At 37.7% G+C, this 72,089-nt stretch overlaps 1 protein-coding gene across 1 annotated transcript; it reads left to right on the top strand.

Moving 5' to 3' along the window:
- The first annotated feature begins 26,915 nt into the window (after positions 1-26,915).
- LOC115920160 (RNA-binding protein Musashi homolog 2-like) lies at positions 26,916-69,145 on the top strand. The gene is made up of 5 exons (XM_030975141.1): positions 26,916-27,197; positions 27,507-27,547; positions 29,234-29,315; positions 45,701-45,785; positions 69,002-69,145. The coding sequence occupies exons 1-5, from the start codon at positions 27,136-27,138 to the stop codon at positions 69,128-69,130; spliced, it is 399 nt and encodes a 132-aa protein (XP_030831001.1). The 5' UTR covers positions 26,916-27,135; the 3' UTR covers positions 69,131-69,145.
- Positions 69,146-72,089: the final 2,944 nt, after the last annotated feature.

The raw sequence follows: 72,089 nt of genomic DNA, 5'->3' as shown, positions 1-72,089 counted from the left end.
CGATATCATATCATATATCATGTACCCAGGGGTACGCCTCCCATCCCTCCTCCCCTCCTCCTTTTCATGTGAAGAGCATTTTTGATTTTGTATTATTGTGAATTTGTAATAGTTATAAAACTGATATAATATCCATAATGCAACAGTGGGTGTCACAAGAAGAGGTTTCGAAGATTCTGCACGCTCGCTTCGGTTGAGCGTAACATTTCGAGACAGTGGGTTAGTATGCAGGCATGAGACGTCACCCCCTATGTTATGATTATGATTGGTGTGTCTTGACCATGATAAACCTGCTGGACATCGTTCCAAGTCTGTATTATATAACACGATTTGATACACAGCATTCCTCACATGATAAAATACAATAATGAAAACAAATGTAACATTGTTTAGTTTTGTACTTATTACCACTATATTCATCATCGGCTGGTGGGAAAAGAGCAAATGCATGGTGTACACAATATCCGTCAGTTAGTCAGTAAAGGTTAAACATTAGGCATCCGTAGTTATTAACAAAAGTAAGTTCTTCCTTTCTCCCCTTCCATCTGCTTTTCTTCGGCTACATTTTCATGCAGATTTTATTTTGAAGATGCACTTTTTTTCGGATGCGATGGCAGGCGTTGTTTGAGAGATGGAGAGAAATAGGACCGACTGGCCGGTGGTGTTTGGAAGACGATCGGCTACACAAGGCGGACAGAAGTCAGACAGATTTGTCTCGAATCTCTATTCGATGACACGTAGCGTAAGACAATACGGCCTGATACAAAGACAGAGTGAGCGATTCTTAACACATCAACTTTTTTCTTCTTTCTTGGCATGCCAGGCAGAGTGTTAGGAGGGGGCGGGAGAGCAGGGACAGAGTGGTGATGTCCTACGAAGGGGGTGTAGAGGCATGGGGACACTTAAATAGTCTATGGTTAAACCATAGACTGGTGGTAGGTCTATGGTTAAACCAGGGACTTGGAAGACGATTAGGTGCAAATGAAGTGGACATGGGTGGATTCGAACTACGGAGCATCTAAAAACAACTAGACAATAGTTCTTAGAGATTTCGCGTTATTTCCTAATTTCCTCTACGAGGTGAGGCACAATGGCTTATTGGTAGAGCAATGGGTTCGTAACCGGGAGGTTCATGATTCAGAGCCAAGTCAATGCGCTCGTAGCCCTTGGTAAGGCTTTAATCCTCATTACCAAGTCCCTCGGAGAGGTCTTAAAGCCGTCGGTATTCTGGTTTCTTACTTACAAGCATAATACTTGCTCCCTCAGCAGTCATGTCAAGCAATCGTCAAAGATCTTCGAAGCTTATAATTACTGGAAGTCATAGAGTAAACTGAGATCTCCCTGAAGTTAGATTTGTTTTGTTGTTGTTGTTGTTTGATGCAAATTGTTGGCGTTTAGTCAAATTTGACTATTTACGCCTCGTCTGGTTCGTTAGTTAAATCAGTCGAGGTAGCGAGTCATAATTGGTTAGAGATCGCCCACCTGCTATTTACCAAGATGTAGTACAAGATACCTCGAGCCGTATAAGATGTTGCGAATTTGAATTTGAAGGCATCTTGATTTATCGTATGGTGATGCTATTAATATAAATGCTTATACATTTCATTATCCAATGTCATAAAGAGCATGGATTATCAACCATATCGTAATCAACTTTCAAGTCAGGTTCAATTACATGTTTGCGTTCTTAGGTCAAAAGATTAAGAAATATCGCGTGATATAGACAGGCAATCTTCACATCATCAATACTCTTTATACTCCTAATAATGTTGCGTGTATGTATGTTGTGCTTTGGGAAGATGGGGAACCTCCAAGATATGGATCATACATGCATGACTTCAGCTATACCTCTTCAGCATCTCTTCTTCAATCCTCACGCATGTTTTTCTTTTTTTTTTCCCCGCGATCTTTCGCCAACTTGCAATCACAGTGTGGGGTTTCACGTCCCCTGATTCCTCCATTAAATCCCTTCTTGCCGCCAAAAGGAGAGAAAAAAGGGCGAGTGAGAAACAAAAAACCGTTTGCAGGGGAACTTAGTCGCTGTCCTGACGTCCTATCGTCTGTAGTAGCCTTACACGGCCTCTCTCTTGGCGCCAGCCTGATGCCGACTTGCATGGTAAGAACCACAGATTGACTATATACTCCAATCCATACATACACATATACATCCTTACAGTCTGCGCGTTGAAAGGTGCCAACTCGATTCTCACAGGCATCCATACCGTTTTCACTTTTACTCTAGTCTTACTTTAAAGCACTTTTGCATAAGAAATATATCATAAAATGCAAAGTTAAAATAAGAATCAAAAGACTCAATGATTAGAAGAAGAATTACTTTGCATTAACAAGTTTGATAGCATTAATCTCGTGAATGTTAATCCTCATTTGAAACCATTGTTACGAGTAAAATGCAAACAAATGAAAGTTTAGTCAAACACAAGTTGACAACATTTAAATACTCGATAAAACAAGAGAAGTGTGTGCTTTTGAAAAGTTAAAATCAGTAAGGCCGTGAATCTATCAATATCTCATTTAAAGCATTTATATCAGCAAAATTATATTTAATCAAACAAACCAAACGTTTGCAATAACAAAACAACAAAAGGTGGCAAATATCAAATTAAAAAAAAGCATTTGTATTAACTGGTTTGATAACTTTGAAGATTTGCTGTTTACCTTTTGAAACCTGATTCATAAAGGCTCACAATCATCGCGTTCCTTTGAAATCCCAAGAAATATTTGGTTTAGGACAAAATAATTCGACTGCTGAAATTACTAACTATAGATAGATGTCGAAGTAGAAACTTGTAGATCTTGGTCTATTTGGGAAGGAGTTGCATTTGAATTTCATAGTTTATTTCATTATTTTGTTGTATTGATTATTGAGGAAGTAGGGCTCATGCCCCCTCCTCTCAAAAAGCGAAAAATGGAGAAAGACAGGAAAGAAGGAGGGAGGGGAAAGGAAAAGGTAAAAGGTAAGAAGACAAGACAAGAAGACGAAAATAGCCCTCCTCTAACATCCTATTAAGTGACCTTTTAAATCGCGTTTCATTAAACTAGTAGAATCTGTGCCCCCTCCCCCAAGATAGAAGTGCCCCTTCATGGCAGAACGCTACGCCACTGATGGATGTTATATCAGCACTCACCATGTATACAATTCTACCTATAAACATTATGCAAGTCGATGATATACGAGAGTCTATGCCCCACTTTACACTCAGGCAATATATCCGCGCCCGGGGATAAACAACCTAAGCTTTACATAGGCAATATATGAAAAGGTTTGCCGGTAAATAAACAACCTCAAAATGTATCGATTTCGGGTAGGATATCGGTTGCACTATCGGCACTAGACGCCTCGTGTCAGCAAGTCTTATTTTGGCGTCTTCGTGACTTGTGGTCAGTTTGGTGAAACCGATGCCGTCTTGACCTAGCAAGGCCGTGTAGCTAGCGGAATGGGACTTCACACAGTACTCCCCAAAGGCGGTGTTCACAAAACGGTATTTAGTGTGACGTTCCAACGGTTTGAATTAAATTCGAATTTTGAATTAATTAATTTCTCCAAGAATTTCTCAATTTAAGAAAATAATTTTACAGGCAACTAAACAAAGCAGAATTTTGATAACGAAAGAACTGAACCTAATCGTAATCATTTTCTCACATAATTAGAACTGAGTAACAGTAACTGCTAATTAATTGCGAGATGCATGGTAGTATATAAGGAGATTATTGACAACCAACGCTTGTAATTTGCTCTTTTTTAAAAGTTGAATATACATAATAAAGGTCTTAATATTATCAATGCATATTTTCATGATTAAACGCAGCATGAGTTCAATTTGGAAGTGATATACTCACCAAAATTCTTTGTTTCGCGCTTTGATATTTGTTTTCTAATTCTCGAGAAAAAAAAAACAAATCGATAAAATTCAATAACGTTAAATAAAAGACGAGAAAAACATTTTTCTAGTCCCTCTTAGGGTCGCAAACAAAACAAGAAAAAATGCCCAGGCAGTAATTGCAAGAGCCGGTTTTTATTTGTGAGCTGAGTACGCCGTTTAGAATGTGTGCTACCTTCGACTGGGCCCGCCTTACCCGCTTGCTTCGGCGCCAGTACGTCGGCATCCACCCCTCGACAGCCGACCAACTGAATAATCGTCCTCCCACCCCGAAGCTACGGTTTAATCTGGCTCAAAATCTCTCAAAATATCTCGCCTTCATTTACATGTTTTTAAATGCACGGTACAATGTGGAAAAATATAAAATAAGGGCCCCCGAGTGAAGGTGTCGTGATCTCGTATTGTGTTGAAGACAGAAAGCATATGCCTGATTCGGGTGTGGGCGGAACAGAGAGATAGAGTATACACCCGTAAGAAGCAAAATCACTTAAATAGGGCAATTGTAAGTAAGTTTGAAGGACAAACTTTGTCTTCACTGTCAAGGAATAGAGGAAACGAAAACAACACAGAGGAACATCAAAGTTTACTGAGGAAATTGAAGAAAGTGTATACGGAAGAAGAAAGAGAACGTAGGAAGATGAAGAGTGTAGGCTTGAAGTAGGAATGGAACTGGATTGAATTGAAATCAAGTAGTCCTAGGGAACGTCCTCAGATAGATTTTAAGTGCAAAGGCGTCTCCGTCTTCCTAGAAGGGTTCGAATTTCTGTTTTCATATTTGGCATTTTCAAACCGAAATAATAACTGATCACCCCCTGTGGAGGCCCTGCGTTGTAAACAAATGGAAGATTTCGTTCGACAACATCCCCTTCCTCCAGTCTAATATGGTTCAGCAATTCACCTGATTATGTGCTTTCAACCTAAAGAATAGAATACAAATGAAATCCAATCATCCCAAGGCATGCCAAATTCACATGTATGTCTGACACATCTTTGGTCTTTAAGACAAAGATCTGGGTTTCTGGATTAACACATCCCTCTTATAAGTTCGGCACATGGTTGTCAGAAAAAAATTTCAAGCTACGAAAGGTGCACCTTGGGGAACACCACGTCTGATGCTTCTGCACGTGGTTGTCAACTCCGCCCTAGCTCCAAGCCACGACAATGGCATCTCAAAGAACAACAACTCGTTTCACGGTCATTAACATACCATCTCAGCTAATACAGTAGCATCTCGAGGAACGATAACACTCTGTAAAGAGGTATGTACTCAAAATGGAAGAAGAAGAAGAACACATCTTCTGCACATTGTCGTCTCCAGCGTCCTTCGAGACAATCAATGGCATTTATTAGGAACGCCATTTCGGCACAGAATTGTCAAAAACACTCTTCAATTCAAGGCAGTACCGTTTCTACATATGATCGTCAGCCACGCCCTTCAAGCACCCAAAGTGAAATCTTGAAGAACAATGTCAGTCAAACGGCGACATTTCGAAGATCACAAAATTACTCACTGTTTAGTCTAGGAGTTGGTCTTTCACCGTGTTGTCTGTTTTCATTTGTTACAATGTGCAGAAGTATAAATAAGCTATTTGTATGTATATTGCAAACGATAACTATTATTAATAAAGTTTATCACATAAAAATCTAGCCAGCATAAAACATTACTGAACTTAAAGTCAATTCAAACTGTAATTTCCCCGTTCTAAGTCAACTTTATCCGACCAATTTTATGGTCAAACAACTTAACTAACCAATCGGTTCAAAATGTAGTTTTAGATGATAATTAATAGTGATAACGTATTTGTTATAGCATAGATGCAATATTCCGTTTAATATCGAAGACTGTGAACAAAGGATATTTCAATCGACAAAAATTGTTTCAAATGGCATTCGAGGTAGGATTTTCATGGCAGTAAAAAGCATCATGACACAAATAGTAAGTATTTCTGTGATGGTTCCTTATTCCTACGCATTATAACCAAATTGAATGTACACGGTATATCAAAAAGAAATTAAAAAACCCGGAAGACCTATAGAAAACATTTTGTTTCCAGACAAGAACTTCATCTTTGGGAAAGGGTTGTCTCTTGTATAGTGTAGTCCCACTTATTAGCTTCAGTGTCGTCATGATAATGATAATCTGCCAAAGGATTGCGATTTTCTTGGGTGAAACATCAGCGACAGTTTTAACGACGTCTAATTAGCCCAAGGATGGAGCATCCGACCTAGTTTCAACATACTCTTTCCTCATCAAAAGGGAACAAACGTCTTTTCCAAAAAGCCAAACTGACGCAATTACTGTCAGATGTAAATTGAAACTAATCTGTACTCACGAGCGATGTAAGTGGCGGCGGACTACTGCAAAAACCCTTCATCATCAGCAGGTTTCTTATGTTACTTTGTACAAAACCAAACGGGAAATCGCTATCGTGCATGCATCTAAACAGTCATATGATTTGGGAAAGTTTGCAGTGACGCAAAGTGTTTGTTTAGAGTTTGTGGCAGTAAGGTCATTAACGGAACCGAACTGTACCCGTATTAGAATCTTCTAACCACTTTCTAATGAGCGCTTTGCAATATAAGAAGGCAATCGTGTGCGTATGTTTTTTGTGTACATAGTCCATGATTTATATAAGACATCTGTTTAAATATTCAATTTGATGGAAAATGACAAATGAAGGTGGGCAATGATGTAACAGCTGGAAATATAATCAGGAAAATGCTACTAATTGACTGCCTTACGTGATGATTGGAGAGCACTAATTGGCAATTATTAGAGACATGTAGAAATAGAAAGAATGTGCAATAGAAAAGAATAAAACTCGACTTGTAAAGCAGTTTAAGGATTGAGAAAATGATACGATACAATGTGGAATATTCATTTGTTAAATTTGTTTTTCATGGGCTTTTTCCATTATGAGCAAGATCTGACATTCAGAGTGGCAAACATTCGATAGGTATAGTTTATTGTACGTAGAAAATGTCACAGATTTTTAATGATTAAGACTTCTTTATCACGAAGCCAACAGTAAACTTTCCTTATGGGTAAGAATTAACTAGCAATGACCTGACATAGAAAGGCTTCAAATTTCATGATAAATTGGGGAATTTTTCAGTACACAATGATTCTTACAGACACATGTCTAAATTAGTTTTTACACACTACAATAACCCCTGTCAATGGTTGTGCAAGAGCACTTCCCCCTCCCACTTTTGTCAACATACGCAATTATACTTCAAAATACGATATGTATATTTTTTTTGTAAAAGCCACAGTATTGTTTCCCCTAATTGTGTAGTGTTATTTCGTGCAAGATCAATCCCACCCCACCCTATTTCAAATATGTTTTGGTTTGTTTTCAAACTATAATTTCTCGTCTGTTTTCCCAGTTTGTAGTAGGCCTCTCCTATACGTGGAAATTTCCCGAGAAATTTATCTCGAGAAGACGTGTGAAAAACGTCATGCTATGAGACTTGATGGATGGCAATCTAGTCGAGATTACATTCACTGATATCGGGTTGCGATACAGACTACAATAGGCATGAACCTAGATCGGTATGTCATTAGAGCAATCGCCTTTCTAAAGATATATAAATGGCGTCAATGTTCGACATAAAATCCCTTTGAAATTAAATCTCGACGTGTTTTGATTTCCATTTCCTCTGGGCAGCTAGACAAGAAATTATTCAGTTTAAAATTGCTTCAATTGTTATAAAGCTTCTCAGGTATTGTGTATGCACTGATTCGCTCTAAGTTAATGGTGCCGTGTATTGTTACGGATATGGTTTGAGATTACTCTTTTGTTTTGCTTTGTAGAAAACAGGTCGCGCGTGACAAAACGAATATTCGATTTGAAAATACATTAATGGCTTTTAGACCACGTCTGTAGATTAAAGGGATCGTTTAACAATGTTAAATCTGAGATACACGGCCCTACGTGCTATCAGTGTCTGTGATATGCTGTAATATTGAAGCCCTAAAAAAATTGCGCTTCAAAATGATCAAGAAGTGACCGGTTTTACCATACTCGTTTTCCCCAATAGACTGTAGTGTTATGAAAACCGTCAGACGATCGGTTTTCAAAATTTGTAATTCCAATCATAAATATCTTGATAATCAGACAGGCGATCGGCTTGTAAAAGTCATAGGGTTCCTGACTGACCTAAAGGTTTATAATTATCATTGCATCATGAGCTAAATCCAGAATTTTGTTTCAAAATCTGAGACAAAGTTACCGGAACCCTTTAAGAGAGAGGAAAAAGTAAAGGAGATACTAGTAATGGGAATGGTGGGTGAAAGAGAGAGAGAGAGAGAGAAATAGAGAAGGAGGAGAGGGTACATCGATGAATAGAGATTTCGATGGTCTGTATGACGTTTAGGAATAATAGCGGTGATGTATTTTATCAATACATTTGTACTGTGTATGAAATTATTACAAGGTATAAAGACTGTTTGGTTAGAAATGGCTGAACATTAAACTAATTACGACTTTGTTTTCGATCATCTTTGGGGCACATTATCTGCCCAACTGTAAAGTATTACCCTACTGAAATCACCCCTTTTACCACAAATATTGCAAAACTACCCCCAGTTTGGCATGCAATTGATCAAAGGTGTTCCTAAAGCAATTATTAACGTCATATTGGTCAATTCATTATAATCATAAACAAATTTACAGCGTCAGTGTATTTTTGGATCTGGCATGTTACACATTGAAATTATGATGTTCTGACAGATGTTCAGTCGAGTTTGAAGCTGATAGTATCTCATCCTAAAATAATCCCGCCATGCAATATAAGCTTGTATAATATGCGGCCCGCTGTTTAACTGGGCCTTCGAGTGTCCTCTCAGAAGGCTCTCTTAGGACACACAATAATGTAACTTATGTCAACATCCTAAATGAGGTATCGATTTGCTAGACGATGTCAGGTATCTGTTCGTCTTATAATGACGCCACAAAGCTGTGAAGAAAGTGTTCAAACTAATCGCTTTGGCGCGCTTCCCGATGAACCACGTGACCTGGAGGTGTCACTCTTAGATAACCACGTGATCGATACGCGGTAAACAGTGTTTCAAAAAAGAAGAAAAAAAAAGGGTCCTGTCGGTTTAGTTTGCGGTTACCAGTAATGGTGGAAGCAGGATTCTGTGCCGGGGGGGGGGGGTCGAGGGACACCTGTTGAAGAATCGGGGGGGGGGGTATGAGGGACACCAGTTGAATAATTCTTTTAGTTGAAGAATTCTTAATTTTCTGAAAACTTGGTAAAACATTTTTACATCTCTAGATTTCTTTTGACCCCCAGGACTCTCTGACAAGTCAAAAAACAAAAATTAACAAACAAACGAACAAAAACAGGAGGTCATATTTATTGTCAAGGTTTGTCAAGGTCATACAAAATTATATAGCTACCAAATAGCTAAAAAAATAAAACGGAGCCCATTTTGTTTGGTTTTACTTCATGTGTACTTAAGGTATGCCACATTTGGCTTCGTCGGGGTTATACGTCACTCCCCTCCTTCCCCTTTGATCCACCATCGTCTGATTAGACAAGGAGTGATTCCTTAAGATATTGAGAATCTGTAGAACTAATCGCCAAGTGTTTCCTTTCCCCTTCAATTCTAACCTTACATAGATTGATTGGGGAGAAATCCCGTTGTCTATATCAATAAAGGGGTTGAATAATGATGCCCTTTAGCCATTACACGATGGTGGTTTAGAACCTTTTGTCCCCAAATAGATCTTGAGGTAGTGTGTCTGATAAATCAAGCAATGGGCCAATGGCATTTTTTTTCTTGACCTTCCTATTCCTACATTATCAGTGTCGCCATTCTAGACTGCTATGGTATAAGCTTCTTACAAAGTGTTTCAAAATGGCATGAATTTCTTCTTACTTTTGTTTTAACAATTTATGGACAAGAAAAATTGTTGAAAACACAATTATAAGCATTTATTAATTCGTTCTCAAACACCGGAATTATCTGAATAGTGTTTATCAAGTTGAAAAGGGAATAAAAGTTTAAATTAAAAATTCTGAATCGACCAATCTTTTAGGATTTTTGCAAAGTGGATAACATCGACAATGATGTGAGAAGTATAAATGCATTTTGCATAACGAACGTTTCCTCTGGTTATGGGATGACCTATACCAATAAAGCAGGTTCGATGGGTCAGACTGTCCAGAAGATTTGCTTTATGCCAAAACCCTTGTTGAACCGTCATCTTTATATTTTCCTTTTTTATCTTTTGATATTAGGATCCATGGAATGACTAATCAGCAAAGTCATTTCCATTTCATTCAGAGATCTTCTTTTTTTTTTTACCTATCATTGAGTCATTTTAGATATGTTTACATTCAGTTAAGGTACTAGGATCAAATGTTTGCTTTCTACATTTATTTTGGGTGAATTAAATATTCAGTTTGAAATATTCCGGATATACATACGTCCAATACAATTGAATAACCACAGGCTAACATTTCACCATTGATCTTTTTCTTTAACTGCTCAAAGAAAATGTTATTGTACATACAGACAATCCAAGAAAGAGAAATGTGGCAGGCAAGTGCCCATGGTGATATACACAATCAACTCACCCTAACTCTAAGTGTATCGCATCAGCAGTCGAAAGCAACTTTTAACATAGAGAATGCCTAGAAGCGCATGGGTACACATCCATGTTTCACTTACAACCTTCAAGTTTGACCTTTTGAAACGAAACCTATAATTTCAAGAGCAACAAACACATCGAAACTCACTGCTAATCATTTCAGTCACGTCCCCTTTTAGCCATGCATGTCTGATTAACATAACACAACCGAAAATGAACAAAATACTATTTCGAACCTTAGGCATCATTCTAAGTTTCAGTCATAATTTTTGATGCGTGTGTGTGCGTACATGTATGTGCGTGTATGACATAATGTGCGTGTGCGTATCTATGTGTGTGTGTTGCGAGAGAGAGCGGGAGAGAGTTTGTTTAGGTAGGCTTGTCTTACACGAGTCCCGGGTGCGATCCTCGATCCCATTGAGGAAACTCGGCTTTCACTCTCGTGCTGATGTGCGATACTTCTACATCTACTGCTGTAAGCGTGTGTGGCGCCAAGTGACTAGTCTCGCCCTCCAGACCCTGTGTGGGAGAGAGCTCAATCATCAATCTTCACGTTATGTTTCATGTGGCTATTTCCATTTTTTAAGATTAAATATTTAAGATGAAATATGGAAATGTAGCATGGTAATGACTGATAAATATTTATAATGACATGTTCTAAAATGTTCATTTTTATGTTATCTCTAACAATAATCATGGTATTTTATTTATTTCATTTTTAGATTAGAGCTTAGTGTTAGTATATGAAGAACTAATATTCGGCATTGTATGGCTATATTATTATGGATATTATCTATCATATATTTTTGTGTATTTAATTTATATGATCCATTTGTGGAATACACAGAGTATTAAATATTTGTTTTAAAAGAACAGTTAATAAATCTGTCATGTACCATTTTGAAGAGATAGCAACCGGATAGCAAGTAACTCGTGACTGCTCTTAATATCACTATAGACGGTGATAGAAATCCTAGCAGAATCCTGGCACTGTGAATTTCAAAGACTTGAGTCTCTCTCTCTCTCTCTCTCTCTCTCTCTCTCTCCCTTCTCTCCCCTTCTCTTTCGTTCAATGTAGTGCATGCACTGATTATGTCTAGTTTTGATATGAAAGCAATATCAGAAGAAGACTGATAACGTTGAACTATTGAACGCAAAAGGCGCCATTAGCAGCATACCTGCGTCTTTTATTAATCATAGTTCTGCCTAAAAATGCCAGTAGCTTTGGTGTTTCCCTCTGGATAACTACTATTTTTTTATTTGTTTTTAATTTTTTTTTATTAATTATCGATTATTTGATTATTACTCAAATACATTTTTGTATCTATTATTTTAGGCGGTATTGCTATAGATTGAAAGAGATACCTATAAAATCATTGCACAGTTGTATTATCTTCGTAGGATAGAACTTGGGGGTCACCCCGGTCAAGAAGTTTGTTATTGTTTAAAACTGTCAACGACGATTTGTCGTCCATGGAATTCGGGAAGACAGACTGTTGGAGAATAATTGCCATTAACAATAAACAAGAAGCGCGGCTGATGATGATAGACTACTAGGGATTGCTCTTATGTCATGTCAACCTTATTTGTAAGCAATCCCGTCCGCAAGCTGTATCTACCGGGGGACTATGTATCTTTCTTTCTTTCTCTCCCCCCCCCCCCCCCCCCCCCCCCCCCCTCTCTCTCTCTCTCTCTCTCTCTCTCTACAATTTTACCCCTTTCTCTCTTTATGTCTCTCCTTTTCTTCCTATTCTATTTCTCTACCGACTTTGCCTTGTTTTCCAACCACCTCTTCATTTCTCCGAACTCTCAGTCTGTCTTTTCATTTCTGTCTGCCTATCGTTCTATCTCTTTCAGTCCCTGCTTCCTCAACTCAACTTTATTCCCTCTCCCTCCTCTCTCTATCTCTCTCTTTCTTTCTTTGTTTTCTCTCTCTCTCTTCGTGTTTTCTCTTTATTCATTTTGTTCTCTTCCATTTAGCCTTTTTGTTTTCATTTTCTTAATGTAAGCAATACTGATAATGTAAAATGTAAAATATGAAATTTGAAATTTGAAAATAAGCTGAACTGAGCTGATCTTAACCGAACTGGGTTGACTATCTTCACTCTCCACTTACACGCTCGATCTCATCTTTTCTAAGTAATATGTTTTATGTATCTATCCTCCCCTCTCTCTATTTCTCTCCCCTTCCCTCTTTTGCACAAATCTTAATTTCACAAATTAGATTATGTCTAGAGTTATGGTTAAACAGTTTCAAAATGGCAGCTGCAGCACAAGCTCTATAAAAGTTAGTCTACATCTTTGGTAGATTATGAAACGCGTAATAACTTAAAAGACACGCCATCAAGCCAGTCCTTTCCCCTTTCCCCTTGTAATCTCTAAACATACACGGTCGTACATACTTAGTATATATATATATCCAGGTTTGGGGAAAGCAATTTCGGGATTACTTCTTTTTTAAGAGGGAATGCACACTCAAAGTACACTGCTGCCGCTAAAGTTGGAATATTCTTTTAACCTCTTTTCATTAAATGCCTGTAACAATGTGGTTCATTCTCCATAGAAAAGAAGTACACATCTTCTCAGTATACTTTATTTATCAATATATCTATGGCTCTTTAGATTGGTCAATGAAGTTCTGAGCAGATGTAAACTAAAACGTTCAATAATTATTAATCAATTATTCATGACAAGAGGTAACCCAAAATTGATTCCATCCACTGTGGGCAACACTGTAGTTGAACCACCCTCCAAGGAGTGAATTTACTGCTACTTTGGAGTGGATTCCAGTATAATTTCGGAGTGGATTCAACTGGGAGCCCTCGTATGATTATCAAAGAGTGGATTTCCACTCTTGTACATTTTCGAGAATATGCTGCGCGCTGTGAGTTTTTTCCGCTTGGCAAGTTACGTATTAGGCAATCGTTCGTGCCCAACTCCAGTCATCTGTACAGTGGGAAGTCTCGCAGACCTCATTTCTTGTAACTTACTTATATATTTATTTCGTTTGACACTTGCGTTCTTCTCACCTCAGAACCTTTTATATTTCTCGCACTGACTGTTTACTTCATGACATGTATTCTTTGTCTTTGTGTATTATCATCTACGATCGGATGTTGACTTCATCTCTTTCTTTCTATCTTTTCTACACTGCTCTATCCACCACTTTTGCCTACCTACCTTTGTTCTCTTCAACTCTCTCGCTCTGTCGGCATCATCATCGTCCAAAACGATTGTCAATTAACTTATCCAACTTAAGCTGTTATGAATTTATGTTAACATTGCTGTAATTGTCTATGATTAGGATTATTTATTCTTTTGTAAAATTGTCTCTGTAAACTGGCCTTTACCAGTAAAAAAAAACTATTTTCTGAATGGACAAAAAAAAAATTATTTCAGGAGGCGCGATAGCTCAGTCGGTAGAGCAGTGGTCTCGTAATCCGGTGACCCGGGTTCGAACCCAAGTCGATGCGCTAGTGCCCTTTGGTAAGGCATTAATCCTCATTACCAGGTCCCTCGGAGAGGACCTAAAGCCGTCGGCCGTCTGGTTGCTTACTTACAAGCATTTATGCTTTCTTAGCAGTCAGGTAAAAAAAAAATAACAACCAACCACAAAAATTTCATTTTAAATCTTTCGCCTGCCCCGTATGTCTTCGATTTACTCTTTATATAATCGCTCTTTTAGAGTGATATGTTCCATCATGATAAAGTGAAGACTCCGCTTGTCATCACGGAGGCAAATGGATGCAGGTGATCACTATCATCCAGCCCATTCTATCATCTATACGCCTATACCACCCTGACTCCTGTAAAAATATTTCAATTATGAAATAAAAACAGAGCCTCTCCACAGTACCACTCAAAATTTCTACTCTATTGTTAACGTTATTTTCTGTTCTCCTTGCTCTTGTCTACCAATATTAAAAAGGTAGATAGGGGGAAAAGAGGGGCAAAGACTTGAATTGAATTTAATTTGATTTATTCCCTAATTTGCATTTATACATATTTATATATACATATATTTATTTCCAAATAGCATAAAATGACTTTGTTTAAATATTTCGTCGTACTAATTTATTGGCTAAAAACCATTTGTTTACCTTATCTAATTCTGAGTTCAAGTCATAGTCTGTTCCAGATAATTAAGATCATTGTGTTTCAAGAATACATTTGTATCGTCTGCAAATAACATAAAACTCAGTACACTGGAACATAAATGCAAACCGTGTATATAGAGTAAGAAAAGAAGGGGGCCTAATATCGAACCTTGTGGTCGCCACATACTGTTACGTTCATTTAAATAACTGTGCAATAGTTTAAGCGGTATACCTCTGATTTAATAAAAAGGAAAGTTTTTGTAACAATATATCATGATCTATACAATCAAATGCCTTTTTAAGATCGAAAAACACTCCAAGTGCCGTTTCCTTATTTTCTAAAGCTTCATTTATATTAAGAAGAAAATCAGTAAGTGCTAATAGAGTTGACTGTTTTTGTCTAAATCATTTAAAAAAATTCAAACTTCTTTGCAAAACATGGCAGTAAAGATAGTGGCTTGTAATTGGAAAATATATTTTTGGGGTTCCTTTTCGAGAATTGGAACAACTTTCGAGATCTTGCATTTTTTTTGGAACTATGCCCTTTTGAAAACAAATATTAAATATAAAAAAATTATAACACAATGGCTCACACAATATATAGATAACCTTCTTCACAACCTTCTGAGATTCCCCTTTTCCCCCCTCTCGATTAAATCAAGCAATATAAAATATTTTGTCTCATTCTCAAACTTAAATGTACTCTGTCAACTTACTTTATTACGTATATGCTTATCAGTATTTCGTTACTTGTGTAATTCATTTGTTCTATTATATATTGTAATACTATATGGTTTATATATGTCATTTTGTTTGAGTGGAAAATAAATAAAATCAAAAATCAAAACCGAAATCAAGATTATAACCTGGTGATTATATTATGCAGAGAAGATATCAATGATTTCTTTTTCAGTTATTGGTTTAAAAAAAACTATGAATGTGGATACGAACCTTTCATATAGTTTTATAAGATATACATTACAAGATACGTTATTGTTCAAATTGGCAAGAGTTTGACCCAAAGTTACAAAATAACCATTTAAAACATTTACTACATTGTTTCTGTCAGTCACCAACTCATTACCGACTTTAAAATATTTTTTTGTATTTATATTCAGATTGCTTTTCCTATTAAAAAGATTATTTATTATTCTCCACGTTTGATTCATTTTCCCTTTTACGTTGTAAATTTATGTGAGAGGTATTTCGTTTTCGCTGACTTTAATCCTTAAACATATTTATTTTTAGCATGTTTATAAACAGATTTTCTATAATCCGTAGGTTCTTTAACAATTTGATATATAATCTATTCTTTTTCCCAGACAGTATTTTCAGCTCCTTGGTAAACCAAGGATTATTATTCGTTTTCCGCTTTAATTTTTTTACGATCGGAAACAGTCTTCATACATTTCAGTAAGAGACTCCATTAATTATTGATCACAGAGGCAGAAATAATGACCGATTGTATGTTAAACCAACAGAGGAACAGGGAGATAGTATGTATAAGAGAGAGAGAGAGAGAGAGAGAGAGAGAGAGAGAGAGAGAGAGAGAGAAGGGGGAGAGGGAGTAGGGGAAGAAAGATATATATATATATAATTATATATAAAATAAGAAGGGGGTGAAAGAGAGAGAGAGAGAGAGAGGAGGGGGGAGGGGGGTAGTGGGGGAACAAAGAAAGAAAGAGAGATATAATGAAAAATAAGAAGGGGGAGGTGAAAGAGATAGAGAGAGAGAGAGAGAGAGAGAGAGAGAGAGAGAGAGAGAGAGAGAGAGAAAGAGAGAGAAGAAAAGAAAGAAAGGGAGGGTAGTGGGGGAAGAAAGAAACACAACACAGCACAGCCCTCTCCAGGACAGCGTTCACGCTTTTGGGAGAGTAATTCTTCAAGGTTCAAGGAGAGAGATATATAATGAGAAATAAGAAGAGGGAGGTGAAAGAGATGGAGAGAATTGGAGCTGAGAGAGAGGGAGAGAAGATACCAAAGACAGGCAAATATGAGAGTAAAAACGATCGAGGGTTGCGTGAGAGGGAAAGAGCAATAATGTTAGGAGGAAAGCAACAGCATTTCTGTTATTCTTTCATGCTGGCTTTCTGGATGGGGGTTCTAGGGCAAGTAGTCATTAGTGCAGCTTGTAATGACGCTCGTCGCATATCTCCCTTGACTTCTGACGGTATCATACCCACCAGGAAAGATGAGTCATCATTTATCTTTCATAAGATAACATGACTCGAGATCATTTCACATTGATGTTTTGCTTTCTTATCCCTTCTCACCCATTACAGGCCCCAGTTATTACCCAACGCAAGATTAGAGTTTCTCCGTGTGGCAATCGTCATGGGAGTTTTTGTCGGTTTAGCCCCCCCCCCCCCTCCCCTCCCCATCCTCAACTGACATGACACAAACAAACCCGAATATTTGCTTCCATAAACCTCTTTCAATATTTCATGTGTATCCATTTACCTCTCCGAATCAATTCGTTATTTTTCATATTTCTAGATCTAACCAATTATGAGCATGACGTCATTTTCAGCGTGATACGAGCGTGACAAGGGAGTCATTTCTTGCCCTTTTCTTGTTCATTCAACTTCTTAATCTTACAAATACATCCCTATTTGTTATCATAGCATCGGCTATAATAGAAACATACACGAGAAGCACATGACGTAGGAAGGCGAAGATAAACGTGCTACAATCATCCACGCAATTATGGTAATGATGGATAATTTACTTCATTTTGCATGATTTACCAAACGTTCGAATCGGTTCGATTTCATATTTCTGACAAACAACTCCTTCAATTCACATTTATTTACAAGATTTTCGCATTGCATGGTTCAAAATTATTTCTAAAAATACTTCATTTGATTTTTAAGTTAGATATAGAAATAACTCCCTTGTGAGAATCAAGCTGCTAAGTAAAAAGATTAGGAAAGCTGGGAGAATTTATTCCATCTTTTACCAACCTATCGACTTGATGTCGTCGGTATGATTAGTGTAATGGCGTCTGATGTTTCTGTCATCCATTCCATGAAAGGTGCAAAGAAAGCAGTCTATGATCAAGTCGACGGCAAGAAAGAGAGGAATCTTACGCAAATGTTTCCTCTCATCCGTGAGAAACGTGAGTGAAAGGATGAGAAAAGAACCCTAGATGCCATCCAGTCACTGTCATCTCTTTGTAAAAGCTGGGCAGCGTTTGTGCTCGGTTCCCCCCTCTCCATTGGTATTCACAACTAAAATGTGGCGCCGAAATAAGCTCACTCTTGAAAATACTTTTCTTCGCGTTGTTTCATTCATTCACAAATCGGCATCCCTGGTTTTCTATATTATCTTTGTTCTCCGGAAACGTATATGTAGACGAGAAAGAAAATATCAAAATTGCCAAACTTGTTTTTAGTTGACCCCTATGAATGGTGTTGATGTTGTCCCAAATGAATTACCTTTAACGACTAACGCCATTCTAGGGTCGAAATGATATTTGTAATCAATGTTCATTATGAATTAAGAGGTTGTGAAGTATATCAAGTGTGCTGATAGGGACATAATTCATATTACCATGGTAATGAACGTGAATAAGCATCATGTTCATGTCATAATTTTATTTTATTTATTTATTCATGTTTTATTTATTATAATTGGTAAAATAGTGGAGGGTAGTCCGATTCAGTTAAAAGAAACTGCTTTCCAACGGAGCCCTCCACGTGATTCAAACAATAACATAAAACATAAAAACAAAACATAAATTGAAACATCAATATAACTCCATATATAAAAACATTTATAATAATAAAGAACATCACGTGATAACGAATCAATCATCTTCTTGCGAATTAATTTACTGTAATACCGGAGGAGGAGGGGGGGGGGGGGGTCGTCGACGAATTACTTTATAGATTGAAAGCCATGTTTGCTCCTGCTTTATTTTTCATTTTCTAAGTGAGGGGAGGGGGAGGGGACACGGAACATAATTTCATAATTTTTTCTGCCACTCAATATTCATAAATTGTTATACTCTGCAGGTTGAAATATCCCACTTGCATTGCTAAAGGGATCTGTAGCGAGCTATGCCGATGATTAGATAACACAAATTGTTGCAATTTTAATGGCGTTTGCCATTTTATATTTTACTATAAGGTCTTTAAATTAAGATATTCCTTTCCATATATGATGTTAGAGTGGAAAAATGAGCGATATCATTTGGGAATATGTGACTTAATTAACTTTGAAAGTCATTTATTTCGCATGCAATATTCAACAACCAAGTTGTGTCGTTTCCAAACAAGCGTGTTATTTCAGACTTAACATCGCGTTATGGCAATATCGAGATTTCTCGAGATTTCGCCATTCACTGTCTTGTTTTCGAAATCAGGCTCATTATTTTGATATGCGTGCAGGCACCCCTGATTATTAAATCATGACATTGATGTGCTCATTTCTCCTATGAATCTAACTCTCCGCGCTTCAGAATTAATCGAAACTTAATTTCATTGCACTGTGACTTGCTGCTTATACAACCGAGGCTAATAACGGGAATAAGCCAACGCGCGAAATCAGTAAGAAAACGAATTAAATTTCATGTGGAGTGGAATTCCGATTTCGTATCTAATTCACGGCTGTTCCATACGATGAGTCTCTTATGCATGGAAAAACTGAGCAACATAAATTTTGATATTATGATCTTTTTTTGAGGATTAGGGATAATGACTGAGTCATGACTAAATCTAGTTTTCATCGATGTTAGTTGCGCCGTCAGAGAGCATCGCCCTCACGTACTTTCTAGTTCAGGATTAATTTTATATCCATGGTTTATATCCAGGCTTTGTGAGTGCCTATCTATCTTGTAAATTTTGAAAACATTTTATAAACAGGTCCGCTTACATATACACTCTGTTTTGATTGTGTTTTTCATTTTTTTAAATGAACAGTCTGTATGTCCTTAATCAATGACGGATAATCCCCCTATCGAAATTAAGAATATAATTTTCAAATTGAAATAATAATTTTCATGAGGTTTTACAACCTTTGCTCCTCCAAAAATGGCTCCGCTTCAATTTCCTTAACTAACCAAATTCTTCACTTCAACCCTGAGCCCTACATTAAACCTGTCGCTTACCCTAAACCCAAATCTATCCTAATACTCAATTACAATCCTAACCCTTACCCATTATCCTTGACAAACTATAGATCGGAGCATGTCGCCAGAATAAATATGGGACCACGCAACGACTTTATCCTAGTTTTGTGCATGAGCCCCCATATCTATCTTGTAAGCGCTGTCAAGTTATCAAAATCAATTCATGTCTATACTCCTTTCTTTTGATTGTGAAGGTTTTATTTTTGACCATTGTATAGCTTATTGATTAAATGTAGATAATTTCTGTATGGGAGTTTTTATTGTAGGGGTTCTATTTTTTGACCATCCTATTCCTTGTTGTTGAAATATGGGTAGTCCTGTATGGAAATTAAGATCATTATTGGCAAACGCAATGAAAATTAAGATAATATTAACATAGCTCCCTGACAGAACCGTATATACGTTTATACTTCATAACAATTAATGGACAGAATAACTACCGAGGATGTAGTTTATTTAAAATATAAAATTTAAAAAAAGAAAAACATCTTTGAGAAAAGTTCACACATGAGGCTTGGGCAAAGAGAAAGAACGGATTAATATTGTTTACTTTCTATTTTACATTTGTACTGAAGTAAATTATGGCTATATCATGTAAAGAAGCTTTTTAAGTTTTGGATCCATAAACGGAAAATTCTAATTTTCTTGACTTTATCCAAGGATTCATCATCTTCCCTTTTCCTCTCTTCTGTCCCCCTATGTCTTTCCTTCTCACATTGCCTTTGTTCTCTATCTCCTTCTCTATCTCTCTCCCACATCTCCCTCTCTCATCTCTTGTAAGTCATATCAACAGCAAAGAGAAGATAGATTTCCCAATTCTCCTTGAAAGGTCCGTGTAGTACATGGTTACATGAAGTGTTTCAGCTTAACGCCATCCACGTACCCACGTATAGGTATCTGTACGCGATGTTTTTCACCGCAGGAACATTCAAAACACTAGCCCATTGTAAACATCGCGGTAAAGATATAAATAAAGATGTAGAACAAGATGTGTGTCAGTTAATAGCACACCTCCCCCCCCCCCCCCCCAAAGAGAGAGAGAGAGAGAGAGAGAGAGAGAGAGAGAGAGAGAGAGAGAGAGAGAGGGGGGGGGGGGGTGGGTTAGACAATCAGAACACCCTTCAAAGTAATTTAGGATCTACATACAAATGGTCATAATTATATGTGACAACTGAAGTTACAGACTATTAAACATCGGCAAAACGTCGCGTAGCGCTACACTACATTTTGCCGGTAAGTTAAAGGTATTACAAAGTTTTGGTATGGGGTCATGAATTCGGTTCAAATAAAAATATTGGAAGCATATGCGTTCCTACAATATTCATTGATCGTTGTCGCGGTTGAAATCGAGTCTGAAGTTATGAAATTATAAATAATAAACTCTTTATGTTGTATAGCTCCCTCTCAAGGTCAAGATATTAATTAAGCTATGAAACAATGTTTCTTGACTAAAATCGACCGATTAGCTATTCCCGTTTGGAAATTATATATCACAACAACATATTCTGAGATTGTCATGGTCGCAGCTATCATTGTACGGCCATAGGCGCTATTTGAAATTTATCAAAATTTACCGGGAGCACCGGTAAATTTTTATATTCAATTTTTCTCGAAAACAGAAGTGTTTTAGGGGCTACTTTTTTAGTGCTTACAATACATCCACAGTGTCATCCAAATATATCAAAATTGTAAAGATTCACTATCTACCCAATTTTCAAAATTTCCCAAACTTTCTATTACCTTTAAATTGCGCGTTCGGGCTTTTTGTTTTCAGCAAAACGTAGTGTAGTAAAAGAAAGATATTTTGGCAAATTAATTTGAGAACATAATAAATCAGGTAAATATCTTTCTCTAAGATAGTTTTGGCTACATGGAACATAGAACCATTGTCGTTTTTAGCACTTGGAGTAGGTGTTTAAACTTCAAAGTGTTTTTCTTGGTTTCCCCTTTTTTTTTACCAGCGCCCACGCTACGCGACCTCTTACCGGGCAACGTCTTGTACACAAATTGGCCACTGCGCAACCGTAATCGTTTTATTAATAAAGATAATGACTTGAATTTGCTGATGAACCCTATCGCCATAATTTACGGGTTGTTAAACGCTCTCGCAAATCCCCTTATCAATTAGAAAGGAGGGGCCAATCTTGGGAGGGGGTTGCACAAAATTGTGTATATGTGACATTGGCAAAATTGTGGACTAGATTGGCATAATTATGAAAAACGTTAGAGATCTTTTGGGCCTGTGTCCCTAACCCTGTGTGAGAAACAAAGGAGGTAGGATCAGTCACTTCTTGGAGAAACCTACACAGTTATGGCACTAAATAGATATTTACCATTTTCTTCTTCTCTTTCCTAAATCTCCGACTGCGCATTAATTCTACGAAGATTACAGCTCAAGTTGTCGAAATCACAGCGTTTATAACGGGACATTTATGTATGTTGTGCTTTATTCTCATTTCGTCGTGAGTTGTGAGTTGTTGTTTTGCTCTCTATCTTTATTTTTTACCAATTTTATTCCTGTTTTCGTCAGCATTTCTCATAATAATCAACACTAATAGCGTATAGCGTGGGCCCATTCATTATTTTTTTGTTATGGGGTGGTGGACCACTGGTGTCATGTCGGGGGCACATGTCTTATTTGGGTCATAACATACAAAAGAACGAGGTGCTTGAGTTTCAGAGGGTGTTGGAAAGGGTTGTCTCACTTTGACGCTGGCCTTCCCAACAACCACTGGCGTACTGGACCCCCCCCCCTAAAAAAAAAAATTTATAAAAAAATCTTAGTTTATCTCTAAGTCGATACAAGTGATTTACAAATGTTGATGAAAAACATGATTTTCCGGGTTTTTCTAACTTTCTTGTAAATTACACTTTTTTATGCGTTTGTGTAAAATGACAATTGCCCAAATTTACAGTCAAACAAAAATATGCTTATGCTTTGCCCCTGGACCCCACTAGGGGCCCTAAGGCGGGCCACCGGATGCTCACCTGACCGTTATTAAATATTTAAAAGCCCTGAGCTTCCGGGAGCTCCGCCCCTGGACCCCACGCTAATTAGTGACCTGCCAGTGTCACAAATAAGGTATCAAAATTTGCTCATCTGACCATAATGAAATGCCTAAAACCCCTGCCGTTCCGCGGGGCCTGCATGTAAGAGTGGTGATGGTGTGGATTTTTTTTCTACCACCCCCTCCAAAGTTTTTGCTCATCACGCCACTGCCAACAACCCCTTCTCTCTCTCTTCCCTTTCCGCCATTTTGTCGTGGGCGCGCGCCCCTGTACCCCCTGTACCCCTGTGTCTACGCCACTCTTTGACACCATCCTATACACACCCTTTCCGCCTTGGATGGGATTGCAGGGTGAGTCACACAAACTCTTTGAAGTTGTTCGAGCCAAAAGGTGATGTTTTGTCATCCTAGGCATTAGCAACCTTTGACCTTTTAAGAGTTTGTCGTCGTCAAGTTCAACAATGTTGAACATGCCTTTTGTTCCGGGATAGTATCATAGGAGAGAGGAAAGGAGAAAGAGGGAGGGAGAGAGAGAGAGGAGAGAGAGAGAGAGAGAGAGAGAGAGAGAGAGAGAGAGAGAGAGAAGAGAGAGAGAGAGGGAGAGTGAGAGAGAGATGGGGGGGGGGGGGGGGGTAGACTGGACGCTCAGCTTCGTGACTATACCAGTATTAATGTCGGTAGTTTGGAGCAGGAAATGAGAGACATTATATTTGATGAATGTGTCAACCGTGGGTTTGAAATAATAAACCGAGGCCTTTTTTAATCTCCTTTTTCGAATTTCAGTTTCATGTTTATCTCTTTCACCTGTTTCGCGATGGCAACAGTGTGTGCGAGACTCGCAGGAGACAGACCCACGATATGATACCTTTTGTGTTTATTATAGTACACTTTACAGTAATGGTTGATTTCAGTTGCCTTCTCATTCAAACAGAAGAGCAAAATATATAGAAGACTTATAGGTTGTTAGAAGATGTCGGAGGATAGGAAAACAGAAGGGAATCTGAGATCTCGAAGGAATAACATTTCAAATGACAAATAGTCTAATTTAAGGACATAATAAGGCATGGAGGGCATGTGGCGGGGGGGGGGATAGATTAAAGTGAACTTAACTTTTGTTTTTAATATTCAATTTCATGATTATTTTTTTAAAGGAAGTTCCAACATTCACCATGTTCACTTTGTTAGCAACAAATGCATGTATTCCCTCTGCATTTATAAATATAGGCAATACTTATTCACTCATAACCATTCTTTATTTTTGTATACACAGTCATGATAGTAGTCCTATATTTTCCCCTACTTACCCTATGTATACATTCATAACAGCAACCAAGGCCGATCTGTTTTTGTAGTCGAATTCAAGATAAAACTTCATAATTTTTCTGTTTTGTTTTCGTATCAGGTGCAATTGTATTTCTCACTGAAACAACACGAGCATATACAGCTAACAATAGGAAGCTGTATTGACTTGCACACTTAGGAAAAGGTTCACTATAGGTTTGGATAATGGCATATAAAAACAGGACGGTTGTAAACAGGAAGAAGGAATATTATTATCATAACGGTTTCATTTTCAATAACGGTGTGGGTTAAAGGTCACCGAAAGCACCGCCTCTTTGTTGCTAAGCCACGCCTAGCGATTTCCCGGTACGTCCAGGGAAAGAACTATAATATAGTCTGCAAACGCAGACTCGTTTTGACAAAGTGAAGAATTTTGTTATGAACAAGCCATAAGCTTGGCCAAACTGTTTCAGTCTCTCGTCTGTGTGAAATAACAGATATTCGACAGGGCCTACGAGATGCAAGATATTACAGTTCGGTCCCTGAACTATGCGTCAAGATTACTCCAATATATTTAAAATTTGTATATTTCCCCTCTTTTGTTGTTTTCATGGTTTTACTCACTCCATTTTCTCACCTTATAAATTCTGGTAAACTTGACCCTATATGTTCATTTTAATCGTTAATTTTTATACAGGTTTATATGTTATGTAAATGTGCTTTATTTCTATTTTTCAGAGGGTCTTTTGGTCGAGCAGTACTGAATGAAAGGGCTCTACTGTCAAAATAAATTCGGAAGAATAATGCTTAGTCACGCCAAACTAGTAAAGACCCTGGGCCCTGTTCCATATGACTTGTTATCAATAACAAGTCACAATAAAATGTTATAAGCTACTGAAATCTTGGCATTTGATTGGTTGAGAGTAAATTTGTCATAGAAATTTACCATTTTGTTATGGATAAGAAGTTTGTGAAACAGGACCCTGATCTATGTTGGCCACAGAATGATGTACCTGGCGGCAGTCTTGAATGACAAAACCCAAATTGAAAAACAGACAGGTCTCACCTACCTTTATACGTGTACCTCTAAACCACATTCACCTCAAAATCGATATTAAACGGCTTTATAAATCTATCGTCCTATCGCCTGCTAACAATAGATCCTGGACAATAAATGGATCTCTTTCAAGGGAGGAAATCCAGGTATTTATTGACAACGGGTAATAAATCGATCGGGCTAAATTTAAAGAGGAGGGGGTGCGAACGATTTTCTTTTCTTTGGTCAGAGCGGCAGATGTGTCCTTAAGAGCAAGATGGGGGCGCGGAACAATTGCAAGGAAATTTCGTCAATAAGGGCCCGAGAGAATTGTGCTTATGTTGGTAGGGGAATATGTTATAACCTTGTAAACATCCTATGGTGATACATTTTAAGCGACAAACAATAGCTCAGGTTTATCTCATTAAAGTAGGAACACCTGAAAATTGATCACGGTGCCCCTCTCTGAGTAAAAGGTCCTCTGCCACTCAAAACCATTTTATGCTGTGATAATAAATGATAATAATAAACGTAAGTTAAAAAAAACGTGTATTGGTATTCATAAAAAATAAAAGAAGTCGTTATCATCTGCCATCTTCTTGAAATTAAGAAAATTAATGTAATTGAACGCATGAATAATGATGATGAAGTGATCACCATCTTAAGTGAGATCATAATATAGGCGGACGGCTAAAAATCATATCTCCATGTATACTCAAGTTGAAGAGAAGTCTAAAGAGACATGATAGAAGAAAAAGGGTTAAGACCCTATATTTTCTTTGTCTTTTCTTGTTGGAGGTGTTCGAAAACGTATAAAAAATGAACAACAATAAATTCGACTCTATAACGAGTTAGACCCACAAAAGACCAAGCGAATTTATTGTGTAAATGTTAGGACACCCTGGCCGTTTTTATGAGTTGTTTACGTAATTTACTTAGGGCCAAAGTTGTGTCACGTTCTCGACAAGTTTGATTGCACGGTTTCTATGCAGTTTAAACGCCTTGTATGACTAATATTTGTTCAACAAACAACAGCTCGTGTAAGCGCGATAATAAAATGCAAATTTTCCTCCAACAAAATCGAAGTTTTGTTTTCTCTCTCTTTTGAGACATTACAATGTCTATGATTTATCATGATTGAATATAAAGAATTGCAGTTTAGTTTTATATATGGCAATCACGCATTTGAAATATCTTTTGAAATTGCTTCACGATTAAGGAGAGGTTAAACCTATAATACAATAAACCAATCAAAAATACAATCAAATGATAAATTAAGCGTATCAAGTTATGCATTGGCCTATTTAAAACCAAAACAAAATAACGGGGAGGGGTGTATAATAGCAAAATAAAACTACATGAATATATCAGAGTGTTGTTTTTTTTTTTTGTTGCTCACAGAAATTGGTGTTTACGTATTTACAATAATATATTTTCTGGTTAGAAAGGTTGTAAAATAATAGAAATCAAATGAATATAATAATAGATTTCTTTCGTAGGCCTCAAATATAGTTTCTCAACAATATTACACTCCTCTCGTTTCAATAATACGACGTTGCAAAGTTATAACTATAGTACGACTGAATTCACCTATGATATTATGAAGAGTATATTTATTAACTTGGAGAGGGCTCTGGGAAAGAGAGAGAGAGAGAGAGAAAGATAGAAAAGAAAACAAGAGAAAAGTGGGAGGTGGAGTGAGATAAAAAGTAGGAGTGTCTGAAATCGTAGCAGCGTTGACGTCACTACTCATTGATTATATCGCAAAGTGACCGGGACTTGACCGGAACAGCCGTCCAATCAGCGAGCAGGATTCCCCATCAATCGCCGGTCACTGACGTTACAGCCTTCTTTGTGTTTTGCCGGGTATGTTGAACGAGCTTGAGCGAGCCACCCACGGCACGGTACGGTATACACGAAGCGATCGGAGCCTAACGTAAAGCGAGAAAAATCATCGCAAGCGAACTGACTATACACGCGCAGTAGTTCCCATACCCATGTGTTGAGAAGGACCGTTTGTCAATTCACAGTAGTATTGGACCTTTTTAGTTGAGGGTTTTAGTAGCTTATAGGAAAAAATGGATCCATCAAGCCAGCAAAATGCGACTACACACGATGCAGATGGGAATCACGACCCAGGGTAAGTATGGATTTAGTGTGAAAATGTTGAAAATTGGAGATAAAGTGGCTCAAACGTGGAGGCAGTGAGCTCGATTTGTCGCCCAGCCATAGCCCGATGCCCCGATTATACTCGCGTGTGGAACGCGCTACACAACAGCTGGTTTACGTTGACAATGGAATGCCCGTACACGTTGCAGCGAGCGAGAATTCCCCATGCGATCTCCTACACTTGTTTTGGATTATGAATTAATTATTCATGCATACGATGATGGATATATATCTCTTGAATTGGATATTACAGATGACTATTCTCTTCTCTCTTTCACAGGAAAATGTTTGTTGGAGGACTAAGCTGGGAGACAAGCACGGGTAAGGATGCGATAGAAATATTAATCCGTGAACGATATTATAATATTGATATATTACTAGATGTCACTCGCAGTATAATAATATATAGTTTCATACACGTTAATGTGTTAACATTCTCGCTGCAGGCTTGCACGGTGAAACTAAAATAGATTATGGTTTCAAGTAAAGCTTACTAATCTCAGAAGGATTTAGAAAATTATTATGCTGTAAGAAATTAATTATAAAATATAATATTTTATAGTAATATATATAATATTGTTGACAGGAAAAACTATATACAATTCAGTTCCACCAACAAACATAATAATTTGTCATTTCTAAAGAATGGATTATATATCTGAAATGCTAGAATTTAAAAAAAAATTGGGTTAAAGAAAAAAGAATCTTATCTCAGTAATTTTGAAGAGTTGCATATATTTTTGTTGTTGCCTTGATTTGGAAGAATGTGAAATATAAATAAAAGTAAGGCACATACATTACAAGTATATATTTTGGGTAAAGAATATTGATTGAAAAATATATGCTGGAACAAAATAGGCATACAAAATATAAACAAATGAGCCAATAATAATAATAAATAATTATAGTGCTTATATAGTGTCTAACACCTACTAGCATTCCCTGTTTGAAAAATGGTGATTTTTGCATTTGCAGAAAATATATCCAATTGATGTACTTATTAATTTGAAATATTGGTGTATTAATTGCCAACAATTTAAGTGAGAAATATAGAAGAAATGATTACAAACTACAATGAGATACAACAAAGCAACTTGCTACAGTCCAGAAAACAGAAAGAAAAAAATTTCCTGCCCTATATCACAATTTATATATTGTCATGTCCAGGCTGATATACCTGTTATATATTTGTTTAGAGAAATCTGGTAGAATACAAATTTAGGTGCTACCGGTATTTACATTCCTGTATTCAATACAAGCAATGCCCTTTATTCTGTGCCGTCAATGAAATACGAATCGTTCATATGTTGGGTTCATAAAATGAGATTCGGAACCAAGAAAGGATGTGTATAGGTCTTTTCTGAATATGACCGAACATCTGGCAGGGTATTTAAGGGTACTGCGGAAAGTACAAACTTACAAATTTATACCGCTCAATTGGATTTTGATCAAGTGTAGACAGCAGGAAATCTATAAATGCCCTTTTGAGAGGAAATAGTGAAAATATTGCTAAGGTGGAGTGTTTTAATGCTTGTGGTACCCTGGGTATTATCAAAACAAATCACATGGGTTCTATAATTTCGGGGAATTATTTTTAGATGTGCTGATGTCACACCAGTGCCAGGGGTATATATTAAAAAAAAGGAAAACAACGTTATTGATTCTGTTTTTAAGTGTATATCAATTCAAATGCTAAGGTGTAATTTGTCATACCTTTTTAAGAGGTATTAAAAAGGAAATCATATGGATTCTGTTCTGTGTTTGTATTAAGTTTAGATGTTAAGATATTTTGTTATTGTACATACAATACAACGTACATGTATACATGGCTATGTGAGATGTATCTATCAGAACAAATCTTGTTAATTCCGCAGATGTATTTTTTTTCTCCATTCTTGGCTCAGTTGTATTATAAAAATATAGAAATTAGTGTCTGTTTGGAGCCAGAATACCTGTATCAGAAATATATGACTAATTCTGTTTTTTGTTGTTGTTGAATGATTTCAGATGGTCTTAGGAAGTATTTCTGTCAGTTTGGAGAGGTGAAGGAATGCGTCATCATGAGGGATACCACAACAAGACGCTCCAGGTATGCAAACAAAAAAAACTCTTCTTTAAATTGTTCAAATTACAGTCAAAGCCAGTGGCGTAGCTGCAGGGGAGGGGGCATGGGGGCACATCCCTCCAAGCAAATCCTGCAAAAACATTCAAGAAAGAAAAAGAGGGAAGAGAGGAAAGGAAATTAGAGATGGGGATAAGGATGAGAAACAAAGATTCCTAGACAATTTCCCCCAACACCATATCAGTAACTTGTAAATTTGCTACAAAATTCATTTTTTGAGTAAGACTGCCCCCAATTGTCCCTGCGCCCCCCCCCCCCCCAGTTGTGTAAACTTGTGCTATACTACTGGTCAAACTGGTCAAATGTGTAGTAAAGACCAGCCAGGATAAACACTACACATGATCACTCTAGCCAGTTGGATCTTCAAAACACCCTACATTTACAAAATACTTCTTGCCATAGAGGGAGACAATATACATGTAGGAAAAAACTGTTGGCAGGTGGAATTTATTTATAGGTAATCGCCAAGACAGGTTTAACTGTAATTCCCTCTTAACCCTCCCGAGTCTAGCACAAATGTCCATGCCCAGGTCAAGGAATGAATTGTAAACACTTGATTTTAAACCAGAAGAAATGCACACATTCGTTATAATGGAAACACATCTTTGTTTTTTTTAAGAATTGTAAACACTTGATTTTAAACCAGAAGAAATGCACACATTCATTATAATGGAAACACATCTAAAAAAACAATTTATATAAAATCTTGTTCAGGTTTCAATTTTCTGTGACATAGAGAGGGGTCTATGGGAGCATTACAAGTAGCAGAATCAACAACAGCAACAAAATATGTAAGAGTTGTAAATCCCCTGGTTATTCTGGGTGTGTAACCTGTGTACAGGGATGCCAATTTTCAGGCAATAGCAAGGTGTGTTAATCCCTGTAATAGGGACACCTGCTACGTTGGAAAGGTTAATTGAGATAATCCTATGAATTATTGTACGAGCCAAGTCATCGCGGTTGGCTCTCATCCATGTTACCTTGATGAGCGGAGGGAAATAAGCTCTATGGGCGGCAATCTATTGCCAATAAAGAAAAACAGTTTAAAGGTTGGAATGATGGACTGTCTGAGTCTCTGAAGTTCATTTGAAATCTGTCAAAGGAACCGTAAAAAAATTAAAGTCTTGTCGTAAGTGATTGAGAGTGATCTTGAGTACAGTAGTATCTTTGCAGACGATGTGAGTAGGTCTTTCCAGAGCCAAGTACGCATAGGGGTCATCCCGGTACACACACATAGTCACAGACCCCTCAAATATTTTCTAAATGTTTATGATGCATTGTTGACATGAGAAAAGGTAATTCATGACCCCCGCCCCTTGAAAAAAGGACATAGTAACATGTGTATTATGGAGCCTGTACCCTTCGCAATTATGTAAATTAGTATAATTGATTCTTTGAAGAGTAGCTTCATATTTGTACAACTTCATCCTGTGAATAATTTTATTATGAATTATTTTCATTGTTAAGCTTGTAATGATGAACCAGTATTATTCAAAGACTTGAACGTAACACCGAGGCGTTGCCAACTGCTATGGTAAATGTACAATGTATGCATGGTGTGATATATCAAATCTCAAATGATTTGCCTGGGAAACTAAAAAAAAGTACTGTGTGCTTAGAACCAGAACACTGTATAGAATATTAATTCATTTACAATACATTAAGACAATAGGACAAGTGCTGGGAAGTTGATGTCCAAACTTCTGTCAGGCCTGGTCAAAATACTGGCATATAGCACTCTGATGTACAATGCAAGAAATCAATTTAGGGTGAAGCTAGCTTTGAATAAACAAAGCATGTGCCATGTACTCATTTGTATTTATTTACCGGCCATCCACGTCACTGTGATAAAAATTTCCATATTCAAACATTTCTGTGAATGGAATGAGTATAGATATGCAGACTTTGAACAGGGAAATAGTGTAGTCATTGTTACTGTGTTTTTAGTTATGATTCAATGAATCTCCTGTGCGTAGATTCATTCGACCCGCACTAAATCTATACAAAATACATTGTGTGCCCTTCCCCAAACAGGATACTGTATTGAATGCCAGAGGCATTAAATGCAAATCATAGATCGGGTTTCTCATTTTAACATCATCATTTTACTAAGGTACATTGTATTCAGGCGACATTGAACATAAATGAGCAGCACAGCAAGGAGACATAAAATCAATGGGCCAACTCCTATTTCATTTCCCCGTGGAGATAGGCTGTTGTGATGAGCTAAGATGCACAATCTTGTCCAAAGTAGTAAAATAAAATAAAGTTCATATAAATGATAGTAAGAATAAAGAATATAGTGTTCCTAAAAGGATCATTGAGTCAGTGTATGTACATTACACATGGGTCTATTAGAAACCTGCATTTGTATGAAGTTTTATGATTTCCTTGTGAAACATTTTGTTTTTGAGCAATCAACTCAAACAACAACCATAGAATATATTTATTGACAATACCAGTGAGGGTAGGGCGAAACCCACACACAATTCATACCTTACTTAATTCCGAGGTCAAATACATATTAAAGCTTATGATTAAAGTATGGAATGCTATTCTTTGTACTCCAATGATCCGGAAATACTATTCTGATTGTTCAGAGCCAAATAGCATTTTATTTTTATTTTGTGTGCTTAATGCGATACTTTTATCCATACAAGTTGTTGTCGCAGTCATATTGATTAATCCTGTCCTGCCAAGTTGTTTCATAGTAATTATTAGGTCCCTTACCATTCTGTTATCATAACATTGTACATGTCCAAGGCTTAGGATATATTTAACATTGAAGGTTGGAGATTACCTACATGTAATGAGATAGATGCGTTGTTTTTGCACCATTTATCTCTCGCCCTAATGTAATTGCTCTAGTTTCCCAGACTGAGGCTTGAATGAATTGAATGAATTGAATCAATAAATTATGGATGTTTGATGGAAAATGAGATATCCAAAGGACAAAGAATTGTAGCCATAGAAATAACTATACAACACCTAAATTACATGTACGATGTATGTGTACATGCACAATGTACATTGTAGTCTATGGTAATCATTTTAAGAATACAGTGAAGTCTGCCTTGCAGGAAAAAATAGTGAAGGAACAAAACAAAAAAATTCTTATGGTTACCATTCTAGTTGTCTAGTAGTAGATAGACGTGTATATCTTTATGATATTTGAACTATATATATAGTTATATCAGCTGATAAAGACTGTGTACTTTTCATGCATTTGGGATTCCCCAAACAACTGGGTTTATAGTCATGTGTGTACATTCATTGTATACAAATAATGCAATAGACATTATGTTGCCTACATTCTAATGATCAGACATCTATACTTGAAAGTCCTCACCAGTAATCTTAGAAAGTTACCTGCAGAATTACATGTATACCCAGACATGACAGATTACAAGTACTGAAATGTACACCCTTGCAAAGATACATATTTCATTTAAAACCCATTGAAGGCTACCTTATCTTTGAACTCACATGCGTTTTCAGTGGGCTGGGTTCTGACAATTCTTTGGCTCCAGCGAGTTATCAAACAGTTTATTCATAGATAAGATTATACCCTATATCCAGACAAAGAAATCATTTGTGCCTTTTTTTGGCATGAACTTGCTGTAAGATTCCCTTGAACTGTACATGTAAGTGACAGTGATTTTATTGTTGTTCTTTTCATATTATGTTATGGTGTTGGAGGGACCCAGAATTTGTCCGGCTAAAGACTTCTAAAAGACTGGTAGCAGTTATGAATCTGATGCTCATTGAAAGATTTTAAAACAGCTTTTTTCAACACTTTAAATTTGTCTCTAAACCTAGTCTTGCAAGACAATTGTATTTGTAGTAATGTGAAACAAACTTAACAAAGTATTACTTTTGATTACTGACTATATCGAGGTTACGTACTTTTTGCTGGAAGTTTACCCAAAACTACTTGAATGTAGTTATTAAAGCTACTACAATTTGTACATGACAGTTTTAAAACACAGTTCATCATTGACAATTGCTATTCTGTCAATATCCAATGCTAACCTAAACTCCAATTTCAATCTTGAACCAAACGATGGATCTCACCTTTTTTCTAAACTTTACCTCAAAATTCATTTGCAAGTCGCAACCCTAGCCCTATGATAGATTTGATGAATCGTGAATTAAAATCTGGGGTGAATGTTGGATCACAGGCTGTAGGTTTGGCAATGGGAGATCGTACCTTACTACCTTAATGTCTAATACAAGTTACAACACTTGTATACTGGTGATACCGGTACCCTAGGTAGGGTTGATGGTGTGCTGTAACTATGTGAAGATGATCAATAATATTGGGTGTGGGTTGGAAGTGCTTCTTGAGTACAAGTCAAAAGGGGCAGAGTTGAAGAGCACACTCTTTCAATTACCACCCAAAACCCTCTTTCCCCCAACCAATATTGGCCCCACCCTGACAAAGGAAGAGGGGGTGGTCTGAATGGCCGCCTCTTTGGAGGTAAACGCTGAGTACCTTATACAGTGTGTAATTGGATGGGGCTAATGAGAGATGGAAAGGGTTATAGCTTAGTCACTGGATTGGTCAACAAAAGGGACAAACAAAGTGATAAAAAGAGAGTCAACAAACGTGTTGGGTCCTTAGATCGAGCAATAGACTACATGGGGCTAACTAAAGGCTCCCTTTTGTGCATACATTAATTGGGAAGGGGAATGGGTGGCAGGGTGGGGTAAGCAGAGAGAGAGAGAGAGAGAGAGAGATTGAGAGATTGTAGGGTTTGGGGAGGGGAGGGGGGGGGGGGGTAGAGTGAGAATTGACTGGGTGATTGTAAAGTTGGCTTGGTATGTTTGTCTTCTTCCCCTTTGGCGGGAGAAAGAAAGGTCTATTGCTCAGCAACATGTGTACATTGGCATTCTACAATGTACCTTTTACACAAGACCAGCAATGTTCAATGCTTTGTTGCATTGTATGTGAATGCCTGAAAGCAAAATAGAAGACGTGCAACTGGTCTGTAAGTTTGTAGAGTTGGAAGAGTTCTTTTAAGTCTAAGATAGCACCAACGATTCACTCCATGCATAGATCATGTATTACTATAATCGGTAACCTATGTTATGAACAGGAGGGTTTACAAACTTGCAGGTCTTTCCATTACCACCTCGTTATCCAGTTGTAAGGAGTCGGAAATCAGAATGGTCTCGCTTTTAAGATGTGTTAGCCAAAACCTCAAAGCATACTATTGTACAAGAGTCATCTGACTATGGGTACACGTATAGGTTTTCAAATTGGGTCTCATTCTTGAGTACTTGCAAGTTGTAACAAAAACACACTTCGGTATCTCACAGTTTCAGCTACAATGTATACAGCTAAAAGTATAGAAGCCTATATGTTTCGGTTCTTCTTCATGGAAAATTAACTTTTAGATATAACTTGAATTCTTCCAATAACCACTTCATTGTCCTATTCTAATGACTCCTCTTCCAGTCTTTCGAGCATAACCTCCCTACGCGAGATATGTTTACTTGTGTGCATCAGCAGTTACCATAGGTTAACAACTATCTTATCAATCTAAAAATATTGAGATCGTACAACAAAAACAAGCTTCCTCATGTCCCAATGTACGTAGCTGGGCTGAAGTACAAGTAGATCTTTCAGTGTTTTTGTTCATGGTAAATTTACTTTCAATATGCCAGTTTCTCTTTTCCTTCAATTTTGTAAAGGTGTGATCAGGTGCATACATGTAAGCAATCAGGCAACTAACAATCATTGCTTGTACATGTGTATGTTCATCGAGTGGAGATGTAAAGAAGTCTTTGTTTATTATACACGGACCTCAAGAGATAGTTCCTGGTTGGTTTATCTTGTATTTCCTCCCCAGGCCCTATCGTACATTCCGAGCACATTCAATCCGCTTTGGTTTTGTGATTAATGCCTTCGTCTTAATACCTCGAGCTTGAAATACAATAGATTTTGTACATACATGTACATGGTAATCTGTTCTTTTGACAAGAACACATTAAGAGTACAGATGCATGTATTTAGGGAGTTTACTTCTTCAAAGAGATCAACATTTCTTCTCAAAGCTGAAAAAACCGAAAAGACAACCGCAGCACGATGAAAGTTCAATGAGATTTTTAAAAGGCCATTATTGCAGGAAATCAAATATTATAAATAATTTGAGGGCAGTTTGCCTTTTGATATTCTTTAAAATTTCTTGCTTAACATCTTTCTAAAGATAGTATTTCTCCAGTTTGGTTGGAATTTGAGGATGGAATGTGAAAATAATCGCCTTGTTATATATCAGAATACTACACGATCTCATTCAAACATTTTTGTGAACTTACTTATATTAATGGAACCTTCCAAACGCAAGGTTAAGCCTCTATATTCAGTTCCAATTTATGTCGTCTTTAGTTGGCTGGATCACGACCTAGTGGGTTGGTGTTACATTTTAATAGCTTATGTTGTGAAATTCTTTATCAAACTTTAAAATTCTGATGTCATAATCGTTTGAGTATTTTACCCAGTGGATGACACACCTTCGCATCTAATGAAACAAAGCGATGTCAAACACTTCCTGTTCCTTAGTTGATTATTAATCTTGTCAGACCAAAAACAAACAAAAGAAGGGTGTTATCTCTGCAATGAATCAGACAAAACAAGGATTTTCTTACTCGCTTTATAAATAGGCCCTCACTAGGCTAGAAATCCAACCCGAATCGTCTACCGTTTCTGGAATTTAGCCAGAAAAATATGACAATTCTTGGAAATGCGATGACATTGTGCTTTAACATTATGGAGAAACAGAAAGTTATTTTGTTTTTTAACTGCAAGGCTTCCAATTCAAACAGACACGTGTTCACTTTTCAGGAATGTAATGATCAGACTGCTGACTGTTAATTACACCCTTAAAGATAAAGTTGAGTTTTGGTCATGCGATTGCATTGTGAAAGAAACGGTGTGGAATCGATCAGAAAAGGTTGATCATCTAGCATATAAGTATTGGTGTGTACTGCAAGGTTCTGGAATTATCACAATGATAAGATATTTGGCCCAGTCTTTGTAAAGTTACAAGCACTGTACACAGAAATATATGGGACAACTAGAACATGTGGCATAAAAATCTGTCCCGATTTTTATGCTGTTACATGCCATATTTAGAATATTAAGGCATTTGAAGAGCCGTGCTTTTCAGGGAACATTTTTTCTCTGATGTTCTTCCACACTTGCATAATAACAATGATAATGCTCTCAAATTATATTTCACCTCTTCCCAGAACTCAACCTTATCTTTAAGTTCTTTGTCTTCATTACTTGGGAATATAAATCACTTGATGATAATAATTTACCATTGACTAGCATCAAAGTTTTGGTTTCATATTTGAAAACTTCAATGCAATATTGGAGAAAACAATACAGCTGTGTTGATAATTCATTTCTTTATTGCTGTAGGAAGTGGCGTGTATAATGTAAGCCCTGACCATTAAAAAAAATACAAAGCCATTTCTTTTTAAACGGGACTATTCAACAATATTAATGTTTCAAGTTCTTTTATCTATCGCTTCAAACATTGCGCCAGTAAAGTGATATCTTGTCATTTAATTGGGGGTTTATTCTGATAACCTTTTGTTTGCTTTACCATTTATGCCTACATTTTTGCAAACATTGACAGAATTACAAGCTAGGATTTACATAGGCTTGTTTTATGTATGTTTATCTTTTACTAGAGTATTTTTTTTATTTTCTTGGAACTCGAGTCAAGTAATAAAAAGGGATGTTGTAAAATTCGACTTTGATCATAATGCCTATTTACAACTCAATAAACATGGGCAAAGATACAATAAAGAAGTCTTCCGAAAGTAGGACATATTTCCCCTTTTGATAAATGAAGTTGAAAATCTTTCATGGACCCCCCCCCCCCCTCTCCTCCAATTTTTTTTAAAGTCTGTAATTGTTCTCCTTTAATTCATGAATTGCAACTGTTTATATTATGAAACATTTTATATTATTAATTTTTTACATAAACTCTGTGGATTTCTGAATTAAAGGCAAATTTTCTTAAGTAATTTTATTTTTCTCTTTGTACTCCTTTAATTCATGAATTGCAATTGTTTATATTATGAAACATTTTATATTATTAATTTTTTACATGAACTCTGTGGATTTCTGAATTAAAGGCAAATTTTCTTCAGTATTCAGTTTTATTTTTCTCTCCAAATTTCCTGTTGTAGGTGTCAAGAGCTCCTCAAGCTATCATTGTATGCCTCATTAAGGACACTTGATGTCCAGATTGAGAATGGAAATGGCACGATAAATGGAATGAAGTGAAATTAAATCTCTTTTGATAAATGTTTGATAAAACTTGGTGATACTGGAGTACCTGTAAGGGTTAATAGGCTTTAGTGCCAGTCAGGAAGAGGGCTATTGAAGATCTTGTTATCCTGATTAAGAGTCTACTTCTCTAATTAATTGCTAGGCAGGTGCCAATAGGTTTGTAGGTCAGTACGTACGAGCCATCTAATCTCATTAGTCTTTCTCGCTTGTCTAGAACCGAACCAAACCGACCGACTGAGGTCTAGTCATACATGGTCATACTGTACTACGCGTAGTCGATCGATTACTGGGGCTTTGTCTTTTTGATATCGCCTGCCAAGTGCCAGAATAGCGGCTTTACTCAAAGAGCACTGTTGAATTGGAAGTGGGGGGGGGGGGGGGGGGCAGGAAGCTAGATATTCTACCGGTAAAAAAAAATCATATCAACTCCATACATATCAGTTATAACTACACTTTATCATTTGAGAGCCAGAAGGGCATTAACTCCAGTTTTCATTTAAACGATGAGTAAATATTAAATAACACTCTTCTGATTCTTAATAGATATAGGTTAAATTTAATTATACCCAGCCTCAATTATTAACAATTCAAAAGCTTATATCATGCATGTAAAGGCAAAAAGAGGTCATTTCTATTAGGGGATATATTTTCATGAATATATATTGATTCAACGTTCATCCGCAAATCTATACGCCTACATGTATACAGTCAGAATTTTTATCTCCAAGATTGAAATTTGAAAGCTTAAAGCCTTCAACATGTGAATCTTCTCTTTATCTCATTTTAAAACTACATTAATGAGGTAATACATCTAGAACACCAATTAGACGTAATTATGGCCTTTTGCATTTTTCTACAATGTTACTCTGAACTTGGGGAGTGCAGTGTTGTATCTGTCGTCGGGCCAATATGTGTATTTTAGGACGTGATCTGACGCTTGTCGATGGCCGTCACTCCCTTGCCTCAAACACTCGCTCTGACAAGCTACAGGAAGCTCTGCCTGCTGTTGATAAAACCAAGCGGTGGGAGCTCGATCTCCTTTCAGCTGCTTACGATACTGCTCTCTGGGCTCTCCGGTCGACCTGGACCCAGTAGGAGAGCGGAGGTTCCATGGGGGGATGGAGGAGGTCCCATGGGGAGATGTTCTGCTCCAACCTCCCTTCTCCAACCTCCTTCTCTCTTATAGCTTAAAGGCACTGAAGAGACAGATGGATGGGTAGGCACATTGACAGGGACACATCTACCTCAATGTGAATACAGATCTGCTCGACTTGCATAAGAAATGGAGCAAATACTTCCATACTGTATATTTTAAAGGACTTCCGAATTTGTTAGAACATACATGTACATCTGCTTCAGGCTGCATAATCTAGTATAAAATTAGGTGTGATGGAAAAGAACTTGAATAAACTGCTTAAATAAATTTTGAGAAAGGGCAGTGTCATTTTTGCATCGCGCTTGACTTAAATATAGCTTTTTGCGTCCACATTTAAGAATGTCTATAATCTATATCGGAAATCATTTCAAGTTCTTGATACATGAACATATGTTTTGATAATAAATGTAGAGTTCAAAGAAATATGTAAGCATTGTTGTGAATGGTTGACTCAATACTTGCTCAAATGGTAAGGGTTGCAAATGGGTGTTAGGTTTAGGGTTAGGGTTAAGTTTGGTGTCTTGGTTGAAGTTAGGAATTCAGTTAGCATAGGAAACTGACCACAGAGCCTGTGTCATGAAACCTTTGTATGAATCGAAGCAGATGATCTGAATGATATTCCGTTGACTGTCTGTAGAGCTGCACTGTCAAATGCTAGGGCTGTAGCGACAGGGAGGGGAGACTTGTTGAGAAATACAAGGCAGACATGTACGCGCTGAATTATCTTTGGAATGCAAGTAACAACATGCTTGTCATCAAGGCTATGTCTTGAATGTTGTAGCCATGTTATGATTGCTCTAGGCAACTGTCAACTACATTAATGAACCAATGTAAGCTAATAGTCACATGTGTTTCATCAACAACACAACATTGGAAAGGTCTTGTGCCAATTTTCCCCCTCTCCCCTAAACATTCTCTTTTTCCCCTACCTTAAACATTCTCTTTTTTATGATTGCAAGACATCCTTAAGAATGTCACAGTGTAATAGGAGTCTAAGCTTTATCACACCGAAGCTTCCGGATCAGAGGGATGTATGAAGATCACAGAATGATAGCTATTAAGAAGATGAATTCTTGTTTATCTCGGGGGAAATTAAGTTTTATGTTGGTTTTGATTTGGCAAGTAAATCTCGATCCTCATTCTATTACCATAAATGCTCATCCTCAATTGCTTCATATGAAGAAATCTTGGAAGTAGAAAGGCTTATCTCCATCTTTAAGTATTGTAGTAACACTTTCTGTTAGCCTGTTGAATAAAATCCGAAATGAATTCAATAACTTGGAGCTTTGATCTATAGAAAATGGGTGTTACCGGTATATTACGATCTAGTTTGATTGAAAGATTGATTTTAAAGACAAAAATAGAAACAATGACTACAGGATTAGATATTTCATCTGCTGTTGGTTTGAAATGATTGAAGCCTCTTTTATTTTGAGTATCGTTAACTAGGGAGATCAGATTTAATCGTTTGATATATAGGTATGTTAGTCAGTGATCGCTTTTCCAGTTAAGTTCATTTATAAATGATCTTTCATATAAGCAGCAAGTTAGGATCATTAGGTGGCATTTAATGTTGCTTAGAAAAAACATCTATACAGCCCTACACAACTCAAACTCAGCTCACAATTAAAGTAGTAGTAATTTATTAACTTTCTATAAAATATCTGACATTCTATAAAATATGTGACTCTTGCCAGAATGAAATGCTAGGATTACCAGAAATGCTTTGCGTACTTTGAAAAGACACTGAGATAATTGAAACTGCTCCGTCATTTCAAATGCATTTTGATGCCTACATGTACATGTAAAGTGCATGTATTTGGCTATGTAGATCATAAGTCAATATAGGATTTGGTTATAAGTCGTAGAAGCTCAGAGGATATTGTACATGGATACATGCATGCATCAGAGTTCCTTGTACTCATATACATTTACACGTGTGAAAGTGATTATCATCGAGCTGTCAGCCGGGGTCCTACTCTGTATTTTCTCTCCGTACTCTTCCAACAAGCAGGCCAGTGTTCTATAAAGCTTGGTTGGGTGTTAGCCTCAAATCAAGGATTTCTTGTTTGATCCTAGTGCATACTAGGTGCTAGCCTTAATCCAAGGCTGGCTTGATGTCTGATCCATTATGCATGGTCAGTCACTCTCGGTATTGCTTCTTAGCCTTTTGTTCTTTGTAACACATGGCAAGAACCAGAACCAAGGAATTAGAGAATATAACTAGGCATACAAGTTTTTAATTCATTGTAAGATTCATGAAGAAACACTTTTCTTGTTTGGTGATATTTTGTCTGATTCTGTTTGTGATTTCTATGGTTGAAATAAATGGTGAAGACTGTCATGGAGACTATGTGTACATCTGCACTAGAGTTTGCCTGTTTATGAGATCTGCTGTCCCTGATAGAAGATGAGAGAGAAAGAGAGGAGCAAAGAGACAGAGATGGGGGAGAGATGTGGATAGAGTGAGAGGGGGAGAGAGAGAAAGATTTTTTTTAAGGGGGGAGAGCACTGGAGAGAGAGAGAGAGGAGAGGAGATGGGGAGGAGAAAATAGATGTAGGTAGGGAGGGAGAGAAGGTAAGGGAGAAAGAAAAGAAAAGAAAGGAGGAAGAGCTGAGCCAGGCAAGTGAGAGAGAGAGAGAGAGAGAGAGAGAGAGGGGGGGGGGGGGAGGTAAGGGGCATAGGGAGAGGGGATTGGGAGAAAGAGACTGAAAGACGAGGAGATGAAGAGCAAGAGAAGGGGGAACAAGATGGATAGTACACCTTACCTCTTGCAATTCAAATCAATGATCTGGTGAAGTATCGCAAGATGCAGCAATTTGAAGAACATGGGATTCTGATAGAACTGGGCATCAACTACAGCTTCATTTACACCGTAGGCAAAAATCATAGAGTTTGCTCACAACTGGCAAACACGACAGAAAACTGAATTTAAACAAATCTACCTCTGGAGTGTGGTTTTTAAATGGCGGCAGAAATTTTTCAGATTTTTGCAGTGTAAATGCCGGCTCTCAAAACATCGAGAATGATTCAAAAAATCGAAAAAATCAATGATTTTTCATATTGGAATTTGGGCTGTGTAAAAGGGTCTTTTGACTGATGCATTATCATGCACTGCGTGAAAGCCCCCTGATATGCACTAGGGATTTTCTTCATGCTGGTGAAAGCAACAAGAAATCAATATCGATTGTTCTTTTATCCAAGGTTGTCTCTAACTGTTACAAATTGAAAAGATTTCCCTTTATTGATATTTTATTTTTAGCCGAAGTTCTGGTACCGTGTTTTGATTTGCACAATTGGGGCCCTTATGGCTTTGTTAACAGATGTTAAAAATATAGGAGCATGTATTTGCATTATGAGTGTTTTTGCATTATGAGTGTTTTGTTATTTGCACAATTTGAAAACTATTTGTGTATGTTTAATGTACCCGGTAATGGCGATACAAGGACCATTATTATCTCAGAAAAAATGGTTCCCACAAAAGAGAATGGCAAGAGAAAAAAGAGATTGTTTTGATCCAAAATAAAGCCCTGAATTGGGTTTCATACATGTATTTGATTTAACATGTATTTCTGTTTATATTCCAGTATAAACATTTTGTGTGATATTTTCAGGCATTAATTAACAATGTGAAGCTAACGTTAAATTTTTATCACTTTCACTGGGCTAGTAAATACTTAATTTTGTTAGTTAGCAGGTAGAAAACATCGTGAAATGCACATGAAATATGATGTTTTTGCATTTGCATGAAGTTATATTTCTATCAAAAATTTGGTTTCCATTGTGCACCAAACTGGCTTTTTGTCAAGCCATAACCTGAAAATTGTATCGATTTGTATCGCTAAACTTTGTTGGTAATGCTGCTTAACACTTCTTGAGAGCTAAAAGGGCGTTAAGTCTATGCTTAAATATGTGAATATGATTTAAGGCCCATCTGGCTCTTGCCAGAGACTCCTAATAATTTACATATGATGTTGTCATAATGCCATAGAGAGGTTTAATCCCCAAGAAGGAATCGTAGCTCGAGATTGAATGGAAGTTTTAGGCTGCGTGTGAATAAAAAGGCAAGACTTTGAAGTGAATCCCGATTAATTGCATTCAGTACTCTCATCTCATGCCCAAATGGGGGCAACACTTGACACCGCTTCATTTGAGTGAAAAGGTTACAGCTTCATTCGGACCAGGTTTACATGCACTTTCAGGGGGCCCCCTAGCTCGATTGGGAAACTTTTAGGATGCTGAATGGGATGGATGGATGGTGAGAAATGTAAAGAAGTCCAGTGTTTTGTGTGTTTGATGGAAAGTGATGGAATGAAAATAGTTAAGGAGAAGTAAGAAGGATATGAGCTGTATGGAGATATTCATGGACAAGCTCATAAACATGCAAAAAGTCAGAAAGAGAGAGAGAGAGAAGGAGGAAGGGGGGGGGGGCAGGAAGATGGGAGGAGAACATTTTTGAAATTAGAAATAAGAAAAAAAGTAGTCTGCCAAGGAAACAGAGAGGTAACCATTATATCATACTTTTACATAAAGCTTTACATGAAATCATTTTACGCTGGCTCCCAAGTTCCAACAAACAAATTGAAATTGATCTGCTATTGTACAACAAAAGACATGTAGGCATCAGGAGAGCAGTGGTATTATGGCAGATACAAAGAACATGGAAACTAGGTCCAGTCGTGACATTTTGAAATGCAAATAAGCTGAGACGAATTACAACAAAAAAATCAATCTCAAGGCAAATCAGAGCATTTCTGCCCGCAAATAAATGGAGCCTGCTTTCTCCTGCGCAATGCCTTCAACTTCTTTACTCACATTCATAAGAGTCCTGATAACTCCATAGCAAGGCAATAATATTAATTCAACTCTTCTACGACCTTTCACCGCGTTTGAGATTGTACATTTTATAAATAGATCAGAAAAACTAATATTAGATCATATCAGATTTGAATAGTAAGTAGTTGACCACAGCACTTTGTCGTCTTTGTTCTTGTGTAGCCATGCAATTCCTTTAATATTGAAACCACGCATAAATTAATAGGATGGAGTGCGGCAAGGTTGCATGCCCCCTCCGTGACCTTCTTCACGGTGTGTTGGGACACATCCTTGAAGGTAGAAAGTACACTGGTGGTGACCCATGTAGAGGGAATTTATCTCATTCATCCCAATATGTAATTCATATTAGCCTGGCATAAGTACCGGTAGAGTGTAGCTGTAGATGAGAGGTTTCAAAGTGTGTGTTTTTGAGGGGGAGAGGGATCTGGAATCGGAGTGGGGGGGGGGGGGGGAGGGGGGGGGGTGACTAGAGAGATAAATGGAAGGGAATGGGAATTATGGAATACATGGTACATGTTGGTAGTAACCCAGGGAGATTTTAGAAGAGTCCTCTCCCTCTCTATCTCCATTGCTAGTGATGAGAGTGGGGGGGGGGGGGGGGGGGGGGAGGTGGAGAGTATGTGTTGTGCATGAGAGAGAGAGAGAAAGAGAGGGATGGGAAGTGGGAGATAACGGAAGATGTGGTAGGGGGAAACCCAGGCAGGAGCTGCTGTTACACCTACCCACCCACCCACCCACAATAGTACATCCCTGGGCTGACGGTCTCTCGCTCCAGCATGATTCATCAAACCGACCCGAGGGCTATCCAAGAAGAAGATTATATTTCATCGGCAGCATAATATATCACATTAATTATATCTCACATCTGCACTTTGCCCGAAGCCTCAGGGCCCCTTTGCCATCGCTCTCTTTCCCCCCTCTCCCTCCCTCTCTCCCTATCCCTCCCACACACCCATCACTAGCCATGGATGATGGCAATGGTTAATGAATTTTCATCTGCATTCATTGCAGTTCTAATGGTTTTGACCAGCATTTGTGGTTGAATAGTGTGTGAGAATGATTGTTCATTGTCTGTTTACTCGACAGATGAGTGAGAGGAAACAGAGAGAGAGAAGGGGGAGATGACAAGGGAGAGGGAGAGAGAGAGAGAGTGAAAGAGAGAGAAAGATAGAGAGGGGGATAGGGAGAAGATATTAGGGAGAGAGAGAGAGGGAGACACGGAGAAGGGAGAGGGACGAGCACAGATGAGAACGTGTGAATAAAGATTGTGCATTTGTGCAGCATTTTTAAATCGAATGCAGTGACCTGGATAAAATTTATTTCCTGTGGCGTGCATTTCTCTTACTCACTTTTGCCTCTGTTTTATTAATGAGCATAATAGCTGCTATATATCACTACTGAATTTGATAGTGGATTATGAAGACGTCATCTCGTCTGCTTACCAAGAGTGTCTTATCAGACTTACCTTTGTGATGAGATTTGATAGTGTGTATAGAAATTGAAAAAAGGGGAATATTTCATAGCCTGGTTTTACAAGAATAACATTATTACACATACACAATTACAGCTTGAGAACTGCCAATGATATATATCAGGATTCATTCAAAAGGTTTTTGGTAAAAGATCATGACATCTTTTTTAGTTTATTTTTCCTTTTCTCTTTTTTTGTTGAGATGTACGATGTACAGTGAGTCGGGAGAACGTTGATTAGATTAGTACAGGTACGCGTAGTCAAAGATACAAGCACTCATTTCATAGTTTACAAGTAGGACTCTGTTCGCCAATAAAAGAAATTAATAAACTCCTTTGTTCCCATTTATTGAAGTCTAAATCATTTAACCTTTGCCCCCTATTTTTGTCTTCATTTGCAGTGGTTTTGGCTTTGTTTTATTTTCACTGATCCTACCACATAAGAGAAAGTAAAAGTAAAAATTATCTAAAAATGATGAATATACTAGGTACTAATAATAACAAAATAAATGATAAAGTGAAGTGATAATTAAGTTCAATGATTAACCTTTGACCTCTTCATGTTTATCTTGATACAGGGGTTTTGGCTTCGTCACCTTCTCTGATCCAGCCCATGTAGAGACAGTAATACAGAGAGGCACTCATGAAGTAGACAAGAAGAAGGTAAGCTGCTGCATCCAGTTGTTGCTTAGTAACAAGAATAATCAAATACTTGTACAGAAACTCCTATATAAACCAGAAGCTAATACAATGATTTATTTGCTTGTGGTGCTGATAGCACCAAAGGGGATTAATTAAGAATTAATATTGGAAGACAAAGAGTCACTAGACACATACAAATCCCAAAATAAAGAAAGTATAATTGTCATATTCCTGGAAGACAAGAAATCACCACAGACAGGAAAAAAAGGGTACCGTAAATCTCTGTGTATAAAACGCACCCTATTTTTAGGACCCCCACCCCCTCCCATCCCACTCTGGGGTCCGAGAGACCGCATTGGTGTTCCCAAAATCACCGGTAAAGGGGAACTTTTTACGCAACAAAGTCTGGTCTGTAATGACTTTACACCCTGGAGATAGGGGGTGCCTTCAAAGGGAGGGAACACGTATATGCGTACCCTAAATAACACGGGGGGGGGGGGGGGGGGTTGACCCCTGTACCACTCTGTCCATATGTAAATCAACAGAATGGACTTTAAAAACTTGCCTTATTTTGTGATAAGATTTGAAATGGACATGTCAAATTACCCTGCCACATCGACCTTCCACATCAACCTTGGTGTCTATACATATAGTGATAATTGATATATCCAGGTTGATGTAACTCAACCATTTTTTAAAAGTTCTTGCTCAATAGGCCATGCAGGGCTATTGAGTTGAGGTATTCCACTCTGCGAGTGTCGGAATAATTTCCAACCTGTATTTATAATGCAGATTAGTAATTGAAATATCCATGTCACTTAGGCCTAGTTCTAAGATAGCTTTTTTGATTTTAATAGAGGCCATACAAAATAGGCCTACTCCATTCACAATTCAATTAACAAGGTATATATATTATTTGAGAACGAGAAAGGAATGAAGGGGAGGAGAGAGGAATAGAGAGAGAGAGAGAGAGAGAGAAAGAAAGAGAATTTTTTTTTTTTTGTACAAGTGATCATGATACTTCAACATGTCTTTACCTTGTTTTTAGTACTCTACTTAAACTTCCCATTCTCGGCACAATAACAAATAAACCGATTTATTGTGCCTATTACTCAAAGACTGATACATGCTTGTAGTTAGGCTACACACATAAAGTCCCTCTTTGTGATAGATGAGTGCCTATTATATGGAGTGGTATGAATGGACCCTAAGCTTCTACCTGGTGCTATAAAGTGCTCTTGAGGAACATCTCTTGCCTGATTGGTGACTGATGATGATTGATCTATCCACCTGGGAATAGTATGAATAACTGATATACTGCATCATTAACCTTTGTAGCACAGCAGACCTACTCAAGGCCAGGACACGGTCAGCACTGACTGAAGCAGCAGTGGAGGTCATACCTACCCCAACGACCTTTTTTCCAGTGCTCCTATAGTTCCACAGTAATAGGCTTATTGCACACGGTGCTAATTGAGATTTCCACCTGCGTGTGACTGTGTGTGTGAGAGGGCAAGAGAGCCAGAGAGATGACCTTAGATTGGGTCACTGACTTACCTGGTCATTCCAGAGAAAGTGCATCCAACCAAGGTCGCAGGACAGACAGGGCTGGTCCTTGCTTGTGATCCACACGACCCTGTGGGACCTTTGACCCCTGAACCCTGAGGTTTCTGTTTATACCTGCTGTGTGGAGGGGAATGTGTGGATCGAGACACACATCCTTCTGTCCAACCCCATCCTGCTACACATATACCTTCTCCATTGCCTTCTCCATTGCCTGGCTTCCATTGACTGGCCTCCATTGCCTCTGTTGTTGTTGTTGTTGCTGACTCTATGATCATGATCCCGATTGCCTTCCGCAAGTTGTGATGGAAAACAGACAGGAAGATGCAGGCTGTCTCTATACTTTATATATATAGCTCTGGTCACCCTGAATTTGTAGTTGATTTGCCATTGCCCTTCTTGTCTGTAATCAATCAGCGGAATGGGACCACAGCTATCTCTTGCTCGTTTCTTTGTTCCAACTTAATTGCCTTGAATTTGCATGATCATTCTCTGCATTGTACATCTGTCAACCATTACATTCTTTCCTTATAAAAATAGGCCTATAGTTTTCAGTCTATTTTGTTATTTTGAAATCATTCTGCAAGTTGAGAATCATGGAAGGAAATTGAAAATGAACAACCGAAAACTTAAAGAACAAACACCATCGAAGAACAGTGTTATTGTGTAGTCCTGCTTGTAGACATCTAGATCCACTCAAAATTGCCATATTTAGGCCTACATGTATATAGTATTCACAATACTTACACTTATTAATCATTTACCATGTACTTTTAAGTTGGATGCTAATCTATTAAAACTAACAATAACAAATTCACTTGATAAAATTGTTACAGGAATAAAAACAAACAAAAAGCTAATGACTGAATTAGTTACAGTGCTGTGTATTAACCTTTTCAATACTTAAATCAAAACGGCTTACAGTAAAAGATTTTATTTTGGAGTTCATCATGTACATGTAGGGCTTTTATATTTCTCTGCTTCTAATGTGCGTCTTACATTGAGCTCGGCTTGCTACTCATCCTGGCTTTATTACCAGGGTATAGACTGTTAATGCTCTTGGGCTGCCAGCCTGTCTCCTGCTCTGTTTTCATTGATGGACTGCTACAAAAAAAGCCAGTCACAGTCAAGGTTGCGACCAAAGTCAGACACTCCCCGTTGCTGAATCGCAAACCGCACTATCTCTTTCATTCTCAGCCTTTATGTAATTCCCTGTAGCTCATGTTACTTATGTTATTCTCTCTCTCGGCTTGTTCATACATATGCAATTCTCTGCTTAGAAGTTAGAGTATTGTACACATTAGAATACACATTAGATACCGTAGGCCTTTTCTACTTTTTTCTCCCTCCCTGCCTTTCTGTCTTTTTTTTTTCTCTCTCTCTCTCTCTCTCTCTCTCTCTCTCTCTCTCTCTCTCTCTCTTGTCTCTTTCGCTTTCACTCTGTCATAGTCATATTGTTTTCCCTCTCTTATTGTTTTCTCTTCCTCTTATCATAAACTCGATTTCTCATCTCTTTTCCCTCCTTTCTCTCCTATTCTCCCCTATTCTCCTCCATCTCTGCCTGTCTTATTTTTCTTCTCTGTCTCTTAATCGGTCTCTCACTTATTTTTCTCTTCTTTCTCTCCTCTTCTCTCTTTCATTTCTCTCTCTCTCTCTCTCTCTCTCTCTCTCTCTCTCTCTTCCCTTTCTCTCTCCCCTCCCCTCCCCCTTCTCTCTCCCCTCCTCCTCTTCTCTTCCCCTACTTTTCTGCCCTCTCATCCTCTCCCACATTTCCTCTGAGCTAGCAGCCTCTGTTTGACTGCTGGTCAGCATGTGTATGCCAGCACATGCTGACTGACTCCTGCCTGGCTGTGGCTCCCTCCTGTCTCCCCAACCCCCACCCCATCATACCCAACAAATCCAATTAAAAAACTCTTCTCATATACGTATCCTGACCTGTCCTCGGCCGCCTTATAGCCCGTAGTTTATCCCTGGCAAACCATTTACCCCTTACCCCATCTATACATCTCTTCCGCATCTCATGACAAATCATCGTTTACACCGATCGTAGTTGCAGCATCCTTCCATAAACATGTGCACCCATTTCTCGGTTTTCAACGACTCTTTGGTAGTTTTTGTCTGGGATGGAGACCCATCTCTGTGGAACGTCGCTGACGAAAAGGGTCTGCCGTCAGAGACAAGACGGCATCCCGGCCAACTAATCTCCTTTCACGAAATCTGTGAGGATCAATACATGTTGAGACGGCCATGTAGCAATTGTGATATTGATATTGGAGCGGAGCTGACCTTGGTCTATAAGATCCATCTTGGTCTAGCTTCCTTCTGTCTGTCGTGATGGCTGTCGCCGCCATCATCGGGTCTCCCGCCTAGCACTACAAGCCAACTGGCCATCCATGCATTCTTTCAATTACATGCATTCAAGTCGCCACGTAACAGGAAAGTCTCCTCCTGTGCTTGAATTGTTTATTAATCTACTTTTACAAATATATTAGAACAAAACATGCATTGTAAATTTTCAAATATTTAGTCGTACATGTAGGAAAGAAGTTTAAGATGGGATAGATACTGAGGGAGAAGGAGAGAGGAAAAAAGACAAAGGTTACTATAAGTCCAGACGTTAAACAAATATGTCAATTAAAACAAATAAATATTAAAGGGAAATTAGAAAGAGAGAGAAAGATAGGTGGAAAGTGTAACAGATGAATACATATATATGGTTATACAGCCATAGATGAATTGTAAATTATTTTGCAGTGGAAGGAGAAGAAATCAGAATTTTGTTCTCTATCATTTTCGGTAACCATAGTAATGAGAGAAAGGCCTGTAAGCTTTCTAATATCATTGTTGTTTACATTGAACAATGCCAATACCGCTGTGTTTGAAGCACGTTGAGCAGGACGATACCCTGAAATTGATTTGCGCTTGACTGTTGATGTAATCAGTAATTAGTTTGATATCATCCAACGACAATCATCTATGACGTGAGTAGGTCACACGAACCCTAGCTCGCAAGCCAGCCAGCTTCTATCGCGCCCGATGAAACAAATCAAATTCTGATCCACCGACGATAACAGATCCCGTGCCATTTTCATATCAACACCCCATCAAAATATCATTTATGATTCTTTTGATAGACCCTCATGCATTGTGAATTCCCTGTGCAATTTGTGGCTATAGTTTTGCAGCCACAACCTTTATTAATCGTAGTTTGAGGTTTAGAATATTGTAGCCCAAGACTACATGTAGATTTGTTTTCACTCTCTTGGTATTTATACATCCATAAGCTGCTTGTGATAAACAGTCAAGCAGATTTAGGCTTTTCCCAGGGTCCAATCTTCTTCTTTTAATGTCACAGTGGAGTCTTGCTTTCAAAGACTATTTGAAGCCCCCCCCCCCCCCCCCCTCCAATTTATGTTTCCAACATTTCACTGTATAAAAATACATTTGAAATCTAATAAGCGTGGAAAAAGACTCATGGAGGATATTGTTTTTGAGGTCCTGCATGAGCATTGATGTAAATAGATTTGGTGTATGACGTTGGCTAGCTTTTCCCGGTCAACTGACCCGTCTTTTGAAATGTCAAATGTTACGATTGCCTGATTTTCAAATGCCACCCTCTCTAGCCGGGAATCGTTTTGTTTGTGGGTTTATTCTCTGTATGCACTAGCTGTCAATCAGAATTTTGGAAAGTTCACCTGATCTGGAGAACAAATGTCGAAGAGTAATGTTGTTACCGAGGATGGGCTGGATAGAGAAGGAAGGGGAACTACATGAAGTGAATAAGCATAATAGTTCTATCGAATCGATATGACGCTGGGCCTTGAATTCAGGAACTAATGAGGCAAAGAAAAGAAGATTATGAGAGATATGGAAGTGGAGAAAGCAACAGATTTAGCAAGATTGTGGCTTAAAAACAGAACGCCGCCGACAGACGATGGTCATTATGAAAGAACAATGAAAGTATATTCTTAGAAACTCTCATGCATATTCTAACACTTGTCGACTGCGAAAGTAAACCACACTACCCCACTGTTTACACCCGTCAACCTCATCGATCCTAATGCAACTGTGCAACCATTCACTTAGGCAGGCTAGTATGTAGTGCCATGGTATTGAGCACACTACATGTTTCATGCATTAGCTTGAGCGGCACGCATGAGGGAGAATAGCAGAATCTGAAAATAATTTGGCCCAATATAAGGGGTAGCTTGCACTATTTCCATCTACATGTATTTAAATGTGCTGTTGGTCCCAGCTACACCAAAATGGAGTCGAATACCTGTGCATGCATATAACCCCATCTGAGTATGTCTCGCATCAGAATATGCTAATTTTTTTTTACTATCAAAGATGTACATGAAGATTTAGGGTTAGGGCTGCTGTTTGCTTTTAGGTTAGGTTTCTGGTGAGGGTTGTGTTTAGGGTTGTGTTTATGGTTATGTTTTTGTTAAGGGTTGTGTTTATGGTTAGGTTTGTGTTTAGGATTGAGTGAAGGGTTAGGTTTATGGTTAGGTTTATGGTTGGGGTTGTATTTATGGTTAGGTTTGAGTTTAGGGTTGTGAAAAAGGTTAAGTTTGTGGTTAGGTTTATGGTTAGGATTGTGTTTATGGTTAGGTTTGTGGTTAGGGTTGTGTTTAGGGTTAGGTTTATAGTTAGGGTTGAGGTGAGCTATGGTGTTTGATCCAGGGTTGAACTTAGGATTCAGTTAGTGTTAGATATTGACCATGGAGCGAATGAACCAGGTAGGGATTGAATGCATGTTTGTAAGAAAACAACTTAATTCATAAGTAATGAGACCATGTGCTACAATGGTGATCCGAGGAACCCTTTCGTGTCCGTCCGTCTCCCCCGAAAGAGAATGACGGAGCATGGCCATCTAGAGACGAAGGTCTTGAATTGATTAGGGGCATTCCTTTCAGCAGTCGCATCTAATATTAATGAGCACTTCAACAGTTCTTCTCCTGGCAAGGGGAAGTTCCCTCGACTCGTTACGCTCATCCTTCATTCATACATACATAGCATCCAAACTCATGAATGGGTTTACTCCCAATACACACCCTAGAAACGTGCTGAAATGGCTCGAATCACATTTTTCATGAATATCAAATGCAGTTTGTGGATATATGAATACATTGGAATGTGTTATGAAGTTGTCAGAGTTGCCATTAACTCTAAATCTTATGTTTTCACATGTTGTTATAATCCAATCAGCATTAACAATGTAATTTGAAAATGATTATAAATTTGGATTCATGTACATGATACTGTACTTTTGAGCTACAATGACATTAAGCCGTACCCTTTTACAGTGCTTTACTGAAAATAAGAACGTAATTGAATCATATCCTGATTATCCTCTAACACCCTGAATTAATGGTATTTTTGATTCTCTTCAAATGAAGAAGACTTCAAAATTCAACTATTTGCTACAAGAACACCTTACAAATTCGGTTGATGCTTATAGGATGTGTACATGTACGCGTAGATGTACGTTCTATTTCGCGGTGATGAAACTTGCATTTCCCCCCTTCCATCAACCAGGGCCCACCTGACCCAACCTGTATGAATTGCTTTCTAGCCAGTCCACCCTCTCTCACTCTGTGTGCATGCATGTATTGATACAAAGCTCGTAGTCAGTCGAGATGTAGATGTAGTTTAAGATGCAGGTCAGCTCCGTGTGAATCATAACCTAAGGACTGGCCGCTATCAGGTGAAACCATGAAGGAGCTAGTTCACAGTGGCTAAAGCTCGATGGCAAAACAAGGCTCTTTAATCATTCACACCGGCCTGGCCTCAGCCTTCCTCTGTGGGTATACAGACCTGTAGTCTCTATTCAAGCCAAGACTGTCACACATATGTTTGGAATTGATTTCCTGGAGCAAAGACTAAGAATGCATTTACATTTACCAGTATACATCTATACATGTACATGTATTCTCAATGGGACTGAATTCCCTCTTACAAGAAGAGCACATAGCAATTGTTGTAGGAATGAAAAATCAGAGTTAATACCTTTTGAATTTCTTGTCTTATCTAGCTATGCTGACTCAAATTTAATCAGCTTTTCACTTTGGTTACATTTGATGATTCGATAGAAAAAAAAGATGCTCATGGTTGTTGAGTATGATACATTTTCACGTTTGAAGTGAGCAATAAAATCACACAGACCAGTCAAGAAATATAAAGAAATACATTTGATTATTCTGCTGATATATGTAGATGTCTCCAGCTGAGAGCCAGTTGGACGTAAGTAATAACACTGAGCATAGAGATAGCATCCTTCATGCTCTCAGCTTAGGGGATGATATAATGGATGATGGATGGATGGATGGACGTCCAGCTATGAGTCACTAGTTAGAATGAGCGGTCAATCAGAGGACAAGTCTCCATGCCTCACCTAGAATCCCCCATCCCTCCCTCCTTGGTACACCTCGTCCAAACACTGTCATAGATAGGCTAGTCATCAATCGCTGGACACTAAGCACTGGCTCTTTCAGACAAGAGGAATATTTATGAAGATAAGAAAAAGTAGGATGATGAATCACTTATGAAATCCATATTGCGAAAGGGGTTTAAGAAACATGGGATAAGAAACTTTATATTTGATCAAGGAAGGTCATATTGTCTGCACAGAGCCATAAAGGCATTTTCAAAATCATATTAATATTATATAATATATTATTTGATACAGAGTTAAACTCTTCTTGTTCTCAGCAGTTATTTTAAGAAGTTGGTATTTAGGGAAATGGTGAAAGGTCATAGGAGCAAAGGTCAGCTCAGATCATGCAGGGCTCTCTCACTATATGCCCGCCCCGCCCAGTTACATGTACAGTGTATATATGGTTATCGTAAGATTATCTCCTTGGTAAGAAATGGTGTTCACATTGGAGAGATAGACCCTGGAATGTGACCTGGTATCGTTATATGAAGTTTTGTTATATACTGGTAGTGTTCAGATAAAAGAAAAAATAAGAATTACTTTATCATACCACATGGAGATGGACCCTGATTGAGACAATGTTGGAACATTGCTCAATTCTCTGTTTCACTTCATACTTAGCTGTAAACTGTAAATGTAGTTATCATACAAATCAGCGTATAGTCGTGCTAGTGTGAAAGGGTCCAAGGTGGGGGTAGTCATCAATGGATGGACACTACAAACCAGCATGATTCATTCATGGTACTATAAAAGCACCTGTCTTGACCTCACTCACCTGAGATACCTAGCTCACCTGAGTGAGACGAGGGCCGGGGATACTCTCCTTGCGGCGGCGGGGGTGGCGAGTATTACCTGAAGGGTATTTAGCTATGCAGGTCAGATAGCCGTGAATCATAAGCAAAAGAGTGTCTACTTCAGGTGCTGTTCCGTATGCCTTCAGATAAATACGGGCACTCCATCTCATGACATCCCTTCCACAGGGCTAAATATAGTTCATAGTCTTGGAATAGTTACTTGTCTTGAATAGTCACTTGTGATTTTTGTCGAGGTTTTCTTCCTTGTTGATAATGTTGACATTTGCTCATTTGACATGCTCGTGGGTCTGAATGTAACATTTTACAGACTCATGGTTTTGAATGTTAATTTTACAGACTCATAACTTTGAATGTTGAGTAAAACACAAATTGTACCGTAAGCCTTTAGCATGGAGATGCAAATCTAGGCTAAGCTCAAGTTATGAATGCAAAAGGTCATGTTAGGGGTCGTAAGAATGGTATTGCAGACCTTTCCATTGGCAGTCGGGGCATTGAACCTCAAGAAGGAAGTCAATAGGTAATGGTTCAATGATTCATAATGATTTATAAAATTTTATATTGGAGAAAAAATTCCTTTGATAAATATTTGTGACAAGTGCCTAGGACTGTAGCATCAGGGTGTGGCAATAGGGCAGTGAGTAATCCACAGAGTGTTGAGTGAAGACTAGCAGCTAGTGCTGATCAAGCAAGTGGCCATTTTTCTTGTTGAGGGATCAGGAGAGCCTTTTAGGAAGCGGCCCGTGAGCGAGCGGAGGCGCATCGTCCCATGTCAATCTAAGTGATTTGGCGTGAAACGTAGAAGGTTGAAGATATAGGCGAGATGCCGCCGCTGGCCGGTTAGAGACAGGTGCTTAGTAACGGTCTTGGAAAATTGACCGAAAGCATTTTGCTGCACTTGACCAGTAGGCCACTTTGATATGTATGCGTGTCACAGTCGTATGATATCTCCTGGCAATCAAGCAGAAATAGATTCATATGTTGATATTAGGTTTCAGGGAACTGCATATATCTAGTCTCTACAATGTCATACTGAGGTTCTTTTATATGTAATTGACCCTACATGTATATAGTACAGTAATATTACCCTTAGATTCATCCAGTTGTGATATATCTGAAACAATATTCTAGAAAGTTGGAAGACCTTTATAAGAATTCTCCAAGCCCTGGACGTGGCCTGACAAGAGAGCTACATATACAGTGAATGAAAAATGTTTTAAAACAAGTTCATAATCTTTGTATCGCCCTGAACTGAAGTCCCTGATTGAAAACAATTCTATGTGGTCGATTTTTACCATGTTGTACGTATTTTCAATATTATTATTTTTTCATGTTTGTATTACTGTTATATCCACATTCCTTTATTTGCAAACATGCATGATGAAAAAGATAGGAGTGTTTTGATAAAGAAGTCAAACATAATGATTAACTTGATAACGAAGTGTAACAGGATAGAAGACATGTTTATCAATACCATCCCTCGATTTATACATGTGGTATCTATGTTGTGGTAATGTTTTTTTTTTTGTAGGTTTCTTTGGGCTAAGGTGATTGGTATAAGTTGCATCTTATCTTACCTTATATGGATCCATTAGCAGCTTATCATTCAAAGCATGCTAATTGAGGTTCATTACCCTCTTTGCAAAACCATGAAATTAGGATATTATAGAGCCATAATAATTTGACTGATATTCCCACAGGCTTGTATGTGATCGCAAACTCACTCTGGCATACAGTCCCATGTGTCCAGGTATGTGTGTGCCTTGCCAAAATGCCAAACTGTATTGTATAATTGCTTTAAATGCTTGATTTACCGGTAATCTTCGAGGTACTTTCAGATATGTTCCAAAAAGATTGGTAAAAGCATTAAAAGGAAACTTGCTTATGAAGCTACATGCGATTTTGTCGGTCATTTTAGCTGCATTACATATTTACATATTAGTTATCAAACAAAATAGTACAATTTTTAAATGGAAGTTGTTTCAATTTTTTTTCTTTGGAAGGATGCCAGCATGGTAGTTGTTCCATGGGGGTCATTCTTTTAAAGTACATTCATTGAGAAGAAAAGAGGAAGACCGGTAAAGTCATTATAACTTTATTTAGCCTGGGTTTCAGAGCTTGTGGCCAAATATTTCTTAACCTATACCTTCTAAACGGAAAGGTGGTTACTTCATTGAGTTTGGAGAGAGTAGAGAACATCCATTCTTACTGCTGGGTATCTTGAAGAAAAAGAAAGTGAACTTAGCAATGAGATGTGATATTAGTCTGCACTCTAGTCTCGGTCAAAGAATGTAATTGAGAAGGTAACAATTATTTCAGCCTGGAATCAAGGCTCTAAACTGACCTGGTTAGCTGTAAGTTTACTTACAACTATTTCAGGATCCGGGCACACCCAATAAAGAAAATACTATAAGACGATTAAAAAAAGCATCAGTGAAAGTGTTTGGGCAAAAAAAAAATAATAAAAAGAAGGAAAATTTCATTAGTCCTTCTTCCAGCATTTCTGGAAATGATTTGGGATGAGACTGCAAGATTCAATTCCACAGTTTTCAACATTTCTCAAATCAGTGTGTTCGGCTTGACACCTTCAATATCTTTTCTTTCCCCAAAATTTCAGAAAGGGCTCTTGTACAGTTCAACAAGAGAAAATTGAATGAAGAAAATGTTTTTAAATTCATATCATCTTTTAGTTTGAAGTGCTTCATATTAAATCAAGCACCACATGATTACATACAGACATGAGGTGTAGTGTAAAAGGTGATTTCATACAAAGCAGTTCAGAAGACAAATGCATCAAATATGTTATCTAGACACACAAAGTGCAGGGCGAGACTCCATATTGTCTCCTAGAAGAAAGCATATACTGAATAATGCAGATCGAGAAAGAAACATAATGTCTGATGGCAAGATAAGTATCAATTTCCACCATTGTATCCCGTACACTTGACGTCATTGATCAGTGAAACTGTTTGATCCGGGGGAAGGGGGGTTAGGGTAGGGGTCAACTCATTCCAATTCAGCGCGATTGAAATGACATCACATACAAGTTAAGTCATTGATCATTCAAACTGTTCGGTTTTGGGAAGGGGGGAGGGGAAGGATGCGGCAACAAGGTCAGCTCATTCCAATTCAACGTGATTGAAATGACATCACATACAAGTTAGGTCGGTCGTTGGGAAACGGGGAAGGGGGTTAGGAAGGATGAGGGGACAGGGGCAGCTCATTCCAATTCAGCGCGATTTAAATGACATCACACGCATTGTCAATTTAAAGTCGGGGGAAGGGGAGATGGTATTCTAATGTTACTATCCTCATTCTGTCCTTTCAAACTGGGTCCCATGGTATTGATGCATCCGTGCCAGCTGCCGAAGCTCTCCACCTTTTAGTTCTTCGTGATTTTTTGAGAGGTAATACCGGTTCTTTATCTACAGTGTAGCTACAATGAAGGCAGCTGTCATGCCCATGGAAATACTCCTTATCAGAATAGAGTTCTTCTATCATTTATCATTGAACAATCAGCTATTAGGTATGTTTAATGGACCTGCTTGGTTAAAGCTGATGTTCAGTGAGAAATTGCACTCTTAAGCTGTCTCAAATTGAATCTTTTACAATGTACATGTACTGTACATGCTGTTAAATTTATTATGGGGTATAAGTCTTATGAAGTGATAAGCTTGGATTTCCAAAAAATTGCATTGGTTCATTGTAAAGCATAGTAGAGCATACTTGCATGAATAAATTGAGGCTGTAATGATAATTATTTTATGATATTTAATAAATAAACTAACCTATAAGTAAAGAAATAGAAGACATATTTCAGAGCTACATTGAACAGAGAACATGCTTTTCACAGAGAAGCATCATTAAAATAAAACCTTGAATTTCATATCTATACCTTTAATTACGCTTTCTTTTTTTTAGATATTGAATGATGTTGATTGAATAAGCCATGGTGTGTGTAGGCTAGTAGGATATAGTAAGAAAAAATGTAGAAAGCTAGGCTAATGAGCATGCGATTCCCCTCGGGGGTAGTTCGCATGAAAGAAAGTTGTCCTACACTTGACACATGGCAGTCAGCTGGGAATGGTGTGTCTGTGATGACGATTGGCTGTTCCGCAGCAGAGACGTGATGCAATGTGTAAGATTGTACTTGAACAGGAATAGTGATGTGGAATATTATGAAGGAATGTATTTATCCAAGTGGGATGAAATGTACCATGTTATTAGCATTCCTGCTAATGATTGATCCCACGTGGAGCCAAAAATATAATTTCATTACCGTAAAACTAGGAACATTTATTCACACATGCAGGCATGGATATTTTGCAAATGTTCATGAATCGTCCAGATTTCATCCTGCTGAATGATTGAATTAAAGTGCATATCACTTAATATTTGCTGTGTGCAAGAGTTTCTAGCTGCTGAAAAGCCTGAAATAGCCATCGTTAACAATTTGCTGAAGATTTGTGTCATGAAAGATTCTGGTTTTCCAGCATTTGAAACTTAAGTTACCATTTATAGTAGTGAAGGCGCTGTTTTCCATGTCACGGTAAAATGCAGTGCTTTGCCTTTTGTCTCAGAAGTTCCATACAAATATAGAGTTTCACTACTGTAATTGGCTCATTTAGAAATACGCTAGTTGGATTAATCAACAAAATGGCTGTTTATTTGTGTTAGTTAAGACCCTGTTATTCCAAATTCCTTTCAATTACTCAAAAATGTTCAAGCGACGACGTTGAGCTTGTAAATGTAAAGGAACGCCATCGTTCGTCCGGCCGGCGAGCTGTCTTGACTGCTGGCAGCTGGGGATCCCCCGCTGTCCGTTTCATCTGCTGCCCTCGCTCTCTGGGCCGGAATTCCTGGCATGCGCTGTTGTTTCAGACTTCTTATTTGTGAACACAAAAGAATAGAGTCAACCTCAACTGAGCACCCCAAGTGCATGATCCCTTCGTTAAATTTGTTAGTGTTAGCTTTAGTTTCTGCTGGTTACTTTTGAAAGGGTGAATTACTTCTACTGTGATGTCACAGTTTTATTTAATTCAGTCTTTTGATATAATTAACTCAACGTATGCAGTTTGACTTTTGTATACTATGGTTGATATATAATTTGGTATACATGTAATTCCCCATACTCGATCTATGGTTTAAAAGTTAAGACTACAGTCAGACTTTGTGCATACTCTATCATTGAAAAATTAACAAGATCTCTGTATATCATTACATTGTCAGTCATGTTATTTTTGGCAAGACTTATCTCATCTTGCCTGTTTTGGTAGACTACTAGATGAATGGACTGTCAATTAAGACGAAGAGGGATTTAGTATTGGAGCATTGTCTTGATTGTGTGGACCATTAGCTTGCTGCTAATGAGAGAAATGGTATTTGTTTTTAGAGCGGTAATTGATCCCTATATATCTCCGAGGCTCCCAGTAATGGCAGGTTGTGATGGTAACCTTCTGATCTATGGTATCCTTCATTTTGTGAATCATAGGGAAATGTCTTTTATTTTCTCTAGTATCTAGTTAAGCGAGAAATGCTTGGACAGGGTCATAATAATACTGCCAGGATTTCTATGGTGTCTTAGAATAGAAAAGTGAAAACACCAGTAGGCCTAAATGAGAATTAAATGTGTTTTGTTATAGACAATTGTTGCATCGTTTCACTTTATTTTACCAGATCTTCATGTATCTTTTAATAAAGGACTGACTATCATTGAGTTTAAAAATATGACTAGAAATTAGAAATAAGACATATCTGAGTTGTTGAGATGTGTAAAGTGAAAACACTGAACAGCCCACCCGCTCCCAATCTGTTGTCTATGATCCTAGAAGCTATTTTCAAATATAAAAGTGTCTGTGATATAAGACTAGGTGAAGTGCTTTTTGCCTTTGGCCCAGCAACGAGTATGGGATGATTAAATGAGTGAATGAATTTATGAATAGATGACTGTAGAAGGACTACATTTATGAATTAAACATGAATCCATGCACCCACTGAATTCTCTCTCTAGTTTAGCTTTACAAACCCTGAAGTCGCACCAGAATTCTCCTTTACTTGTGATGGAGATAGATTTGAATTTAGTAGCGTATACCTTATATTATACAAGGCCTATTATGCATAAAAGATAATTGTTTCCAACGGTTTGTGGCCAGTGATGATATTATCCATCCATTGCTTCGGAACTTCAAGATAACCATTGGAACTAGAACCATGAGAAATAAATGTACATGTTATATTAGAAAATGTAATTTGCAGCTAATTTCACTATTTTTCCTCCAGTGCATTTACAAAATGCTCCGTGAAATGGTGATATTGGAAGTTGTTTTTATAAATTACCTTTTAACGTGCTAGAAAAGAGGCAGTTTCAGCCCAAGTGAAGCAATTCAGATTAAATGGATGCCTAGAGAACATTCAGAATTAAAGTGTGACCTGATATTTACCACATCTTATTTTAGAGCTAACTCCAACAGAAAATAATATGCATGCCCAAAGAATATTTTAAGGGCTTAATTTCTGGCTGATGACTTTTTTCTTTGTCCATTTATTAAGCAATCTTGAAGCAGGAAATCAAAGGACTCGATCCCCTCCGAAGCTGTTTTCTTTCTCAGTCTCGGCTCAAATTAAAATGGCTGCAAGTCATTTTTCATGTTCAGACATTTTTTGTCTTCTTTATCGGAAGGAGACGACCAGGGGTCATGAAAGAGATCAGAAAGGTCGGGATGACACACTTATTTTTTACACCAGATCTTGTGTCTGCAGGAAGTTTTCTTCTTATTCACAATGCATGGCATTGTAGGTGTGGGGAGATGATGATGATGTGTATTTCTATCGATGCGGCACTTGCAGCCATTTTGACCCATTTATTACAGGCCTGAATGGCGGGAGGCTCCCTTCATTGGTCTACATGCATTGCTATTGATGTTTATCATACTTTTTTTTGGGGGGGGGGGGGGCTTGCCTTAGGTATAGCCTATGTTATGGATATCCATTTACAGTTTCACATTCAAATATGCTACACCATGAGAACTACAAGTATATATGGGGAATTGATTAACTTGATATTTTTTCTGTTCAGAGAAAGAAGAGATAACTCATATTCTGTAACACATATCGTCGCTGTTTTCACGAAGTGACGGTAGTGAAAAAAAATTGCATTCACTTTGCGTTACGATTTTCCTCACTACCGTCACTTCTTGAAAATAGGGACGATATGTAGTGCCCTTATGGCTTTCAGCAGGGGATATAATGCTTCTTGCAACTATCTATGGATGCAGTGAAGACTCAAAATAGAATTCTCTTATTCCCTGATTTTACAAATGTGTTTTTAACTTGTTGACTTTGGTGATTAGATCTCAAGCACAAGTTGGTTCCAAAGTGAATGCAATAATTTGAATAGATACCAGGCTTTGACCAAGGAGATTTTACATGCCTTTTATGAAAAACTTAACACCAATGCTACAATGGGTCTCTGTTTAAAGGATTGGTCAATCTTGAGTGACCAATGTGGACACTTGTACTTATTCACAGGCTTTGTCAAAACCATGGACATTAAGACCCATTGTAAGTAAAGCCACTGACCATACACGGATCATAGTGTTAGGGACTAGACTTCAGTACTTGCTTCCAATCTAAGTGTGTGTGGTTTATCATGTAATTAAAATGACCACTGCTGTTTCCAGCACCTAAATTAATACCTCTCATCGTGACCAAATATTGCTTCAGCTGTTATCAGTCAACATGGAGACTCCCTCTCCATCACACTTCTTCCATGGAGTCAACATTCATTAGTATTGCTATACATGTAGGAGATATCTTCTTCGTAGAACCAGAAGGACGTTAAAACAATAATACGAGTTGCCTCTTTCTGGCTCTCTTCAGACAATGTATAGAGCTGACTGGAAAACAAATGTTGTTCTTCCAGGGAGTCAACATTCATTAGTGTTGCTATACACGTAGGAGATATCTTCTTCGTAAAGCCAGAAGGATGTTAAAACAATAATATGAGTTGCATCTTTCTGGCTCTCTTCAGACAATGTACAGAGCTGACTGGTAAACAAATGTTGTTCTTCCAGGGAGTCAACATTCATTAGTATGGCTATACATGCAGGAGATATCTTCTTCGTAAAGCCAGAACGGCGTTAAAACAATAATATGAGTTGTGTCTTTCTGGCTATTTTCAGACAATGTATAGAGCTGACTGGGAAACAAATGTTGTTCTTCCAGGGAGTCAACATTCATTAGTATTGCTATACACGTAGGAGATATCTTCTTCGTAAAGCCAGAAAGGCGTTAAACAATAATATGAGTTGTGTCCTACTGGGTCTCATCAGTCGAGTTTGTGCGTAAAGTGATTTCTACAAAGGATATGTTACTGAAGCAAAAAACGATTGCAATTTTCATATCCAAACTTGAGAATAGAATAATAGTTGTTAGGATTTTTCAGGTTTTTTTTCTCCTGCAGATACATGTCCAAACACAAGCTATTTCTCTGCCTTTATTTACTTCGCAACAAAGAAAGAAAGAAAAAGTTGTGAGAAATGATTATAATTCTTTATTAAAACTATAACATTGCAATGTTTTCTACTTGTCAAGAGATTTTTGAGACATGAGTTTGTCCCCTAGCTGTTGAATATTTTTAAATATTAAAAATTGGAGATGGACCGTTCTTAAAATCAGAATTTTACTCCAGTTATTTCCATGACCAAACTGTTGTTCAGGTTTTGATGCATGTTCTTATGGCATTAATTTAGACCCATGCACTAGAGCCATATGGGAGAGCTTAGATTTCGGTACCATCTGATCAAAAACTGTAACTTTAAACTGCCCCTGTAGTCTTCTACCAGACATTTTTATTCTGCAAAAACCTGAAACTTTCACGTGCACAAGTTGTTTGCAAATTATGCAAATTTCACAAGTTTATTACTATTAAAGAATTGAATCACAATTGAAAGAATGCCTATTTCTCCAGTTCGCAATTTTCCTTGCCATTTACATGGCAGATTCCCAAAGTTTTCATGTTGCGAAAGTTTCTGGTTTTGCATGCAGTATTCACCAGATAAACTGTCTCTCTCTCTCTCTCTCTTTTAAAAGAGAAAAATAAAACATAGATGTAAAAGAATGTACATGTAACTGTAACTAGGTAATTCATTTTTTTACTTTAAAAAAAATTGAGTGCTTTATGAAGCAATTATTTATCTCTAGTCTAGTTGTGATTTAAGCTGAAGTCAACAGCTGGAATGATTAATGAGGCAGTTTACAACATTATTCATCATTACATTTGACTGGTACATGTTTCAATATCCTGCTTCACAATTCTTAAGTTTGATACAATGTATGTAAGAGAAAAGCACATTAAATTTGATTTCTAGTTTCTAGTTCCCTCCTTCTATTCCTTTTCAGCGTGGATCCTACATATATATTTATTCATTATGTTGGATATGAGAGACAATTTTAGGCAATGAAGTAATGGAGGAAAAAATAATCATTTGATTAATGCAATTGGACCTTATGTTGAGCATCTGTATTGCATTGATTAATTAAAATTTTGTTTTGAAAATTTGTGTTGAAATTTACCTTGGACCATATTTATGGGTTGCACTAATATCAGATATGAAATAAACTGATCCTTGTTTCTTTCAAAATTTAAAGTGGATGGGAAACTAGGAATAATGTTTACTAGGGCTAATGGGTTAGGTTCTAGACTACTACTACTACTAGTACACGCATACACACACCATCTGGTTTGAAAACGAATCTTTCTGACGAGAGATGGCTCGGCAGGTATGACTGTATTAGACACGCACGCACAGATTGGTAGGAATTACAACTCTTGGTGCCCTCTGATAGATCAGGATTCTTGCTCAGAAACCAGATTCGATTGGAAATCTAGTTCAGCTAGCACTGTTCAAAATTCAAGAGAAACATGATCTTTGCTTAGGGAAACAGTTGTCTTTGATGGCTCTCTTTACTAAATTCATGTAATATCTGTTTGGTTGTGTATATACTGTGGTTACCAGGATGTGCATATCGAAACTGGTAATTCACTTCTAGCATACACTTGACAAAGGCAGTTACTTTTTGGGCTATTATGCAAAGCAAGGTGTTATTTTCATGAAAACCTCATACAAGCTCAATTACAAGTTTGCTGATATTGCCATTGAAATGCGTGTTAATTGTAATAAGCACGTTTCAATGGGATTTCTGTGAACTTGTACACTTCATGACGGTTTCATGAAACGATGCCCATGATAGCCAATGAAAGGAAATGAAGAGAATCTGTTTACATTTAAACAAACAAAGGTTTGGAGATAATCAATCCGTTAGTCACAGTTACAAAGTGAAAATAGAAATAAAGATTCCAAAAAAGAGAGGCTGTCCTCTCTTTCAGGTTCTTTTTCTGGCATGTACAGGTATGCATGAATCAACCTCTTTCATTTCTTGCCAAATGCTAAAAAGTTCCTAAATTTGTAAGCTGAGTAAAGTGTATTGATAAGTATGTGTGCATTTTTCGCTGAGATACAGGCATTTAAATTTTGTATTATAATGTCATGGTATGAAAACAGGAAGTATGAAGCATTGCTTTGTCTTTCCCTTCTTCAGTCGTTAACATAGATACCACCAATCCCATTGGCCATGCCGATCAGGGACCACTCTCAATATCCAGCTAGAAATGTGGTGCGCAACCCCTCTCTGTGTGTGCCAATGTGCACAGTCTAAACACAGAATTGTGCGTTGGAAACTGAACTGTGTCGTGTGGCAGTTTGAACGGTACCGAACCAGGAAACAAGCTGCTACACACATGTAAAATGTTTTTTTTTTCTTTCTTCATTAAAGCTTGTTTAATATGGTGTTGAGCAAACAATGGTGCAATACAAAGGATATCTCCATCTGTTACCTGGTATTTTCTAAAAACCTGTCTCGAAATGAAAAAAGATTTTGCCTTAATTAAGAATCAGGGTTGAGAAAAAAAACTGACATTGAGCTTTATTGCATTTACATGTGGCTTTCCACGTAAACAAAACCGATTACCGTTCAGATTGTGAAGAAACACAATAGTCAAAATTATGCGTGAAAGATTTTAATTCCTTGTAGAGTATAACCGCATAAGGAAAGCAACTAAGCATGCACAATTTGTGGGAATATGACTTCTTGTGATTGAGTATAATGTATCTTGACTCGGAAGAGAGAGAATCAAGAAGTTCATTACTTGGTTTTATGAAGTACTTGAGAAAGAAAAAAAATGCCCACTTGTCTGTGTGAAGTGTTAATAATGACTCATTGTTGTATATACAACTAACCAGGAAACCATCCAAATATTTCTCTAGCAATCCAAAAAGAAAACATTTCATTAATTAGTTTTGAAGCGCTCATATTTCCCCCATTATTAACCACGGAGTATAATACATACATGTACATGCATGGAAGGTGCAGATGATGATGTTGAACTAACCTCCATAATATTTTTTTTTGCCTCGGTGTAATGTTGTAAATAGTGACGTACTTCATTCATAATTGAAGTTCTAATATGAAAAAGACTGCCTGTTTAAATGAAAAGGAACATGTTTAAATGAAAAGGAACATGTTCTGGGTTTCTGTTTGTTGTCCTGGAAATGTAAATTTTGTAACAATAGATTCCATGCTGTAGTCGGAAAGTTAAAACTTTCAGTTTCAATTTACATCATGATTTCAGTTGTAACTTTGATTTTATTCTACATGTTCAAATTTGATAGGCTTGCATATTTGGGGTTTGATAATAAATGATATTGAGTATTTAGGAGTGCTAAATCCATAGTGCTTACAAAATTACAGAACATTAAGAGGAACGTAAAATACATAGACTCATAAAATAAGTAAAATCACATTTGGGTTACTGAGGGAAGAAGTACATTTTAAGGAATCTTTTGAAAGAGGCAAGACAGGTTTACATGATTTCTCTGATGGAAAGTGGGGTATTTTCTTTCCCTATGTTTTTAGAGAAAATCTAATTTGGTGCTCTGAGGAGATCCTTAACTGGATTGAACTAGATTTCAATTGTGGTATGCAAACGATAGTCTTGTAGCTTCACTGTTTTATTTAAAGTCCTTTTTTAAAGAAAAAGAACAATCTTCGAAGTGGATTATACAAAATAAAAGGAGTCTTTAATTTTTCCTGGAATTGACTTTCAATCACTCTGCCCGTGAGTTCTATACTCTCTTGTGAATCTGAAAAAGGCTAACGGTTAGTGCAAAGACATGGATGCCCTCTTACCTGGCGGAGTCTCGTCAACGAGGGCTCACCTGGGGGGCTCGCTCTCGTTGCATTTTAACCCGGAGCCCGTTACCTGCGAGATGTCACGATTGGAGCTCCAGCACCTTTGGGTGTCGCGGGCCAAACAATCACGGAAATTACTTTGGCGCGATTCAGCGTGGTTGCATGTTCAGAGTAAATAGCTGAGAGCGAGGCAGCTAGAATAGGATTCCTTGTACGCGGTGGGAGCCTTGATAAACAAGGGGGAAGAGCGAACGGCCGATGAAAAGTGACAATGAAAATTGAGTGGAAATAAAAGGAGAGAGAGAGAGAGAGGACGAGGGTGAATGAAATGGGGATATATGATAGCTATTGATGCTCATTATATCATGCAAAACATGAGAGTTTAACTGGAAGATATCATATTTCCTGATTACACAAGAATAACTCGTATGGATAGATGAAATATCATAAGATTGTTTAATGGAGAATTTGCTGAGATGGCATACATGTAAATGTAAATGGTTAGCAGAGATAGGGATTCTAGATGATAGCATAGAAGGCCTTTATAAGGTACCGTCTTTTGATTATACATTGATATTGATACGCTCATTCATCAAACCGTGTTTTCCTATCCCCTTTTACCCTCTGGCCCGCTTGCGATATGCGCGATTGAAAAAACGGCTTATGATAAGAAGGATGGACAACACACAACAATCAAATCCAGCAAGTGTACATCACATCCCACAGCACACAGATTCTAATTCATCCATGTTTTTTTAAGGAGCGGAACAGGCTTCTTTCATTTCTACAGCTACCGAAACAGATATGACCCGTCACTGTAATATTATGAAGGAAAGCAATGCACATTCCGGTACAGATTTTGATTAGGTGTATATTTTTGGAAGAATATGATCTGTTTTGATCGCAGTTCGGTCCCACTCCCAAATTGAAGACGTACCTCTGGGCCATGATATTGTCTGCTGAGAGCCAGAAGGATGTTAAATGTCATTATTTTAAACATGGAAGTAGCTCCCTTCTGACTGCCAACATCTAAAATATTTTGGTTGAAGGTTACAAAGGTGGAATAGTAGTGGATTATGGCATGATGATGTTTTTACGAAATATATTTTGATATACCTTATCTGGGAGGTGTTTCACAAAGACTAAGATCGACATTAAGCTGGACTTAACTATGGCAGGCCGTTCATGCCACTATTTCCTCTAAATTGGCATTGGTTTCTCAAGGGAAGCACAAATTGTCGTCACAAATCTACAGAATTTACATTTTTTGATAGTTCATTATTGAAGATCATAATTGAGAGACGAATGGTGAGAGCAACCAGTGGCATGAACGGCCTGCCATAATTAAGTCCAACTTAAAGTTGATCTTAGTCTTTGTGAAACACCCCCCTGATCAAAGGGTTTGGGTTAGGTATGGTGTATGTCCAGGTTGAAATTAAAGGTAAAGACCAGTTATGGTCATGCGATTGCATTGTGAAAGAAACGTTGTGGAATCGATCAGAAAAGGTTGATCATCTAGCATCTAGCATCTGCAAGGTTCTGGAATCATCAAAATGATAAGAAATTTGGCCCATTCTTCGTAAAGTTACAAGCACTATACACAGAAAGATGTATATGGGACTACCCTATATCTCTCACAGACCATGAGAGAAACAAATTTACCAAATATATGAATTAATAGGCGGTTTCCCGGCAAATTTTGTATCATCATGTATTAGTCAAAACATATTCTTTCACATGATTGGTAATGAGAGCTTCCATTTCATTTTTTGAAATTGGGGCATTTCCAATACTGGTCTTTACCTTTAAGAAGTTGTTTAGCACAGGATATTGACTGCGGTGCACTTGTCACCAGAGCATAGTTAGTTGTACAACTGTTTGACTACTTTAAATCCCTGAAACTTTTCTGTGCACGGATTGTTTGCAAATTTTGTAGCTTGTTAAAATTCACACACTTTCATGCTGTGAAATAGTCGAATAACAACTGATGCAACACTGAATTCAAACAATTTGTTTACAAATATCTTGCTGTGAAACGTGGCGTGTACAGTTCCTGAAAGCTTCAAGTTGTGAGAGTTTCTGGCTTTAATAACAGGTTATATTTATCAAGAGATGTTTATATATTTTTAATTAATTCTTTATCTCCTTTCTTTTCTTTTCTTTTCTCTGACCAGGTCGATCCTAAAGTGGCGTTCCCTAAGAGATCCCATCCCAAGGTAAGAACAGTAAATTTCAATTCCCCCCCTCTTTTTCTCTTTTTCACTGACAAAAAGAGACTAAAAACTTTTTGCCAAGGTGTATGACTTGTACGATCATTGTTCCAGTGCATTTTTCTTTCCTTTTAACCACATTATATATGAACAGCAATGTGGTGGTGGTAGTAGTGATTATGTGAGCAGTGGTTGTTTATGGTGGTGATTACTGATTGTGATGACATGATGATGACATTGACGACGATGATGATGATGATGATGATGATGACGATGATGATGATGATGATGATGATGATGATAGTGATGTTTACGATGATGATGACGATGATATTGATGATCACATTGATGATGGCAATGATCATGATAGGGATAACAGAGGTACATTGCACAGGGATGCCAGTTTTCAGGCAATAGCCTGAATTCAGGCCCTGGTGAGTTAGTTTCAGACCATAGTTTTAGCTTTTTTGTGTACAAAATAGCTACATGTAATTCTAGGTGATTTTCAGGTCCTCTGGTCAATTCTAACTGGCATCCCTGATTGTAACAAAAGCATGATTTATGGATGCCTAAAACATTCATAGACAATGAATTGCACAACGTACATGAGATTCAAGTACAAGGCTATGCTCTAACAGGATGTGTATCTAATGATGAGGGCTGTTATCAAGTTCCATAGTTACGGTAGGAATTCACGGTATCCGATCACTGATCATTTTTATGTGGGTAGGACTATCATATTGCAGTAGGTAACATACGGATTACCTCCAAAATGCCTGGAATACGGCACAGTGAAATTGAATACGTGATTAACGTAGAATCCCTGTAAAATTCCAATCAAGTTCATTGTATTGTGAGAGATATGGTGTTGCACATTTTGTGAACTGAAGTATCAAGCAATTTTTTTGTTCAAATTTTTAGAAAAGTAGACTTTAATTTTTACCATCTAAAATTGCAACTTGAACATAATTCCTGAATTTCATGTAATTGTGGTTATTTTGACATTCTGATATTGACCTCTGCACCCATACGCTAATGAAAACTGTTTACATTGTGCACAAAACCTGTGCTGACATTGGAATGTGTTTCTCATAAATGGATGTGTTAATCAATATGCCAGTTCATTAACAATGAACAGCCTTCGCAATGTGATGTAGAACATACATGTATGAATGCTAGAATTGAACAGGGAATTTATGATACGACATATTTCACATGTTGTATGAAAATTAAGGTAAAGTAACAGTGAGTGGAACAAATTCTGAAGCCCCCCCCCCCCCGAAATTATTATAGATAGATAGATAGAGAGAGGGAGAGAGAGAGAGAGAGAGAGAGAGGGAGGGAGAGAGAGAGAGAGAGAGAGAGACATACAGAAAGTAATGGCTAGATTGATTGATAGAGAAAGAGAAATAGACAGGAGAGAAGGGGATGAGGGTATATAGAGAGCTAGTTATTCAGTGTTATTTCGTTTCCTTCTCTTTCCCTTAACGATTTAAGTGGGGCCTTGACGAAATTGGCATTTTTCCTTTCCTGCCTTCAAAAGACTAGAATACACATGACCTTGTTTGCGCTTCCATTTTAGCCATTACGGAGCGGGTAAATGTTTGTATTAAGAGGGTCCTTCAAATATCACCAAGGCACACACTCCTCCTGACATCAAATTATAAAGAAATAAATGATTGCGGTGCCTTGAATTGGTTTTCATTTCTCTACCACACCCCAACCCCATTGTGGCTGCGTGTAGTCCCACTCATTGTACCTGTTGTTCATGTACAAGGCCGTAATCAATAGACTGCTAACAATGTATCAAAAGGAGAAGAAAAAAAGAGTTATGTTTTCATTAATTTCCGCCTTTTCATAAACACTATTACTGCCTGGGAACTAGTGCGTGTTATTCCTGATGTTATTACCTTCTGGGAATAAGCTATGAATATTTGGATTTTTAATAAACTAATTGCCTTGAGTTAGTGGTAAACATAATTATCTCAGCATAGTCACTGGTACAAAATATGAAGAGATATATAGTTTTTATATGTTATTTAGGAGATCTAAATTGTTGAATATCTATATGCAACAAATGTGAATTCAATTGGTTGAAAATCTAAAACATGAGGATAAATCACTTACATAGTTAATATATTGCTGAAAATAAATATGAAATAATTCCAGCTCAGAGCCGTTTCTGGTATCATGTAATTAGAAATGGATATCGCACACTGCCGCATGCAAGCCACATGAAGCTGGGATATTGAGGTCCCTTCATTAATTAGCGGCCAGCCGGGACGTGTTTATTTATGTGTGTCAGTTATTTTGTTGGGCTAGCTAGCTGTATGATAAATATGAGTGGAAGGAAGGCTGGCTGGGGATGACGTGGTCCATGTTTCATGGCTGGTTGCTTTCCCTCCAAAGGGATGCCTGGGGAGGTATTATGGCGCCATAAATTAGGATTCCTCCCGGGTTTACTGTCTCAGGAGGCGCGGAGGAGGAGAGGAAGGGAAGCTAGCTAGCTTTGCTTTTTTTTTTCGGGGATGGGAATGGAGTTCCGTTAATGTGACATCTCTGCATGTACATGTTGCTGTATACATGAACATGCTGAAATGATCTAAAATCGCAATTTATGTTAATTTTTTTTTTTTTGGGGGGGATGGGACGGGAATGGAGTTCCGTTAATGTGACATCTCTGCGTCACTGTACATGTTGCTGTAAATGCTGAAATGATATGAAATCACAAATTATGTTAATTCATTTTTTTTCGGAGGGGGGGGGGGGGTTGGGGATGGAGCTCCGTTAATGTGACATCTCTGCATCACTGTAGATGTTGCTGCTGTACATGCCGAAATGATCTGAAATCACAAATTATGCTAATTTGACAAGATATGTCATGGCTCTGTCATAACTACAGGCGCCGTTGCACAGTTGGACCATGAACCTAATATTAGGTTCATGGTTAGACACTGGTGCAGTCGTGTTGTAGGAGACTCCAAGTTGGAATGGAAGAAGTCATGTTGAATGCCATTTTTTCCTGCACCCCTAGTTAGTCAGGAAGTGTACG

Source organism: Strongylocentrotus purpuratus, unplaced genomic scaffold (genome assembly GCF_000002235.5).
Source record: "Strongylocentrotus purpuratus isolate Spur 01 unplaced genomic scaffold, Spur_5.0 spur5_contig_867, whole genome shotgun sequence".
NCBI lineage: Eukaryota > Metazoa > Echinodermata > Echinoidea > Camarodonta > Strongylocentrotidae > Strongylocentrotus > Strongylocentrotus purpuratus.
This window is presented reverse-complemented; position numbering and strand designations above follow the sequence as displayed.

Bases quoted from the DNA above. Each gene is read 5' to 3' on its own strand.
- LOC115920160 (XM_030975141.1), top strand. From the start codon at position 27,136: ATGGATCCATCAAGCCAGCAAAATGCGACTACACACGATGCAGATGGG. The intron at 29,316-45,700 runs GTATGCAAACAA...ATCTTGATACAG, and splicing joins ACCACAACAAGACGCTCCAG to GGGTTTTGGCTTCGTCACCT. The intron at 45,786-69,001 runs GTAAGCTGCTGC...TTCTCTGACCAG, and splicing joins ATGAAGTAGACAAGAAGAAG to GTCGATCCTAAAGTGGCGTT.